Below are 72,089 nucleotides of genomic sequence, written 5' to 3' on the forward strand. Positions count from 1 at the left end.
ATTAATTTAAGATTGCATGATTGTGGTTCTCCTTTGTCTGTAGCAAACATTAAGTGTGCAGAAATATAAAGCATGCAAATGGGGCTGACAGACCAACCCTGGAGCTGGCTAACTCTGGCATCTCGCTCTCTCACTCTCTTTCTCACTCACTTACCTTTCCCTTTCATTTCTTTCTTTCTGCTGCCTTTTCTCTCTCTCCACTTGTTACTCATTTCAAAGAAATGACATGCAAGATTTCTGCATTGCTTCATACTTCTATACATACCACGGACTTTATACTCACATTCAATGAAAGAATTTCTCTGGAGCTACATTTCACAAAAGCACTGAAACGCACAAGTATGACATGCAGACGCAAAGCCACTGTATTCAATTCCACATTATACAGAATATCTAATACATATCACATTTTTTTTTGTTTGTTTAATATTACAATAAGAGGCAAATTAAAGGGGATTAAGAGATCAGGAGGTAAATTATCCTCAAGCAGACTGAAGTCTTATCCTGTAGGACAGAGGAAAGAATAATCCTGGCACAGAGAGAACCTCTGTTCTCTTACTAGCATGCATAAATATATACACATACACACCCAAAACCACACTAAACAGCATTGATCCTTTCAACTGAGTTTAGTTGAGGGCTAATGATTCATGGATCATGTAATATTTAAAAGAATCAATAGAAAAGTGGTTTGAATTTACCAACCAGTCATCTTACAAAACTCCCCTAAAACTAATTGTTACTAAATGCTACTTAAAGAGCTTTAAGTCACACAATAGATAATATATTCAAGCAGCCAATATATGCAAATGTTATGTTATTGATATAAAGGCTATGGGTTTAAGCACAACATTTAGGTACTAAGCTAGCTAGTATGTTTGCAAATGTTAACTAAATTAACTAAATAAATGATATATGTTAACATTATTGTTAATAAATCTCTGAGAATATGATAATGTAAAATGAGACTTAGATACTTAGTTTATTATCACTTCTAACTGACTAGCTATTAAGCATAATGGCACTAACGTGTTTTTCTAATTTGCATTTTCATGTATATTTATATAACATTTAGCAGTTTCTTTAAACACATACACACAAACACAGACACCATGAGGTCCAAAAGTCTGAGAACACGAGTGAGAATGCTTTATTTTGCAATGTATTTTATCAGCAGTACCATGAGTTACAAATGAAACCTGATGATTAATGTTATATCCACTGGAGTGTCATCTAAACATGTGCTTTTAATGAAATGAAATACATAAGACTCAATGAAAACTTGATGTTTGGTGAAAAAGTTATTACCAATTTGCTTGCATTTAAATATAGATGTATATACGTCACCTTGCATCACAGCAGTGCTATACTGGCTTCAGAGCTAGTGACTGGGGAGGCCACTGAAATCTACTGTCACCTTCATGGTACCAGTTTGAGATGATGTGCTGTATGACATGGTACATTAACATGCTGGAAGTAATCTTTATAAGGTGGATATATGCTGGCAGCAATACTAAATTAGTCTGTAATATTCAAAATGGGTTCTGTGTGTGCCAAGAAAGCATTCTCCACATTAGCAAACCACCAAGAATACTGATGAACTGGTGATCAGGGCAGGTTAGGTCCATAGATTCATGCTGTGGATTCCAAATTCTTACCCTACTACCTTCACGTCATGGCAGAAAAGAAAATTCATCAGATCAGACCAAGTGATGTTTTCTAATTTTCAGCTGCCATGTTTAGGTGAAACTGTGTGCCCACTATAGTCTCAGACACTTAGGGGTCTTCTGTTGGTTTATCCAGGTCGTGATGTGTTGTGTATTCTGAGATGCTTTTCTGCTCACCACATAAAAAATGAATGAAATGCCAAAGTAAGGCACCGCTTAACATTTATACAGTTTATAACATAGTTATATATAAAAAAGAGTAAGAGATAGTAGTGAAAAACTGAGAGCACTACGGACTCAAATACTACCTATAAACCTCTCTCTCTCTCTCTCTCTCTCTCTTACACACACACACACACACACACACACTTTAAATTACCTTAGAGATGCCCAAATCACAGAGCCCTAATGCCCTCAGGTATTCATCTAGACCACAACACATTGTACCAATTATCATCTCTAATTACTAACGAGCTCCAAGACAGACACAACATCCACCAGGGTCTGATAATGAAAAGCAATTACAGAAATAACATTTCTGTAGAGGGTGGAGTGTGCTAGGGGTCTTTCTAGTACTGGTAATGAAGAGCACATACGTATAGACAGTGATCACAGTTTATTGAGTATGTTGATTGATGCTCACAGTGCAATGTGTGTGTCTTGCAGTAGCAACATGGGATGCAGGAAGGTAGTGTTATTTTGGCTATTAAGATTCTGTGCTAGTGACTTGTCGGTCTACCAGCGAGCCAACACAGAGTTTATCTCTGACCTCATTTTGTCCTTACAAGTTTGCAAACTTTTGTGCTCAACTGTATGTTGCTGAATGCAAATCAAATTACTTGGTATTTGTCATTACTCTTGCCGGATAGCTATAGAAAAACAAGCACTGCCTTTAAACAGGAAGCAGTTTAGGAAAAAAAGGATGTTCTTGTAGGACAGTGGGTCTACTTTTTAAATGGCAAGACACCAAGTTTTCTCCTTTCTTCCTTCTTTTCTTTCTGCTCTCTCTCTCTCTCTCTTATACATACACACTTGCTGTACATCTGGATGTTCCCTTTCTGCCTCAGCAGTGCCAGAATTGTGTCATTTTCCTCTCTGTCAGTTTCTCCCTAAGCACATTGGACATTTGCATTGACGTTGGTCATTCACCAGGAGATTTAAATAACTGCTATTCAGATGGGCTGTCTGGTGTCCCACTGGCCTGCCAGTATCACAGGACACAAATAGCCTAGCATTACTTAGAGACACATTCATAAAGACACAGGCCTCTTGACCCCTTTGAACTCACTAGCTTTAAAAAGTCTGAAAGAACTTTTAAAGCCCCACTTCCTTTTTACACTATGAGAGGAATTCCCTACAATGTCAAAGTCTCAGAGATATGCACATTCGGCAAGTGCAGTAGGAATCTCTGTTGACAGCCAAGTGTAGAGTGGGTGTCTTCAGCATAAAAAGCACACACTGTGAGGACAGAGGATTTTGTCAGCAGTGAGTTCGAGGCTTCATCAAATAATTATATAACTTTATTATATAAACTATAAAGAGTCTATATAGATATATTGAATTCTAAACCAACTATCAGGTGTCACCCAAGAGAGGATGGCTTCACTTTAGAGTGCACTTCCTCTCAATAATTCTTCTTCATGCCATCTTCATGACAGTTTTGGCTCTGGCTTCTTCACTAGCGGTCTAAATCTATATCTGGATTTCTCGACTGTCGGATGTTAAAAGCCTATAGAAGTAAACATGAATCCACCTGGATTGAATACTTTCAGTGTTTATTATTGCGTTTATTATTATTATTTATAACACACAATGTAATCATCTTAAAATCATTTGAAGATTTAAGAGCTATTGATTGCCATTCGCTGGGGTCACACTGCACTAAGGTTCAGTTCCTGTCTGGAAATTTGCCAAATCAGTCTGTGGTCAAAGGTCAGGTCCTGCATGCTGTGAACTACTGACAAGAGTTCAATAAGGAAACAAGATGCTATTCTGAAAGGTTTACATTTTGGATGATAAATTAATTCTTTGGTTAATGTCTACAAAAATGTGAAATGAAAATGAGGAACATTTTGAGAAAACAATGGTCCCATAAGGATGGTTTAAAATGATAACTTTCTAAAATGCCTTGGAAAAGGGAAAGGGAAGGCACAAATAGAATAATACATCTTACCACTAAAAGAAACTAGATCCTACCAAGCAAACAACTAAGAACATAACAACTCTAATAATAAGTCTAACCTGTCTCAGTAGACCTATAATGTGTTATATCCGAACAGATAACATTATAATATGTTATGGTAAAGTAGCAGTAAAAAAAAAAAAAAAGGCAACTGTCCTTTAAAGGACAGTTGACATGTTTTTTCTTCTTTTTTTGTAAATTTTAATGAATTCACTTTAATTTAAGGCAACTCGTTGGGTCCATGGGCTTATATGAAATACTGTAATATGATAAATTAATGTATATATTCTATGCCCACTTTTCACTAATCACCCTACACTAATAAATGTAGTGAATGGGGAGTGAGGGAGCTGATCCTAACATCATTACAGCTGGGGTAAAAGCTCTGATATTCTTACACTCACATTAGGTCCAAAAAAGACAAAAAAGAGAGTTAATGTTCTGTGAAAGTCTGGCTAGACAGGACCTCTTAGCAGGCTGTTCTCAGACCTGCTCATACTATTGATTCAGAGAGTCTAGGCAAAGTTATATGCATGCCAAAGGTGAAAGGTCAGGTCATGAGGGTGCAGTCATTTGTAGGAGAACAAACACTAGGCAACTGGTGGCTCCTACCATGGTGGTCATGCATGGCAGCTAACCTCTCTGACCTACAAATCTAACATTAGTTCAGAAATATCCTCAGATTGCAGAAGGTCTATGTGAAATGAGGACCTGAAATGCCCCAGAGGGGTGTAGACTGGTTTCAGAATAACTCAGTTAATGTATACCACGCCTTGAAATGAAAAGCAAGAGCGGGCAATTATGTACCATTATATTTATTAGAGTGGTCCCATGTCAACTTTCATGCTCTAGTAAAAATATTCAAATCTTTTTTTTTTTTCCCCCAGTATGATGCATCATTACCGTAAACACTTTTACAAAACTATTTATATTAGAGTAAATAATACAGTTTTAAATAAAAAAAAAGTCGATAACACCTGATAACACACACACACACACACACACTTCCGAATGATCTTTAAGCAGCTGAAGAAACTGTGTCTATTTACATAAACTTTAGTTCCTGCTCAGTTACTGCTAAATGAGATAACAGATAGAATTGGTTTGTTTTTAGGACAGCTACATCTCCAAAATGCACATGACCTGATTCATGTAGCTGTCTTCACCACCATTACTTAGACACAGCAATATCAGATCGATCAATAATATAAACTTTTGATTAAACTTCGGCTGTATTGCCCTGAAGTCAAAATGTCCTGCGTCAGTGCAATGTCCATTAGTGTACAGCACATGAAAGTTAAAACTGTTTGTACCAGTGATGTCATTGTACTTTGAAGCGCAGTGGCAGTAGGGGGGCATTATTAAAGCTTACTGTTAAACCATGCAGGAGATTTGAGCTGTGTTGAAACACAATCCTACTCACCCCCCACAGGAGAACACAATTACTGTTTAACAGGTGCAAAAACAGATTGTGTATCACGACAACTAGCACAAAAATGTCACCTAACTATTTTCAAGGACAAGGATTCTCAAGTAACTGAAAGTTTTAATAACAAACGCGCAAATGTTTACGGACACCTGAACATCACACCCAAATGTGGTTCTTTCCCAACTGTTGCCACAAAGCTTGTACAGGAGGTATTTGTATTGCTGTAGCAGTACAATTTCATTTTAGTGGAAAGGGGACATGTTCCAGTGGTCCAATCTTATCTGTAAAGGGTCATATAGGTACAGCTTTTCATTCCAACCAACCAAATGCCACACCTGATTGTCAATCTAAAGCCACGATCAGCTGATTAAACTTATATTATCAGGTGATGTGTGCGTGATTGAAATGAAAACCTGCTTCTATATCGGTCCTGTGTAGATAAGATTAGACTCCTCTGTTCCAGCATGACAATGCTCCTGTGCACGAAGCAAAATCATGGCTATGAAGTCATAGTTTGTCAAAGTCAGGGTGGAAGAAGAAGAGTGGCCTACACAGAGCCCTGACCTCAACCCCACTGATCTGAATCTTGACTGTGCCCCAGGCCTCCTCTAGCAACATCAGTGTCCAACCTCACCAATGAGAAGTATATAAGAAAACAGTAAACTGTGGGGTGACAGATACTGGGAGTAAAGGGGTATGTTGTTAAAAACCCCAACACCGGTGGAGCAAATCTCAAAAAAAAAAAAGTGTTACTTCATGTTTTATTTACATTTCTGATACAATTCACTGTAATCACTAATCTGTGGTGATTTCACATTTTAGCACAAAGTTATTTGCCATATGTGACGACTGTCCCTGGTACAAACTGAGAGACTTTGCAATTTTCATTGTCTGTACCACTTATCCGATCTATCCTCGGGTCACGGGGAGCCTGTGCCTATCTCAGGCATCATCGGGTATCAAGGCAGGATACACCCTGGACGGAGTGCCAGTCCATCGCAGGGCACACACACTCATTCACTCACGCAATTTAGAGACTCCAATCAGCCTAGAAGCATGTCTTTGGACTGTGGGAGAAAACCAGAGCACCCAGAGGAAACCCACCAAGCACGGGGAGAACATGCAAACTCCACACACACACACACACACACACACACACACACACACACACACAGTGAGTGGGAGCGAGACTCGAACGCTGGAGCTGGAGGTGTGAGGCGAACATGCTTACCACTAAGCCACCATACCGCCACTTTCCAATTAATTGGGAAAAAAAAGTAATGATATTGTGGAACAGTTACTGGGTTTCTGATGATAGTATTAAATAATAGTTTAAACCATACAATTATAGCTCATAAATTTATCTGTATTTGCTAAGTGTAGGTGTGCATGCATGCTTCTTCTAACATTCAAGACTGATGTGACTCATGCACACAGCCAACCCTTAGAGAGCTGGCTCCATTTGTTCTTTGATTAAGTTGTATTTAGTTTTGAATTTGAAGTAAATAGGGCAACCTTTCACAAATGCACACCCTCTAATTAATGGTCTAGAACTGAAAAAAATGCCCCAAAGGCTTAGTTCTTTCATTAGGTATGGCATTTATTTTACTGTAATGCATCATTGCTTAAAGATAGTTAAGAAAGAGTGAATATGCCCCTGACCCCCAACCAGCGTCTTCTGTGGCTTTTACTGCTGTGGGTAAATATTAACATTTTGCACTGTTGTAACACATTCAGCACAACCCAAGTTCATCGTGTCGTAAATTGGATCTGTGTTTAAAGTAGATTATCTGATTAATTCTGGTAAATATTATCAGTTATTAATTAAATCCTTTTACCTTATTTGGGTTTGGTACATCCTTCACTTCATGTATTTTTAATTTTAATATTACTATTTTTTAAAAATATTATTTAGTTAGGAGGACATTTTCCTCTGTTTGGGAGGTTGTGCTTTCTTGCATCCATTGTACGCTTTCTTTATTATTCAAAGCCTGCCTTGCAGAAGCTATTTTTATCCGCTTTTTGAATCATCATGCTTCACTGACTGTCTGCCTCAGGAAACTCAACCACTTCAAGCCCATGATTGTGACTCCTCACAATGTTTCAGGCCACTAAGCAGTTCCTCTGGAGATAGAATGGTAAATTAATCTTGAATTGTATCTTAAAGTATAGGGTAAAAAGGGTAAAAAACAAACAAAAAAACAACCACCTATTCCTATTGCCAGTAGCCTGGACGCCTTCATTCCAGGAATCTATCATTTTCCCAATCTATGGCCTGAGTTCTTGTTAGTTTTGAATGACAACACAGTCCCTGGAGAATCACGAGAATCTCATTTCCTGTGGATGGGAATCGGAAAACGGCATGCTTATTCATGTGAAAGCCTACTATAATACAAGGAAAAGGGGTCCTGGAGCATGTCATTTCAGCTGGAATACACTAACCATCTGTGCATGCCGGCTAGTGCTGGGTGCAGCTGTTTAATAACCAGATCAAATATAGACAAGATGTCAAGAACACTTTAAAATCATACTGACAGAATGATTACTTCTATTTGCTAGCACAGGGTATTCATTAACGTCAGAGAGGAAAGAGACTTTTCATTTCAACCAGTTTTGTGAAAAGTAACTCAAAACAAAGGCACGTTCACAATGTGTACTGTAGACAACTCACTGTTTTGGACAGACACATCCTAGAGCTATTTTGTGAAGACCAGTTCTGTGGCTTTGTAAACACCTTATGATAAAATTAGAGCTTAAAATATCATGAACAGTAAGATGTATGATTATAAGGAATGTTTTAATTGAAGAAGAGCTCACGGACATGAACTTATATTTGTTAAAAATGTAAAACGTGCTCCATCTAGTGGACTGAGCAGGTCATTACAGAAAGACAAGCAAAAACACCCTCCTTAATAGTGGTACGGACCAAAGTTTTATTGGATGAATGGGAACTCCATGAAAAGAAACACCACTACTTCCAAGATCTAATGTACATAAGTAGCTGCAAAACAAATTTACATGAAGACTGTAAGACCATTCTTTATTTCTGTAAAAATAAACTTTACTTTCATTGGCTTTAAGGGCTTAGTTGGGGCACCAATGTTGGTCACATATAGCTGAGGTTCCAGTGTTAAAATAAAAGCGGGGACACTGGTTTTACTGAGTGATGCCTATCACACCACAAGCCAGACGACCTCCTGCATTGCCGGTTTTGAGACTTTCATCATTTCCGCCTGTGCCCAAGTCATCCTCCTTCTCGTGAATCTGAAAGGTGACAAGCATTTAAAGAAAACAATAGCCAACACAATTCTGACAGGATAATATTAAAATGCAACATATGAACTTTACTGTCAAAGGTTCATAGACACTGACCGTCACACCCATATGTGCTTCTTTAATATCCTATTCCAGATTTATTCCCACTTTGTTCTTATCCACTCTTTTGAGAAGCTTTTCCACTAGATTTGCACCCATTCAGCCATAAGAGAATTAATGAGGTCAGACACTGATGATGAGTGATGAGGCCTGGGAAAAAGTTTGCCTTACAGTTTATCCCAAACATGTTCAGTGGGGTTGAGGTCACAATTGTTCCACACCTTGGTAAACCTGGTCTTTATGGAACTCAGTATTTGCACGTGGGCAAGTCATGCTGGAACAGGTTTGGGCCTCTTAGTTCCAGTGAAAAGAAATCTTAATACTAAAACACAAAAGATGTTCAAAACAATTGTGTGCTTCCAACTTCGTGGCAAGAGTTTGATGAAGAACCACATATGGGTGTGCTAGTCTGGTTTCCACAAACCTTTGGACCTTGTGCATGAACACTGATCTAGAAACCAATAACTTGAGTAAATATTCAAAAAGCATCACTTCTCTTATAGGTTCACTTAGATCTAAATGTTGTCTATATTTTGTTCTCAATTTTAGGAGTGGGGGGGGGCAACCTTCATTTATTCTGAAGAAAAGCATTCAGATTCCTTCTTGCACAACTGTTATAATCAAAACAGGAGGCATTGACCTTTTTGGCCATCACCTACACACAAACACAATGGAACATTGTTTCTGTTTCAGAACATTTATTCTTTATGTATAAAAATAAAAAAAACTAAAATCTCTTTTACAGACCCAATATTGAGTACTTTGAAGAAATTACATCTTTTAGCATTCTTGTTTGAGTCTCTACAGGCTTTGCACACCTGGATTATCTCCATTTCTCCCATTCTCTCTGCCAGATCCTCTCAGTCTCAATAAGAATTGGATGGGGAGCATTTGTGAACTGCCATCAAGCCTCCCCACTATTATTCTACAGGGTTTAAATCTGTTATTCGACTTATCCCAAAGTCACCCTGACGTTGTCTTGGCTGTGGGCTTTGAGCTGATGTCATGCTGCAAAGTGAACCTTTGAGGTTTGAGGTTGTGTGCATGCTGGGGCAGGTTTTCTACAAGAACCGGATGCTGCCACCAACATGCTTTACCATAGAGCTGGTATACTAGCCAGTCAATGAGCAGTACCTGGCCATTTTGAAGCTCTCTTGGTACAGCCATTAGTCTCATGGTCACCTCTCTGACCAAGCCACTGTATACACAACAAAATCTTTGCAGGAATTTACATACACAGTTGTGCAACTACAAAATTCAATTAGGACTGAAATCCCACATGCACTCTGGTAATAACTTAAATTACTCCACCTCCTTATGTAAAACTAATCCAATACAAACAGGGCTTGACTCCTATTTGACAAAACTCAATGATACTGCGTTCCCCCATGCAATATCAAATTTTGTTGGTTTTCCCTGATAAAGTCACTGACTCTGCTCATGAGGTTTTATAGAAGTCAAATCAGATTGTAAGAGCAGTGAATGCACAATTAGCTCATGCAATGAACTTAAAAAGGAAAGATTGGTTTGCTCACCACCATGGTCCTCCCAATGATCGAGTATGGCCCTGTCAGTGACAAGTGCTTGTCCTCAATGTTAACTTCAGCAATTCCATCGGAATTGGCGGTCACGTTACCCAGATCTCCAACATGCCTGTGAGGAATGGCATTAAAATTAGACTGGTAATAGAAGTTGACATCATCATCATCATAATATCAAAATTAACGGTATCAGTCAGAAACTGTGCTCATCTGATGTAATGTGATACTGTGTGATGTAAGCCAATAATGAACAAACCACAGGAAATGGAAGCGATCTGGTCATATTTCACAATTAATGAGGTAATCAGAGCAAAGCAGACCTCAGACTGTGCTGTGTAAGAAAAGCAAAAAGAACAGCAGCATCTGCCAAGAATACAAAAACAGATAAAACCCCTGAAAAATGTATGAAGGGCTGACTTCTGGAAAACTGGAATTGATGCAATATTTGTTATATACATACATAAATTATTGCAATTTTTTCTTAGGTCTCAGCTACCTACACAGCAATTTGCATGTCCTCAAATGTTCCAGCTTCCCCAATAGGGCTACTACTTTCCTTTGATTTTTTGGGGGGCACACTAAGCAAAATGTCTACCATGATTGTAATTTGCACCAAACTGTATCCACTTTTTAATTTTTCTACAAATTTTCTACAAAATTTGGATGCAACCATCATGAAATTTTTTATTTATGGGCTGGTTTATCTAAAATGCACAAACAAATTAGACTATAAAATCAGCAAACAGGAAGTCATGAAATATGTCAGCAACTGTTTGAGCTATTGCCGTCCAATTTAGCATATCAGCTTGGGAACAAGTGCTGATGGTGCCAGTGTTATATGCATAACTGCTTTACTAATGGGCATGACCACAAAATGGCTGGCCTCTTACAAATTACACTGCCAAAAATTTGTGAAAACCAGACCATCACATCCATACAAAGGCAGAAAAGTGCAAAATAAAAAAAAGCAAATCAGAAAACAAAACTGAAAACAAAATAAGAAATCCAAAAAACAAAACTGAACACCACAATTCAGACACACGGGAAAAGGTAGATATATTTTGTGAATGGAATTCTTACCACTGATTAGATGAGAACTCTGTCACTTAAGATACACGAGCAGTAGAAAATTGTGTATAACATTATTTCTTGTAAATGTGTGGAGTTTACTTTAAACCATTTTTCTGAGCAATTTTAAATCTAAGAAAATAATAAACATACATATTTATAGGAAAATGGAATTCACTCAGCGTTACTTTGAGGAAGGATGCCGTGATTTCCTGATAGTGTATCATGGCATAAAGATTAGCTAGCAACGTCTAAAAACACACCTAAAGAACGCAGGTATGTTTCAAAGACAAAAAAATTCCAAATTAAAGGATATAAGGAGCGTTATAAGAGCAGGGCTGCGTTCATACGCACACAAATCTACTTTCTACTGCTGCAGCCTACCTTTTCCGGTTTGTCTGGTTGCCTGTGTTTTTGTAATTGTTATTGTTTTCAGATTTATTGTTTCGCTTTGCCTTTCTCGGCCACTGTGCATCCATATCCCCCAAATTGTTGAAATTTTAAAAGCACACAACTGTATAGAATCTTTGTAAGCTGTAGCTTTGAGATTTCCCTTTACTGAAACTCCCCAGGGCCCCAGACACGTTTAAGTATGACAATGCCCAAAAAGAGGCCCGTGAAAACATGCTTTGTTTTGGACGGAAACTCACTTGGCCTGTATGGATTCCTGACCTCAACCCAATTTCTTCCCAGAAGTGTGGAGGCTGTAAGAATGTCAAAAGGTGGACTAAATCTACCATGGCATGATAGCAACTAGCCCATATGGGAGTGACTGGCCAGAGGTCAACATACCTTTGGCTAATTAGTGTATTCATCATCATCACAGACAGCAAGCTTTCAAAATGCATCTTCATCAAAAACGTATGAAGATGATTTGTGCAACAGGTGGCAGGCTATAACTCAATAACTCTGTATAAAAATCTAAGACAGAATGAGATAAGTGTAGCTTTTTACACATTTATCTGTGTCTAATAAAACCTTACCTGTTCTCATCATTTGGCCCACCATGGGTCTTGTTGTGGGGGTTGAAGTGAGGTCCTGCACTGATGCACCCTAAATATTAAATCAAGTATAAAAGCACATAGTGGTGAAACATCTGCAGCACATCTTGGTTAAGAAGAAAAAAAACAAAACCATACCATTTGTATTGTCTCCAAAGGCATGAACATGAAAGCCATGCAGGCCAGGGCTCAGGCCAGTGAGCTGTCCGGTAACCTTCACTGACGCACCATCACCCTGTAAAGCAATGGAATAATTCATAATTCTTGCATTGCAGAGAGATAGACAAATCAGTAGGCTGGGTACCTTGGACAAACCTTGGATGATTGTTTGTCTGGGCTATTCGTTGACACTCAGGGAACAACTGCGTTAATCTAGTACTAGTATAGATTAGAAAATAAACCAGATCATTTAATTAAATTACTCCATTTTATTTTCCGCCCTATCTGACTCCAAGTACTCGAGCCCGCACACACTTTAGAGCTCAAGAGTGTAATGCACAGTGCACGATTTGAGACAGAGCCGGACGCTCGTGCACCGCCTCAACAGCTGCAAGATGCCCAGTCCAGATGTGCTGTTTGAAAAGCGGCCTATGTTTGCATCTGTACCTGAGCTACACTACCCCAGTAAACAAAAAAAAGAAACCACTTCCAACACCAGAATCAGCTCCATTTGTCCACTTGAAATAATAGCTGAATTTTGCAAATGTTTTGTTATGGAGAATTAAGGTCAGAGAGGAGGAGCATGACTCAGCAATATAAAGACCTCACAGCCTCATGCGTTATAACCAAAGGTTAACTCCCTTCATTCAGGCTGCATGACATTGCATAACGTCATTCGTCTGGCCGGCTAACACAGCGTTATAGCGTTTAAGCCAAGTTAAAATATATCGTGTGCACTTGACGTGTACATGGGTCAGACAGTACTCAGCTGCAACTTGTCCGTCTCTGCTCAAACTAAGTCAGGAGCAGAGGTCGTTTCTGTCGCGTGCACTTCCCAGCCTACTAATGATAGCTAACAGCTAGTTATGCAACTAGCTACAAACTAATTAACAGCCCGTTAGTATAGGCCAAAAATTGCTAACTAGTGAATGGCGCTTAACTAGAATCAATATTTTCCTAATGAATAACAATTAAAAGCACCATAAATGTGAGCGTTAACACCCACTTGGCTGTGATACGTTCGAGGAACTTTGCACCAAGCTACCGCGCGCATGCTAGCGGCAAGTTTAGTAACAGGAGTTAGCATTGCTGCTAAAATGCTAAAGAGAAGAGTGGAAATTGATACCTGCTGTTCAAAGTAAACTGTGCCAGTCACTTCTCCTGTGCCTTTGAGGACGCAGACAGCTTTCATGGCCATGTTAGTTAAAAGCGAGGACTGAGTATGACGAAGAACTTACTCTCACAGCAATATACAACACTGAAGACTGTGGCCCCTACTGTACATAAGAAACGACAGAACGTGTTGATTGGCCAAGGGAGTAGGCGGAGACATGTCGCTGATTGGCATAAAGGGTAGGAGGAAACGCGTCGCTGATTGGCTTAGTGGGCAGACAGTGAGAACAATTAGAGAAGTGGAGCGCAGATCAGACAGTCCATTGTAATAATACTGTAAGCTGTAGTACAGCGATGACTTAAAAATATAAAAATTTTTACATGTTGTCTCCATAAAATGTCAGACCTTGATGGTAAGGTCTTTATTAAGGTAGCTTTATTGATGTGCTTTAGCATTTATCTCTGATTGGACCAAAACAAGAAGGCCTAGAACTGATGTCAATTTGGAACTTCCGTTGTTGCAGTTTATTTACAAGGTTTTGTTTAATTACTAATCATTATTAGTTTTTTTTTTAAAAATATTTTTTTAAGCAGTACAACTATTACTATTGCAGGCTGTAGTTTCTTTGATGAATTTTATCCCAAACATTTTATTTTCCTGAACCTATATTTAACCCCTATAAAGCTACATTTTTAAACACATAAATGAACACATCTCCATTTCTATATTTTAGTATTTTTTCCATACTTTAATTTCTAATATATATTTTTTTTATTGTTCAGAATCTGCTTCCAATCTTAACCCTATACAGTTTCGCCCTTTTGCAGTTCAACTCCAGTTTAAATACAGTACAAGCAAACTAGGGCTGATCCAAAACAGCTTCCTCTACTTGACACTATAAAGCAAACACGATCATTTAAAAAGGTTAATGTTGTTGACATCAACACAAGTCATAGTGTGAACTCAGTTTTTTCCATTTTGGTATGAAAATAGTTTATTAAAACTGAATCCCCATTGCTGAAATATTAAATGAGTTCACATCTGCACAAACTTAAAAATTATACAAACATCTCATCTCTGGTACAATGTAAACACTGTAGGTTAAAAACATTACAGCAAAAGGGCTTTGTCTCTTATTTTAGTCAAGGTTTCAATTGGTGACATTGAAGAATATTTCAAAAACAAAACAAAACAAAACCCCTCCAACTCTACAAATATTATTAGAGTAATGTAAGCATATATACAGCTGAGTTATTTTCCGTTTTCATTTTCCATATCTTCATGTCTTTTTGTTTAAAACCATTTTTATCTTCAATCTTTCTCAAGGGATAGTCCTGTACTGTCCAATTTTAGCTTGGCCCCTAATCCCAACATGCCTGACTCAATTCTTTAACTACTAAGAAGCCCTTCATGGTTTTTACATGGGCATGTTAGAGCAGGAAAACCACCAAAATGTGCAGTACAGGGACATGAAACACCGGCTTAGTACAACATTTAACCTCAATAATGGGACACTGATACACAGGATGGTGTGCCGTGTTAGCAAGACATTTGACCTCAATTGCATTATAAATCTGTGAAATCATTGAAGGAAGACCAGGCATTAAAATTAGAATTAAACCACAGACCTTAAGAATGAAGCATGTTTCCGAACCACTTCTGCTCATTAGCATGTACTGCCCAAGATTTGCATGGATATGGGCATGGAGAATGCTTTTTTTTTATTTTTTAAAGCAGCGCACTAGCCTGGCCTAGGCAATAAGAATGATATGTCTGTCTGATTTCTCTTAACATACAGATCGTTTCCTTCACATCTAAACCCATGCAAGGTGATCATATCAGTCCCGATCTACAGAGTATTTTTGTACATTTTTAGCAAAAGATCACAAATACACGCTTCCTATTAGGATAAAAAAGGACACATGATTTAGAGTTCCAGTCTACTGCCTAGTGTGACCTAGGATTGATCTGCCTTCGCTTGTTCTGCAGGCTGGCTCTGATTTTCTGCCTCTGCACTCCCTTCTTTGGAAGGAGCTGAAGCTTCTGCCTTGGCATTAGGCATTTCGTTTGTAGAATCATTATGCCGTTCATGGCTGCTAGAGTCTCTGAGCATTTCGTGTCCGTTAGGCTCAAGTTTGTCGAGTCTGTCATCCCTGTCCCAGCGGGTGCTTCTCTCTCTGTCTCTGCGTTTTCCCCGTTCTTCCTCCCTCCCTTGCTCCCTCTCCCTTTCTCTCTCTCCATCTGGACTTCTCCAGTCTCTACGTGACCCTGCTCTCTCCCAGCCTCCCCTTGATTCCATCTCTTCATGCCATCCCCCAAAGCGTTCACGACCTTCTGCCCGTTCACCCCCAAACTGCCTGCGTCCTCCGAAGCGTTCCTGCTCTCTGTTCCTCTCTCCCCTGAAAGAGGGGCCTGGAGGGGGAAAAGGACCTCGGATGGCATGTGATGGAGGAGGAGGCATGCCAAAACTCCCTGGTGGAGGCTCACGGTGCATCATCTGTGGTGGGCCCCTGGGGGGCATCATCTGGGGGGGCATGGGGGGCATACCAGGCCGTGGAGGGGGCATCGGGAAGCGCTGCAAGTGAGGTGGTGGCGGCATTCCTGGTGGGCGCTGAAGTGGCATCGCCCCTGGTCTTGTACCTAAAAGTCCTGGTGGATTTTGCATGTTCATGCCAGGTGGAGGTCCTGGTGGAACCGGGTTACCTGCTGGGATCAAGAAAGGAATGCAAAATGAAATTCGCCTTTATTTAACTATAAAACATATAAAACTTGTGTTTTAGATCAAAGGACAAACAAGAAACTGTTTTACAGAACAACAAAATCAACTGTGAAATGATAACCTTTTTACTGATTTATTATTGATTTACTGAAAAGCACATCTCTTTTGCAAGAGCATCCTGGAAGTGCTAATAAGTGCTCAAATACAGCATGTGTACATTAAGAATGTTTTATTCGACTATGAACATTTGAGAATCTGTACTGGATTTGTACTGTTATATACACACAGTATTTGAAATTTTGGAATAATTTGTAACTAAATGGCAATATTTATGAGAAATGATCACCAGATGAAGTGCTTCTTTCTAAAAAAAACTCCAGTAGTTACATTCATGAATATGATATGAAGTAGCCTAACTCTAGTTCTTATTAACACTCACCTGGGCCAGTACTAAAACCATCTACACCTTCCCTATTGATCCTTGAACCCATTCCTACTGTATCACCAGCCAAATCCTCAACAGAGCTGCCAACTGCAAAAACACAACCACGGAATTACTCAAATTATATTAATCATTATTGAAAAACATACACATCATTTTCCAAAGTGCCATACGATCAGAAAGGACACAGGTTTTATGTAATTCTGCAGAGGAAATGAGATAAGGTATGCAGTGTGTGCTGGTCTTACCTGGTGGCATGCCAATGCCTGCTGCGGGAAGAGGGGGTCCTGCAGTGCCAATAGGAGGCATGCCACCCGGAGGGAGAAATCCTGAAATTGTAGGTGAAGATAAGCATCATAACAGATAAAACGACATGCACTCATGACATATGCACAATTCTTCTCTATACCTAAATGGCAGCCTAAAGGCTTCACTCCGAATTTTAACTGCAGAGGCAACATTTATGTTCTAACGATAATGCAGTTAGGTTACCAGGAGGAATCTGCATGGGGTTAAAGCCAGGCCTCATAAAAGGTCCAGGTGGAGGAGGAACACCCGGTGGAAATGATGGTGGTGGGATATTTATGGCAGCAGGAAAACCTGGGGGTGGAACTCCAACTGGCCCAGAAGGCCCTCCTGGCTGGACAGGAGTAGCCTGGATAGAAAAAAAAATCATAGTTATCTATTGCATCTAATAAGATACAGACAAATTTCTATAAATGCAGAAAAGTGACTGACTGAAAAGGTGTAGCTTTACTTATATATTTTAATGCAAAGAATATAATAATATGATTCTTTGATTTTGTCATTTGCTAGATTATTTACGTAGTGAAAAAGCATGCCAATAAAACACGAGTCATAAACACATGTAAACACATTCAGGTTATTATTGAAATTATATTTTTGCACATTATTTATATTACCTGCACAGGGAGCAGTGCTGGGCTCTCAACCATCTGGCCCATGTCGCCTCTGCCATTTTGAGGCGCATCATCTGCAGTCTCCAGTTCACCCTGCACACCTTTCCATTCTAGAAGAAATAAAACTATCCAGTAAGCCCCACTTCCACAAGCCAAAGCAATGCTGTCTGCGTACATTTTGGTCCATGTGTACATTTTGAAATAAAAAACAATTTCACAGAAATCCAGACTGAAATGTACATATCCTTACTGTTTTTAAACAGCAACTACAGGATGTTATCATCTCTGTCACAAGATATCAGGTCTTCTAGAGTGGTGTTCCTCCATAGTAAAGCTTTTGGTGGCTGCTGCAGTATAATTTCACACTTGCCTTTTTAGTGTAATACATGTAGTGTTTCAGTCACTATTTAAATTCTCCTTCATTGCTGATCACCATGATTATTAGCAGTACCACTAAACATAAACAACATAAACCAAGCAGACACGATACATTTTCCTGCCTGTGGATTCCACCGATTACTGTGGAGGAGCTCCCTCAGTACATGAAAAACAATTCTGGTTAGGTGATGATGAAGCAGCTAGCCACCTCAAAGAGAATTTAGCTTGTTAATAGAAGTTACTAGGTTGTCGTATGGAGACAATTTCTGGTAGGCTTTGTTTATTTCTCAGTGCAAGTTAGGGTGGAAGCAAGCGATCGAGTTTTGATGGGGAAAGGAACAGAGAAGCACCAGTAGGAACTGGAAAATATTTGGGTTAGTTTCAAACCAGGTATCCACCCCCTAGCTACACCACTGATGATGACAGTGTGCATTGTAATAACGTTAGGTGGTTTTCTGAATATAGTTAACTTATAGTTGGCAAGCCAGCTGACAGTTGGTTATGTAGACCATCAACAAAAGTTTTAATTTCCATCAACATTAAACTGTAGCTAGCTACAATATGAAAAGTGTCATACCACTGTTTGACGGGCACTTTCCTTAATAGTAATAATGTGAGGGTGTCAAGTGAGTGGTGACAGAGACGGCACTTGGATACACAGAAGCACAACAATAAAAAAAAAATTTTTTGTTGGAGACTGTACTTAATTTCATGATTAGCCTTTTTTGTCTGATTAAACATATGTAAGGCCTTTATTTAATTTCCATTATAACTCTGAACCATGGAAAATCAAAGGAACACAAGTTCATAGAAACTGTTTACCAGGAATCTACGCATCTTCACCATAACTCAGAGCTATTGTGAAAACACTCACAAACTTCACTCTCATTTGGTATGTGCAACAGGTTCACTCTTAAAGGCAATAAATATCTATGAGCTTGGGCATTTTATGTTACCTGGGGAAAGCGTATCAGCATCCAGCATGCCCCCCTCTCTAAAAACTTCCAGATCTTCCAATTTGACTTTGGACCAGGGGACATAGGTGACACCAAGCTCTACGTCCCAATACTGCTTGAACTCTGACTTGATACCTTTGTTCAGAGCCCAAGCAATCTGTGGATACAAGTAAACATAGTGTGAATTAAATAAATAAATAAATAAACCCTTTATATGTGAATTAGAACAGTTACATGTCAAGTACCTTTATGGCTTTTTGGTTGACTTTGTAAGTGCCTCTGCTAAGCTTCTGGAGAGCCCGAAAAGCATCCTGTCGATGAACCATGACAATGTAGGCACAACCTCGAGGAGGAATCATCTGCCAAACAGAAAAACACATTACCCAAAGCAAAATTCACCAATAATTATGTTGTATATTATAAATGATGTACGGCAATATACATACTCTTATTATAATTAGAACGTCCCAGTTTTGTACATACATTTATGGACTCTATCTGGCCAAACTCCTCTAGTAGACATGCCACATCCTGCTGTTGAGTCCTTTTGTCCAGCTGGCCAACCCAAAGTGTAGTGCTGCACACTTCATGGGGGGGGGGCAAAAATTACATCAAGAGCAAGAGAGTGAAGATCACTTTTAGAAAGAACTGCAACATTTATCAGTAAAATAAGGTATTTTCAATCATAAACTTTAAAACGATTAAATTAAATAATCACATTTTTAAAACTTTTACAGAATATTTTTGGAGTGTTTGTAGAACTTTTAGCCCCAAGATCTACATAGAAAAATGATCATGGCTCACCACTTAAGGTGTCAGGTTTGATAAGTGGTAGGCCTTTCTGTCTACGTTCTCGTTCCCTCTCCCTTTCCCTCCTCTCCTGAGAGCGAGAGCGCGGTGAGTGGCGCCGCCTTTCTCTGGAGCGAGAACGCGACCGTCGATGTCGGAAACGTCTGGAACGAGAACCCGACCGTGAACGCCTCCTTTTGGGAGATCTGGGAAATAGAACACACACAGGTGAACGAATGCAGATTGAATTTGCATAATTTGAAAAAGTATAAACAATAATGCTTGTATTAACTATATTGTGAACTCCAGATATTATCTGTTTTTGAAAGACTGTCACAACTCACCTTGAACCAGACCTAGACCGTGTCCTCCTGCCATCTTGGTGCTGTCTTGTGTCTAACTCCCCAGGGGCCTCCTGTGGCAATATGCAAAAATATATATAAGTGCATTACAGAGCTTTATTGGCAAAATAAACTAAAAAGACAAATTGTTTTCTGAAATACATTGTGTCCCAAACAATGCAAATGTTTCCGCATATTATTTCTGTGATCACAGATTTAGATTTCCTTTGGTCTACAAATATCAGGGAAATTCTGAGAGCCTTGCCTGATGCTGCTGTCCAGCAAGGAGGTGAGGAAATGCATTGTTTTGAGGGGGAAAGGGTCCAGTGAAACCAGTGGGACCTACACCTGGTGGAATCATCCCTGGGTAGGGTTGAGGAGGCATTCGGTTAAAAGCCTGAGGCTGTCCATTTGGAGATGGAACCTGGAACAAGAAGTTATCAAATTATCAAATGAAGGATAAAGCAATGCAACAACTTAACCTCACACTGTTAGTAGGGACAATGCTGGCCTGAAACATTTTCCGATTCACTGACTTATTTTATGGTGTATGCTGTTGAGAGAAACTTAGTCACACATGAACACAGAGTATTCTGTGTTTTATACAATTTGTCTTGAAGCACATCATTTTTTTTTGTGGAAAGATTTACAAACAGAAGTTCATAAAGGTTTGGCTGATGCTTAAGGGACTAAAACAAATCAGTATAATATAGAAAAGGGTACTGAGAGAACCATTATGGTGGCATACTTCATTTTTAATTTTTATTTAAAACAGAATTGATTTGACTTGTTTGAAATAAAGTCTGTAGCAAATATAGCCAGTCGCAAGCATTTTTTGTAAATTACTTACCCAAAGGCAGTAGATTACAAAAGGAAAGGAGCATCTTTTACAGAAGTTCATAGTGAAAAATTGTGTGGCTAAATTAAACACAGTACATCTAAGAACGACTGAACTGAAATATGTGCTTACGTGCTGCTTCTAGCTCAGAAGTGTTAGCTTAGCTTAATTCTAGCCATGAGAATATACCTTAACATATTTCTAGCCATGAGATAATTGCTAATAGTAAAAGATTCTCTGCCACTGGACCTTCTCAGATTTTATTGAAATATACCCATCATAGTTCTTCACACTGTCTGCAACAATCTGTAGCCAAGGCTACTAACTGGGGCAGAGTGGTCACAAAGCCTCAGAAGAAACATAACACTGATTAGTTATAATAAAGCTTTAAACCTACCTGGTGTTCTTGACTCAAGCCCATCAAGTGCTGCTGAAAGTGTTGCATCTGACTGGGAGCTTGAGGGAAGACTGCTGATGACTGCTGAATCTGAGGTGGCTGGACACCTTCTCCAAAGCCACTGCAGACGCAGACACACACACGGCAACACCATCATCCATTTATCAACAAAAAAAAAAAAGGAAATTCTTTAAAACAAAAAATACAAGGCCTTTTTCAGCTGCATATACAATAATGCTGACAGAAAAAGGGTTTTTAAGTCATAGCATACAAGGCAGACTGGACAGAGGGTGCCTCATCCCTCTTGGTCTCTTCTCCTCCTTCAGGCTCATCATCATAATCAAAACGATCAAGAAGTTTCTGAAAACAAAACAATAAAAATGCAGGCTATATTTTACCCCAAATTCCATAAACACAAAGCAGATGGAGTCCTTTAACCTGGCAATCTTAGATGTGTACTCACTTTATCAAATGTGGCTTTCTTCTCTGTAGGCTGCGTGATGTGTGGCTGGCCCTGTGCCAAGACTGTTGGTGGCTGAATAGTTGAGGGTTGTATCTGGAGATGGGTCATCATGTTATTCTCCAGCGCTGGAGACTGGGGCTTCATGGGCTGCTGGAATGTCTGGAGCATCTGCTGGAGCTACATTTGGAATGTTCGAGTTAGAACAAGTTGCCAAAGAGACAGCACATTTAAGACGCATATGTTGGAATGATAGTCTGTGAAACCTGTTGGCCTTGGGAGGACTGGAAGAGTTGAGCTACAGCAGCAAAGGCATCAGAGTTCTGAAGCTGTGGCACAGACACCTGCACAGAGTTAACTGACACTGTTGTGTGGCTCTCAGCTTCCCTTGCTGGGGAGGAAGGAGATGCAGCTGAGGAAGAGCAAATTTAACAATTTTAGTTTATTTAATTGTCAGTAGATGTACTTTATACAAATAAGACCATCTTCTAATGGAGTGGATTAAGCAACATGCACTGTTTAATTTTCACTTTTGATAAAAGTTCTGGCTCAATTAAAAAAGTATTTAGCATATTATTCACCCGCACCAGGGCCATTGTCCATGCCTGGAACTGGGCCTGAGCTGCTGGATCCGGCAGCCATGTCCAGAAGAGGCTGTATCACCTCAATCTTAAACACGCCATTCTTTTGCCACAGGTTCAAGACACGAACAATCTTACTCTGTAAACATAACAGGCAGAAAGAATAACAGATTAAATAGATGGGTGTTTTTTCACCTTCATCTTCTATCCATGTATAAAAGATGGGTGGAAAAAAGTGGTTTAATATAGCCATCTTTCCATACTACATACAGTATATACTGAATATCCAAAAAATTGTGAACCACATTATGTTCGCATTCTGAACATTCCACTGCAAATTTTGTCCCCACTTTTGCCAATATTGTAACCTCTATTCGTTTAGAAAGGACTGAGTGTGAGTGGAGATTTGAGCTCATTCAGACACAAGAGCATTAGTGAGATCAGGCCTGGGGTGCAGTCAACATTTCAGCTGAGGTCAGTGCTCTGTGTAGGCTACTTCAGTCCCTACACGCCACCTTGTCTTCAAGGACCTCGCGTTATGCACAGGGGCACTGTCATGCTGGAACATGGTTTGGGCCCCTTAGTTCCAGTGAAGGGAAACTGTAATAATACAGGAACAATACTTCAAAATGTGAAAACAGACTGAGAAAGACCGACATATGGGTGTGATGGTCAGGTGTACCACACCTTCAGATACTAGACACTGTCGGACAATAAGCCCACGTTGCCTCAAGACCAGCAGCTGCAACAAATTGTATTCATTTTAGTGCTTTCAGAAAATAAACTTTGTTCCATCAGTTGTGAGTCGCACTTGTGCCTGAAGTTAAAGAGTTAAATGAGGCACACAGACGAGGAATTCTAGGAACTTTCATCATAGAGTTTTAAGGCTACAGGCAGATTTCAGAGAGAAACTGGGTACAGAGTAGTTACTTCCATTTACAATTGGACAGCACCAATAGTGCTGGATGTCACACCTGTGAAACGGGAGTTCCACACAATTGCTGGTTTTCCTAATATAAATACCTTGTGCATTTTCAGGTAGCACAGTGATATACAATGAAGCAATGGCTACATGCCATATAGATGGTTAATTTTGTCTGTGTCTTAAAATGCGCAGGACAAAAGAGGCTGAAGTTTGTAAGCAAGAAATAATTTAAAACCTTTAACATGATGCTGATAAGTAAGGCCCAAAGTGCCAGTCATTTACTGGCCAAACTGCCACAATTTCAAAACTCTAGTAGGTTTATAATTTGCGGTGCATCAGAAACTTGCAAAGTCATGTGTAGGTAGCTGATGCAAAAGCGTCAACCCTGAGAACTGAGATGCATGAAAGAGTTATAAGCCAAAAAGAAAACAACTTACCCTGTCCTCTGTGGGACATAAGCAGAGGTTCTCAAAAGTCCCAGTGATGTTCTTAGTGAACCGGGGACCAAACACATCCTTGTCCGCACCAAATTGATGACGAGACTGTCGCACAATGGAGTCCACAACATAGAGTCCTGGTACTTTATACTCAGGCTTGCACTGAACATTAAAACAACGTTTTAAGAAAATGACAATAAGATAATAAGCAGACCATTGTAAAAAAGAAATAGAAAAAATTAAGTAATCACAATTACCTTCTTGATAAATTTCTCAACAATCTGGACAACATGCTTGTATAACTGGACCAGAGAAATATGGACAGTGTTAATGCCTTGAAGCAATACGGCAATCTTGGTTTTAATTGCTGTATTAAAGGATTTTTATTTATACAGTTATACTTACTTTAATGGCTTTTATTGCAGATTTTGTAATGGAAATCATCTTCGCCCTGGAGATTGGAGGTTTTGAGTCCATCAGGGAGAATAGCTGTAATGCAAACATATAATGAGTGTCAATGCTCATGTCCACTTATGCACTGTAAGCATGGAGCAGAACATTCATTCAGAGATATGTGACATGACACAAATTACATATCACAAGTTACAAAAAAAAGAAATTAACAGCCAAACAGTAGTGCATAAAACAGTGATTATATTTTTACATAATTTTTTAATAACGTTTTACACCGAAATGTAACAGAATTGCTTATGATCAGACTGTCATTGTTTAAAATACGAGAAACAACACCCCAATATTTCAGAAATATTTAGTGCAATATATCTAAATCGCCATCATTTTGCTACATGCAAGTATGCTTGCCGCCTCTAATGCAAATGTAGATGCTTTTGAGCTAGGGTTCAAGCACTGTTTGGATTTTGCCCCAAACCAACTACATCACAATATTATTCCCTACTCCAAGGATCAGTGTTTCTATGGAGCACAGCAACACACACTGAACCATAACTTCAACAACACCCGATCAAAGGCGTTCATGAATCTAAAGTATCCCAGCTAAACAGTTAAAACAGGCAACACCGTGGCAAATCAATGAATCCTATGGCTTACATGAAATCTTTAGAAACACTTCAGATTTAATAAAGGCTCAGCAGGAAACTGGGATGCACGTCATGATGTATAAAACGCTTACATCTGGGTCCTATCCATAATCTCTGCTCACAATGCAGTTTGTAAAGGGCAAAGTTCATGCAAATGGGTGTGTGATGTTTGCTTTTTACGTTTCTTCCGCCATTTGTTTCAAAAAAAGAAAATCTGTATACATGTGGACTGCACTTTTGGGCAAACTGTGCAACTGAACAAAGAGAGCAATTCTCACAAATGAACGTACACACACCTGACACAAACACGACTGCCTCTCCTTTTAATAACTTTTTAATATACACGTCATGGGAAAATCTCTCGGTGAAACAATAATGAAACAAGTATAACTACAAGCCCATTTACTGTCTTTCTACACGATTTCTTGATATGTAGCTACGTTCTAGTTGAGATGGGGTTATTATTGAATCGTTTAGATGAATAACTATGCCACATTTACACAAGTTGCTGAAACACTGAAATTTCATACCTAATCAGAATAAACACAGAAACCGAACCTTTCCAAACATGTCTGACTGAAATGTTTTTCTTTCATTTCACTTTCAGAGAAAATCAATTTACATTACTTTTTCAAACCATATGTTCAGAGCAAGAGATATTCAATATAGCCAAACTAAAGGCATACTTCATACTTGCAAATAAAGGTGAACTGATTCATCGACTGAAATCAGGTGACTTCAGCCACATATGGGCTTTGATAAGAGGACCTCTTTTTTAGCGTGTGAATATTTATTGTATAAAACAGCTGTTCAACCATAAAATATTTTTGTAATAAACACATGCAGCAGTTGGTAGAAGCAGCAATGGAAATTTATGCACTTCATTATCCCTTTAAAATAAGGGAGGGGCATTTGTTCTACACTTACTATTAAGAAACTAATTATTAAAATATGGGAATTTCTTTCCGACTTAGGTGAAAGCAGGTCGTCAAAAGTTGTGTACAATGCTCCTCTACTGTTCCTTACATGCTACATAAGGCTGAGACAGAACACATTTTTACAGTACAGCAGATTCCTTTGCGATTAATGGTTTTGTCATGTGCCAATATGGCTGGTGCAAACATGTTGCCTGAACACAGGAACATCACAAGAGCAAACGAAAAGCAAAACACCTTACGTGGGAGAAATTCATCGGCTGAATGAAGACCTAAAAGCTAGTGTTAGAGAACTTTTGCTTGGAAAAATGCTGAAGCTTAAAAGGGGATTTTAGACATGCACAGATGGCAACGTTCACGTTGTGTATCAGGTCTATGATACACACATGTCAACTAAATGAGGAGGCTGAGCTAAACATAACAGCATGTCGGTTAAATAAAGCACGCGGCTGCACCAGCTGAATGCAAGTTTGTGTGTAAATTCTGCACTACACTACATGCCGAGTAGCAATCCACAGCCACACGAGGAACACTGCAAAGAGATATAGATCAAAAGTCAGTCCGTCTGATTTCATGATTTCAGAAATTAAGGCAAAATCAAGCAAACACTGAGATATTCTGAAAATCATTATTGTTAGAATAATCACATGCTTTGCAACACCACCAAATTCAAGTAGTTTTCCACACAAACTCAGCAAGTTGAATCTAACAAGCATTCTTGACCACAACAATCACAAAAACCTCATCCTAGAGAGACTGAATAGCAGATACAAATACAGCAAGTTGCGACTCAAATTTTCTATCTTTTGTATTCAGTATGAGCTGGTTCTGTTTCACCGATCGGGATTTCACGCAGGTTATCCGCAATTTTCTAGTGAATCACAACCAACTCCTGCAAACTTCGGACATTTGCTGGACTACTGCACAACACGGATTAACATAATCTTTTCACATTTTTTTTTTGTGCTAGAGCTTGCCACTCTATCCATCTCAATTCAAATGTGAAAATTAACATGAAAACACTGGGGGTGTGTAATCAGAGATGATGGATCCGATCTAATCTTATTATTCATTACTATATATTAGTAAAACAATGAATACATAGTGCACAAGTGATTTGTAAACAATAACACCACCACTACTACTACCAATAATAATAATGGATAATGCAAATTAAACCGCATTCTGAAACCGACAAAACAAAGTGTGAAATCAGATTAGTAAAATGCAGTAAAACTGAAAGGGGGGAAAAATGCAATCCGATTTCCTTTCGTTTGGCTCCATCACAGTTTATCTGGTTTCTCTTTACAGATGTGTGAGATCAGAAATGCCACATGCTTTAGTTACAATCTGAAGCCTGTGAAGCAGCATGTCACTTGATGTCTGTGTCACTGATGTCCAAAACAAACCCCCTTCACGCGGGCTAACCGGTGGGCTAACTCCAAAAACACAGCGAGGTGTTCACCTGAATGTTTCCAATACACCACGATGCTGTAACATTTTGATTCGAAACAGTGATGATGAATATTAACAACAATGGGGTCACCATCGTGCTGGAAAGTAGAGGAGGGGGCACTGTTGCTATACTTACTCTCACAACACTAGCTAACTATGCTAACAACACAGGGCTACTATAAACACACTGCCTACAAACGGATGTCTAATGAGCACTTCTGTTTATCAAAATAGCAGCCTGTTTAACTGACTATACCACTAACGGTTTAAAATAGGCAGATTTAAACAATGCAAAGCGAGCACTGGCTTAACTACCCGAACAGCACGCGAGCACAACTAACTACAACTAGCTATACAGCTAGCTAACAAGCCACCCAGGAGCCTAGAGAAGAAATGAGGATGGTGTATTATACCCTTTATCTTTCAGCGGACATTCACACTTATGCATTTTGTGGCCACGTGCCAGTGAACAGTCCACACCGCTCAGGAACATGTGCACATTTTAAACAACAAGGCCTTCGTTTTCAATGTGGCCCGAGCAATAAGGCTAACCGAGGCCCACTTTATATTCATGGACAATCCGGCAGGCTAAGCAGCTAAGCTAATGCTATCTAGCTATTCAGGTAACCGGTAGCTACCTGGGCAATACAGCTAGTACTACAGCTGTGGAGTAAAACCGACCTCGTGGTTAAAAGCGTTGACTGCATCCATTGTGTTCCACCTTTGTTGAATTTCTTTCTATTCGTTAAATTCCCAAATAAATGAAGGACTGCGCCTTAACGGGCCATCCCAACATGTCCGCCGCTTCTCGCCCTCAGTAGAAGACAGGAGTAGAGTGGTTGCGGCGCGCAAGGCATGCTGGGATTACTGCACGTGTTTCCGAATTCAATGCACAAGATGGCGCTGCGGAGATTACTTTTTGACCGATAGTTTGCATCAGCTAGGTCAGTGTGGTGGGCAAACTACGGACCGAGGTGCACATACACCCCGTTGGGCTTGTTAATCCGGCCCGTCGAGTATTTACTACATTGTCCTATAGGCCGCATTTATTTCTCCGTTTTCTTGCAATGCTATGCGTTTCAGTTGATTCCACTAGATGGCGCACTCCAAACACTACCGGGCTTTGCTGAAGCCGAGTCTATCGTCCCTACACACAGATATTCATTCTTTACCGTTGCTATTGCATTGAGCCCTACTTTAACAATGAACAAACCAAATGAAAGAAAAGTAGACAAATTGAATAAAAGTTTTCTTTATTTTTTAGGTAACGGGTTTCAATTTATATTAGTTCATCCTTCCATCTGCTACAGGCCTGGCCCGTCTGGCAAATTTTGGAACCCGGTGTGGCCCTTGAGCCAAATATTTTGCCCAACCCTGTACTAGCTCAACTAAAATGTTAATTAGTTTACTACACAAGTAATTTACTCATGATCACCAGAGTTGTAGCCAAGGTCATACTGGGACTAGTTTTAGAGCAAAGTGAAAAACACAGCCAGTTCACCTGAATGTTTCCAAAACACCAAAATGCTGAAACATCTTGAGTTGCGACTATGATGATGAATATTAACAACAATGGGGTCACCATCGTGCTGGAAAGTAGAGGAGGGGGCACTGTTGCTATACTTACTCTCACAACACTAGCTAACTATGCTAACAACACAGGGTTAAATACACTGCCTGCAAACAGATGTCTAATGAGCACTTCTGGTTATCAGAATAGCAGCCTGTGTAACTAACTATACCACTAACAAAAGTTTAATATAGGAAAATTTAAACACTGCAAGGCGAGCACTGGCTGTATTATACACTTTGTCTTTCAGCAGACATTCACACTTATGCATTTCATGGCCACGTGCCAGTGAACAGTCCACACCGCTCAGGAACATGTACACATTTTAAACAACAAGAAACAAAACAAAAATCCCTCTATTTTCCATTATTTTTTAATGTAATCTTACAATTTTCATTTCAAATTAAATTACTGATACAACTTGAGTGAAAATTAGTATTTTTATTTGGTATGTCCCTTTTTGTTTTGATGACAGTGTGCACTCAAACTGGCATGGACGCCACACGTTTATGGACTCCCAAAATCTAACCATTTTAAAAATCCATTTTCCTAAGATCTAAAGCTCAACTGTGTAATGAGTATTGTCTAAAGACATGCTTCAATAGAAGTGATTAGGCATGGAGCATTAGGCATTCTGTTTTAAATATTTAGAAATTCTAAAAACCTGTTTAATTACTATTTTAAATGCACTTAAAAAAATCCCAGATATTCAGTGTGGTCTCAGAGATCTGAACCCCTTCTGCGAGGTCTATTTACTCTTCTCAGTTGCATGAAAGCATTAGAAATTGGGGTGCAGAATAATGCAGAATATTTATGCACCTGCCCTGGTATTCCTGGCAAATCAGGTTAGTTAAACTCAACAGTGTTTATTTTCTGGCCTGAAATGCGAAAAACAAAACGTATACGTTATGAAACTTATAAAACTATATGCTATAAATAACATGATTTTTACATGATTTGAACATAGGGGTGTATTCTGCATGAAAAAGGTTAACATGTTAACCCAAGAAATACCCCCCCACACACACACATACACCCTTTTTAAAATGGTTTCTTATGATTTTTTAACCGCATGCCATCATCGCCACGGACCAAGCAGGACACAGAGAGTCTAAACCTATCTCACTGAAAGGTGTAATGAACAGATATGGCAGTTGCGCCACAATCAGCGATGAAACAACAGAAGCAGCAACAGATGACTTTAATGTCATCATGGATGAAAAGAAAGAAAGGAGATGCAAGTTGGTTGATTCAGTAAATTAGATCAGGTCAGGATAAACATATTTTCTGCCTACACCTGTTGATGCTAGCCTAACGTTGTCTGAGCTAACGTTAACATACACTGTTGTTACTAGGCAACTTCAGACTGTTAGCTAAATATTCAAGTGGTGATAAAGTGTCAGTGTAAAGTCTAGCAGTGATTCAGAACAATATCAATTTTGTGAATGACACCTGACTGCTGAATACAAAAAAGTTGGTGTAAAATATGAACTGAATGCTTGTTATCAGTGAATTTCAAGTCAAGACAAGTCAAGAAGCTTTTATCATCATTTGCTGACGCAGTCCATAATGAAATGTAGCACAGTTTCTCCAGGATTTATTCAAGTAATTTGAATGCAGATGACTTCTGTAGTAGAGTGCAAAGCCACATCTTAGCACGCTTGCAGGGAGGTTCATCATTCTAAGAAACACTCCATGGAGCTTTTCTGTACCTCCCAAATCTTGCCTTTACTGCTGATGGACTTTTCATCATGTCCTTAGAAGCAGGAGACCCTGTAAAAGATGGCACAAATGCAGTGTGAAACAGATCAGTGATGGAAAATGACCTGAAGATAACTAAGTGCTTTTCACACTTGGCCCAGAACTTGACTCTACACCCAGAAACCAATTCTAGGCTTGTCTTGGTGACAGAGTGCAGGCTCGATTTCATACAGAAGAATTCATTTTAAAATGTGGATCAGCTTCATGAAATGTGAAGAGTTTCTAAATACAATGATGGACTTGTCAGGGTTTGGTGAAGTGAGTCCCAGATCACCAGTTTTAAAAGGACCAGAGTTGATTCTCTGGAAACAGCTCTCATAGTCCACCAAATAATGGCTCAGAACAGACAGTCACATATCACATTGTGCATTGTACTTAGATGTGATATCTGCAGGCTTTGTGAAGGTGTGATTTCATTATTTATTTATTTTTTGTCAACTTACCAGCTGTTTCTTGGTGGGTCTTTACACTGTCCTCCAGCTTCAGCTCCTCCAGGGCTTTTACAATGAACTCAATCTTGTCATCTGTGCAAGAGATATATTGGATCTTACAAACATTTCAGTGTATTCAACTATCTCCTGAAACTTGCATATGCAGATAAGACAGGGCATTTAGTACACTGAGAAACATCTAGTAATTTTCATAAAAATATTTACCATCGGCTGGGAGAACAGCGCAGGACTGTGGCTTCTGTTCTTTCTGTAAATGGAATACTGGATATCTCAAGATCTATCTATGCAGGTTCATTTGTTCCCATGTATATGCTCTCTTAATGTGAATATAACAGAAATCAGAAAAACAGGAGCATCTTCTCTCTAGGATTAATGATGTAGTGGATGTTTCACCTTAAAACGTTTGGACTGAAATGAGATATTTCATGTGGTTTTGATGAGATATATAACTGGGTATCGTCAGCATAACAATGGAAACTAATCCCATGCCATCTGATGATGTTACCCAGGGGAAGCATGTAAAGTCAGAAAAGCAGAGGTCCTAAAACTGACCCTTGTGGGACCCCGTATTTCACTGACACTACATTGGACAGTTCTCCATTTAAATCTACAATTTACAAGCTCATCTCCATTTGTTGCAAGTCTAATCGTTTTACTGTACTGTATTCATTTTCCAAACACTATAATGGCTTATCTGTAGTTATGACTTGAAGTTTTGAAGTGGTTGTGTTGTGAGGAATTTAGACAGAAGTTGAGGCAGGTTCTGGGTGGTCAGGTAGTGCTGCCAGATGACTGGGAAACTACAGCAGAAGTGATCAGGGAGACAGGAAGAAAGGTGCTGGGTGTGTCATCTGGAAGGAGGAAAGAAGATAAGGAGACTTGGTGGTGGAATGAGGAAGTTTTGAAGCGTGCCTTCAATTTGACGAAAGCTTATGTAGAAACACCATACCACTAAGCCATCAGCTGTCTTAGATTGCACTACCTCGTGGTGTACAGGCAGGGCACTGACTTAGAGCAATGTCAGAGGTGTATTCTGTACCTGCTAGTCCTTGATGAACTCCTCTGTCTCCTCACCAAGGTAGAAAATGAGGCCTCTGACCACAGCTTCTCTTCGGTCAGTGCTGCTGTCCTAAGAAAAACAAAAAACAAAAACAATAATTACATACATAAATAAATACAGACTTCAGAATGCTAGTACATAAAGCTAAGTGCTAGAGTGTTATACGTACAAGCCTCATTTAAAAGGTTTAGGGTGTCATCAAGTTTCCTCCCGACAACACCTCCTTTCTTCATGCAAATAGCAGGAAGAGGAGGAGGAAATTGTTGTACAGAGAGACCTAACACACTCTCAATACTGAGAGAAGTGAAATAAAGCAACTCAGAGCATATCAGTTCATAGCAACCTTGTCCATGTGTGTGTGTGTGTGTGTGCATCATGTAATGGGTATGAATGTGTGTAATGTAGTGAGTGGGATATCACAGAGAGCTCGGACTTCCGGATCTTCATTTTACTATCAACTTTCTTGTGTAATCTCTTGATCTGAATAAATGACTATTTACATTAATCCACATGTCGATTATTATTGTTATTTATTATTATTATTATTATTATTATTATTATTATTATTATTATTAATCTAGCCATAGGGGTCACAGTCCAGTGACTTCTGTGCCGGTCCCAAGCCCGGATAAATAGAGAGGGTTGCGTCAGGAAGGGCATCCGGCGTAAAACATTGCCAAATTTAACCATGCGAATCGTCAGTACTCTAAATTTCATACCGGATCGGTCGAGGCCCAGGTTAACAACAACCCCCATCTGCGCCATTGACCTACAGGGCGCTGGTGGAAATTGGGCTACTGTTGGTCGAAGAAGTAGAGGAGGAAGGAGAATGCGTAGACAGAGAGAGAAGAGGAAAGGTAAGAGTGTAGGACTGAGAATAGGAACACTGAATGTTGGTACTATGACAGGGAAAGGTAGAGAGCTGGCTGATATGATGGAGAGAAGGATGGTGGATATACTGTGTGTACAGGAGACCAGGTGGAAAGGTAGCAAGGCTCATAGTATAGGAGCAGGATTCAAGCTGTTTTATTATGGTGTGGATAGTAAGAGAAATGGGGTAGGTGTGGTCCTGAAGGAGGAGTTTGTGAGGAATGTTCTGGAGGTGAAGAGAGTGTCAGACAGGGTGATGAGTCTGAAGTTGGAGATTGAAGGGGTGATGTTGAATGTTGTTAGTGGTTATGCCCCACAGGTAGGTTGTGAGTTAGAGGAGAAAGAGAGATTCTGGAGTGAATTAGATGAGGTGATGGAGAGTATTCCGACGAGGGAGAGAGTGGTGATAGGAGCAGATTTTAATGGACTTGTTGGTGAGGGGAACACAGGTGATGAGGAGGTGATGGGCAAGTTTGGAGTTAAGGAAAGGAACCTTGAAGGACAGATGGTAGTGGACTTTGCTAGGAGAATGGACATGGCTGTGGTTAACACTTATTTTCAGAAGAGGGAGGAGCATAGAGTGACTTACAAGAGTGGAGGTAGGAGCACTCATGTAGACTACATCCTATGTAGAAGAGGCAATCTGAAAGAGATTAGTGACTGTAAAGTGGTAGTGGGAGAGAGTGTATCCAGACAGCATAGGATGGTGGTGTGTAGGATGAATTTGATGGTCAAAGATAGAGATAGAGAAGAAAACCAAGTGGTGGAAGCTGAAAAAGGAGGAATGTTGTGAGGAATTTAGACAGAAGTTGAGGCAGGCTCTGGGTGGGCAGGTAGTGCTGCCAGATGACTGGGAAACTACAGCAGAAGTGATCAGGGAGACAGGAAGAAAGGTGCTGGGTGTGTCATCTGGAAGGAGGAAAGAAGATAAGGAGACTTGGTGGTGGAATGAGGAAGTTCAGGATAGTATTCAGAGGAAGAGGTTAGCAAAGAAGAAGTGGGACATGGACAGGACTGAAGAGAATAGACAGGAATACAAGGAGTTACAGCACAGAGTGAAGAGGAAGGTGTCTAAGGCCAAGCAGAAGGCGTATGATGAGTTGTACACTAGGTTAGACACTAGAGAAGGAGAGAAGGACTTGTACAGGTTAGCTAGGCAGAGGGATCGAGATGGGAAGGATGTGCGGCAAGTTAGAGTTATTAAGGATAGTGATGGAAAGGTGCTCACAAGAGAAGAGAGTGTACAGAGGAGATGGAAGGAATACTTTGAAGAGCTGATGAATGAGGAAAATGAGAGGGAACAAAGAGTAGAAAGGGTGAACTCTGTGGAACAGAAAGTAGATAAGATTAGAAAGGATGAAGTCAGGAAGGCTTAAAAGAGGATGAAAAGTGGAAAGGCAGTTAGTTCTGACGACATCCCGGTGGAGGTCTGGAAGAGTCTAGGAGAGGCGGCAGTGGAATTTTTAACTAGTCTGTTTAACAGGGTTTTAGAGAGTGAGAAGATGCCTGAGGAATGGAGAAGAAGTGTTTTAGTGCCGATCTTTAAGAATAAGGGTGACGTGCAGAGTTGCAGCAACTATAGGGGGATAAAGTTGATGAGCCATACAATGAAGCTATGGGAAAGCGTAGTGGAAGCTAAGTTCAGGAAGGTAGTGGAAATTTGTGAGCAGCAGTATGGCTTCATGCCCAGAAAGAGCACAACAGATGGAATTTTTGCTCTGAGAATGTTGATGGAGAAGTACAGGGATGGTCAGAGGGAGTTGCACTGTGTGTTTGTAGACTTGGAGAAAGCGTATGACAGGGTGCCAAGAGAAGAGCTGTGGTACTGTATGAGGAAGTCAGGAGTAGCAGAGAAGTATGTCAGAGTGGTGCAGGACATGTATGAGAGGAGCAGGACAAGTGGTAATGTGTGCTGTAGGTCAGACAGAGGAGTTCAGAGTGGAGGTGGGACTGCATCAGGGATCGGCTCTGAGCCCCTTCCTGTTTGCTATGGTGATGGACCAGTTGTCAGAGCAGGTCAGACAGGAGTCTCCTTGGACAATGATGTTTGCAGATGACATTGTGATCTGTAGTGAGAGCAGGGAGCAGGTGGAGGAAAACCTGGAGAGGTGGAGGTTTGTGCTGGAGAGAAGAGGAATGAAAGTCAGTCAAAGTAAGACTGAGTATATGTGTGTGAATGACAGGGAGGGAAGTGGAACAGTAAGATTACAGGGTGAAGAGGTGAAGAAGGTACAGGAGTTTGTTGAGGGGTCAACAGTCCAGAGTAATGGAGAGTGTGGGAAAGAGGTAATAAGCGAGTACAGGCAGGTTGGAATGGGTGGAGAAAGGTGTCGGGAGTTCTGTGTGATAGAAAAATTTCAGCGAGAATCAAGGGGAAGGTGTACAGGACAGTGGTGAGACCAGCCATGCTGTATGGTTTAGAGACAGTATCACCGAGACAGAGACAGGAGTCAGAGCTGGAGGTAGCAGAGCTGAAGATGTTGAGGTTCTCTTTGGGAGTGACAAGGTTGGACAGGATTAGGAACGAGTACATCAGAGGGACAGCTCATGTTGGACGTTTGGGGGACAAAGTTAGAGAGGCCAGGTTAAGATGGTTTGGACATGTCCAGAGGAGGGAGAGTGAGTATACTGGTAGGAGAATGTTGGACATGGGGCTGCCAGGCAGGAGGCAAAGAGGAAGGCCAAAGAGGAGGTATATGGATGTAATAAATGAGGATATGAAGCTAGTGGGTGTAAGTGTTGAGGATGCAGAAGATAGGGATAGTTGGAGAGAGATGATTCACTGTGGCGACCCCTGAAGGGAAAAGCCAAAAGAAGAAGAAGATTATTATTATTATTATTTTAGCAGTCTGTATCTTTTCTAAACCATGTTGTCCTAAGAAGCACAACTTCAGTTCATGAAATAAACATGTCTCTTGTATCCATGATGGTAGTTGTGGTTCATTTATTTTGATGTAACCTTTACATGCATCTTAATATTACAGATGAATGAATTTTATTTATGATTAAGAAAACAAAGTATGTAGGTGTGTATGTACAAAGTGTGATCTGAAGCGGGAACATGCACTGGGAGTATAATAAAAAAGAATAAGAAAAGTATTTGAATCCATATTTTCTAAAGATGGCTATATTATTATTATTATTATTATTAACCAGTCTGCACTGATAAAAAATATTCAGCCAGATCTACCTAAAAAAACGAAAAAAGGTAACTTTTTGCATCAGATTTTATGTAGTTCAAGCAAGACTAGTCTTTGTATTTATTGCTTAATTTTCTATATGTAAGAAATACTTTTTGCTAGTGAAGTCTTCTTCATTTTAGCATTTCCTTAATCATTCTTTTGGGTTTGCTCTACTTAACTTTAAGAGTTTCAAAAGTGTGTTTTTAATTGAAACTTACCAGTTTTTTTTTAGCTTCCATATTACTTAACTTTGAGTGGACCCTACTTTGTTTTTCTAAAGGTACTAGTCTCATCTTAGTTACATTTCCTCCCATTTTCTGGTTAGGAACGAGCCATTTCTAATGCACATATACACAAATATGAATTGTATAATTATGCATTTTGAAATGCAACTTCACCCAGCACAAGAATTGAAGTAAGGACATTTTAATTATGTGCACACACTCCTCCGGTCATGCAGCATGGTCGTCCTCAAAAACCTTTGACAATACTGAAAAGAATTATTTAACATCCACTTTTCAGTATCTTTAACTAGAACATTACTATGAATTTCTACATTTTTTTTAATACCGTAATTGTGTCCTATTAACCAGAATAGGCTTTTAACCAGGAAATTTGATTTATATCAAAACCATTTCTATCTCAACGTCACTTATTTGTGCCAATCCAAGGCTTAGTAATGGCACAGACCAAGCTAGCGATTAGCATGAGCTACCAGCGCTAACGCGATTAGCACATGAAGCATGCCATTTATTCATTTGCAATGATACAAAAAGACACCAAAGCATATAAACATTAGACATCATTGTCACAAACTCCCGACTGGTTTTTATGAAAAGTATCTAGACAACAATATCAAGTACGCTGTCATTTCATCTTACCATATTAGCCACAGCTACAAGCCACGAGCTAAAAGTCAACATGCTATACACTCGCCGGGCTTTCGGCAAGAAAATTAGCCCAATATTTCATACGGCTTACAAAAAGTTGTAGTTCCTTCATTTTAATTCAAAAACAATTCTTTTTCAATCTCAACATCACTTGTTTGTGCCAATCCAAGGCTTAGGAATGGCACAGACCAAGCTAGCGATTAGCATTAGCTGCCAGCGCTAACCTGATTAGCGCATAAAATATGCCGTTTACTCATGGAGATTTTAGCTTTTAGCACACCTTTCACCCGCGTTTACTCTACTTTACACAAAATAAGTCAATAAATCCAGAAATAATCTTAGCTTTACTGACGAGCCACAGGAATTCCACAATGGCCATGCATGCAAAATTGCTTTAATCGAACACGGCTCCTTTCAAAGCAAAAGCCCCATAATGGAATACGTTCAAAAATGCCATTTCAAATTGGTTCATTTAGAAAATAATGAAATACTAGTCCTCGCCATGTCTAGTAGTCTGTGTATAAGTGTTTAAAGGATGGAAAAAATTTTTTTTTTAACCTACCGTGATCGTGTTGTCGATCTCTTCTTTGTACCATAAATAGCGTTCATGATTAATTGTACTGTTGTGTTTGGTCAGGTTGCCAGACTTGACCAAGCACCCATGCCTGGCCGTTTGCTTAGCATATAGCTTGGCATGGGGGGGTAAAAAAAAAGATAAACCCCTATTTTCTTACACTTTATCTTAATCTTCTTTTCCACATCTTTTATGCAAGGTTTTATTATTATCTATTTTAATAATCAGCATTAACAAGAAGAATCAGTTAAAACAATCGTCACCCTCAGCACAGTTTTTCTACACTCACTACAGCTGTGTTCCTATTGTGTGTTTCAGATTGTGTAATTGTACATTTCTAATGTACACCTTGTATATTACAGTATTTCTTTTTTTATGGCCTTAACTTATGTGTTAGGCTGCTTGACGATTCACAGAGTAAGAACTTCCTTGTATGGTGGAACACACTGTTTGCTGTCCATATGACAATAAACTGTTAAATCTTGAATATAACAATCTAATTATTAAGTCATTTTTATCTAGTACTTTAGTAAACCCCTGTTACAGCATGTCTTCCACGGCCTCACAGTACCTCATAAACCTTAGAAACTATAATCCTACACATGACATACAACTTTACACGTCATGTGTGAATTTGAGAAGAAAAGAACAGTTAAAGAGGGACCCAAACATTCTGGCCTCATAAATGACTGTGTAACAGTTTCTTCCTTCAAGCCATCAGACTCGTCACCACCCAGAACTGAACTGTACCGAAGTCACACACACACACACTCACACTCACATTCACACACACAATCACACACACACACACACCTGTGTGAACTGAACTGTTCTAAACTGGAACTTAAACACTTAGTTCAATTCAATATTCGTCCTTGTCTATAGCACCAGCCACTTTATAAGTGTTTACATGCCGTTTCTGAACATTTACTCAATTGCTGCTGTTTCTGTTTTTGTACACATTTCAAACTGCCACCAACTGCTGCTATTACAGAAGCTATTAGAGCGGGTAAACTAAGTATTGAACACGTCACTATTTGTCTCTGTAAATATATTTCTAAAGGTGCAATTGACATGAAATGTCCACCAGATGTTGGTAACAACCCATGCAGTCCAGGAAGGAAATGAAACCACAGACATCCATAAATGTAGTTCTGTGTAATAATGTGAAATGACACAGGGAAAAGGTATTGAACACGCTTAGTGAAATTTATTCAATACTTGAATAAATTACAAGAGCCTTTGTCGGTAAAGACAGCTTCCAGACGCCTCTTGTATGGAGAAAGTAGTTGCATGCATTGCTCAGGTGTGCTTTTGGCCCATTCTTTCACACAAACAGTCTTGAAAGCTTGAAGGGTCCGTGGGCGTCTTCTATGAACTCTGACCATTAGTTCTTTCCATAGATTTTCAGTTGGATTCAAGTCAGGTGATTGGCTGGGCCATTCTAGCAGCTTTAATTTGTTTCTCTGAAACCAGTTTTCTTGGCTTTGTGTTTGGGATCACCGTCTTGCTGAAATGTCCACCCTGGTTTCATGTTCATCGCCCTGGTAGATGGCAGCAGATTTTTGTTCATGAAGAATGTCTCGGTACATTTTTCAGTGGAGACGTATTCTCTGGAGTGATGAATTAGAGCAGAGACTGCGAGCCAGGCCTTTTCATGTAACATCAGTGCCTGACCTCACAAATGCGCTTCTAGAGCAATGTTGAAAGAGTCCATAAATACACTCCTAAAACTTGTGGAAAACCTTCCTAGAAGAGTTGAAGCTGTTATAGTTGCAAGGAGAACTCCATATTAGACCGTACGGCTTAAGAATGGGATGTCATTCAAGTTGATGTGCACGTAAAGGCAGGCGTCCCAAAACTTTTGGCCATGAAGTGTATATACAAATAGTGCTTACCTTGCTCATCTCCACTTGTTGCAAGTCTATTGGTTTTACTGTACTCTATTAATTTTCCAAAAAACAAAGTTTTGAAGCGCGCCTAGGGTTAGACACGTTAAGGGAAAACATCCCCACCTAGTGGGGAACACACGCAAGTCGACACGAATAAAACGACAAATCCATTACACACACTACAACAACATTTTCTATAGCATACCTGCCCAGTGTAGATAGAACACGTGGAAATAAGGATTTCATTGCATGGAGGAAAAATGAGTTCTACATAAAACTCAAGATAACACACCAATTAATTAGGATTGTGACCAAGTCATAATAACTCAAGATGAAAGCACACATTCAGCGCCCAACACACATTAACAGTTCCCCAACAGGTTCAGCACAGAATAAATCCAGAATAAAACAGTTGTTAGTGTGTTTCAGAGTGTGTATTTATGAATTTTTCATTCACACCTTGTATATTCCAGTGTTTCTTATTTTATGTCCTTAACTTACGTGTTAGGCTGCTTGACAATTCACAGAGTAAGAACTTCATTGTATGGTGAAACACACTGTTTGTTTACAGGTCAGGATTCTCAAGTTCCTGCACACCAAACTCGCTCATCCATGTCTATATGGTGTGCACTGGTGTGCAGTAGAGTTGGAACCGGAAGGGGCCATCCCCAAACTGTTCCCACAAAGTTGGGAGCATGAGATTGTCCAAAATAGCCCCTATGTGCTGAAGCACGAAGCGTTCTTTTCACTGTAACTAGCGCCTTGTGCAAACCCTCTGCGGAATGAACAGTTGAACCGTCAGTCAACACAACAAACAAAGGTAAGAAAAAAAAAATCGGCCGATCAGTCGATGAGCCGGATCCGCGAGTCCGCTGAGAATCAGCTGAATCAGTCGATGAGCCGGATCCGCGAGTCCGCTGAGAATCAGCTGAATCAGTCGATGAGCCGGATCCGCGAGTCCGCTGAGAATCAGCTGAATCAGTCGATGTGCACAGTAGCAGCCATAGGACAAATAAGAATGGGGTTAATTTAGACTTCGGACTCATGAATCATGAGTTAATATGCAGAATCAGATAATTTAACTCAGGTGAGTCAGTCAGGGCCAGTACTAAACGCCTCTGACCAAGTCCTGACACGTTGTCAACACTATATATGAGTTTGCTGCCAGCATTAATGACCGGATTAAAAATAGTTGTGACTAAATAAGTCAATAAATTCATGAATAAATCCTTCGAATTCTTGCCCTTACTTGGCAGTTGCAGGCGCTAGGTCAAAGCTGGTCCCTACAGTAAGTCGTCATGAAACTTGGAACAGCGCAACATGTGAGAAACTTACTCCTAGCTCCAACTCATGCCCACACGAGAGAGATACCCAAGCTAACGGATATCTTGGTGGAAGCCACTGAGATGAACGTGATGTTTTTCCTATAAATAGAAGCTTTATTTATCAGTTTTATGTACTGTATGACCTCACATTTATGCTATTCTTATGTTTGCAGATTTTATTCAATGAAATTTAAAGTGTTAATAATCATGTCTTGAGAATATCTATATCAGTGACCTCTGTTCCATGTGATATAACTAAATCTAGCGTATGATTAAGATGATGTGTTGGTCTAGTGATGTTTTGTTTAACCCCAAAGGAATTTAGTAAATCCAGAAAACTTTTAGGACCAGAAGTCCTAAAGCATCATTAGCATCGTCAACATGAATGTTAAAGTCTCCTACAATCAACACTTTGTCGAAATGAATCAATAGGTCTGAGAGTAAATGTGCAAACTCTTTAAGAAAATCACCGTAGGGCCCCGTGGGTCTATAGATGGTGGCCAGAGCATGTCTGTGAGTGCTACATTAAGGACAAGCACTTGGAATGAGTTAAAAACTGGGTCCTGTTTTCTGAGCAACAGTAAGAGAATTGTTATAGATTGTTGCAACCCCACCTCCACCACCAGTCTGACGGGGCTCATGCTTATAGGAATATCCTGATGGAGTAGACTCATTCAGACCAATGTGGTCATTTGGTCTAAGCCAGGTTTCAGTAAGGCAGAGTGCATCAAGACTCTTATTCCATTCAAGTTTATTTGTATAGTGCTTTCAACAAAGAGCATTGTCTCAAAGCAGCTTTACATAAGGAACAAGAAACATACAGACAGACAAACAGTCCTAGATGTCATCCCAAGTGGGCAAGCCTGAGGCGACTGTGGCAAGGAAAAACTCCCTTAGATGGTATGAGGAAGAAACCTTGAGAGGAACCAGACTCAAAACGCAACCAATCCTCATTTGGGTGACACAGGAGAGTGTGATATGAACAATGTCCTTTCTGCATTCATGTATAGTCAATTGTGTGATGCAGATAAATCATGTGTACAGTATTGTGTAAATTAATAAAGAGATTGTTGTCGTCCACATAGGGTTGGCAGCGTTGCTTTGAACACCCCAGTCCTCACAAAGCCGAACCCGGCTGGAGCTGGTCCATCTCTGGATGCCACTGGAGCTGGCCCAATCTCTGCATGCCTCTGGATGGCTAGAAGAAGGGAAACAAGTGGAAAGTAATTAGCGTAGCTGCTGTTCATAATATGAGCTGAATTGTGAGAGCTTGTGTGTGCTGGTTTTTGGAGCAATAAGTAATATGTCTGTCTTATCAGAATTTAATAATAGAAAATGATCAGTAGTCATCCAATCTTTTATATCTTTAACACACTCAGTTAATCTGGACTGAAATGAGATATTTCATGTGGTTTTGATGAGATATATAACTGGGTATCGTCAGCATAACAATGGAAACTAATCCAATGCCATCTGATGATGTTACCCAGGGGAAGCATGTAAAGTGAGAAAAGCAGAGGTCCTAAAACTGACCCTTGTGGGACCCCGTCTTTCACTGACACTACACTGGGCAGTTCTCCATTTAAATCTACAGTTTACAAGCTCATCTCCATTTGTTGCAAGTCTATTGGTTTTACTGTACTGTATTCATTTTCCAAACACTATAATGGCTTATCTGTAGTTATGACTTGAAGTTTTGAAGCGTGCCTTCAATTTGAAGAAAGCTTATGTAGAAACATACCACTAAGCCACCAGCTGTCTTAGATTGCACTACCTCGTGGTGTACAGGCAGGGCACTGACTTAGAGCAATGTCAGAGGTGTATTCTGTACCTGCTAGTCCTTGATGAACTCCTCTGTCTCCTCACCAAGGTAGAAAATGAGGCCTCTGATCACAGCTTCTCTTCAGGCAAAGTGCAGGATGACGAGGAGGAAATTCCTCCTCCATCTGAAAGAGAGAAAGAGCGAAAGAGATAGATAGATTTAAAACTTTGCCACAAACACCTTATATTGGAGAACACGACTTCAAATGTTAAACATACCTGGGAAAGCTCAAATGAAGTCAATCACAGGTGGTTTCTTGAGGATTACGTCATTTCGACGCAGAGAGCAGGTCTTTGCCGACTTCTTGATGAGATAAAACAAAGTACAATGGGCTTTTTAACATAGAAACATGAAACAGCTAACATGAACTCTTACCATAACCACATTCAAGTTGCTGAAAAGAATTATTTAACATCCACTTTTAACCTTTTTAATACAGTAATTGTGTCCTATTAACCAGAATAGGCTTTTAACCAGGAAATAACAGGATTTATATCAAAACCATTTCTATCTCAACGTCACTTATTTGTGCCAATCCAAGGCTTAGTAATGGCACAGACCAAGCTAGCGATTAGCATGAGCTACCAGCGCTAACGCGATTAGCACATGAAGCATGCCATTTATTCATTTGCAATGATACAAAAAGACACCAAAGCATATAAACATTAGACATCATTGTCACAAACTCCCGACTGGTTTTTATGAAAAGTATCTAGACAACAATATCAAGTACGCTGTCATTTCATCTTACCATATTAGCCACAGCTACAAGCCACGAGCTAAAAGTCAACATGCTATACACTCGCCGGGCTTTCGGCAAGAAAATTAGCCCAATATTTCATACGGCTTACAAAAAGTTGTAGTTCCTTCATTTTAATTCAAAAACAATTCTTTTTCAATCTCAACATCACTTGTTTGTGCCAATCCAAGGCTTAGTAATGGCACAGACCAAGCTAGCGATTAGCATTAGCTGCCAGCGCTAACGTGATTAGCGCATAAAATATGCCGTTTACTCATGGAGATTTTAGCTTTTAGCACACCTTTCACCCGCGTTTACTCTACTTTGCACAAAATAAGTCAATAAATCCAGAAATAATCTTAGCTTTACTGCCGAGCCACAGGAATTCCACAATGGCCATGCATGCAAAATTGCTTTAATCGAACACGGCTCCTTTCAAAGCAAAAGCCCCACAATGGAATACGTTCAAAAATGCCATTTCAAATTGGTTCATTTAGAAAATAATGAAATACTAGTCCTCGCCATGTCTAGTAGTCTGTGTATAAGTGTTTAAAGGAAAGAAATTTTTTTTTTTTTAACCTACCGTGATCGTGTTGTCGATCTCTTCTTTGTACCATAAATAGCGTTCATGATTAATTGTACTGTTGTGTTTGGTCAGGTTGCCACACTTGACCAAGCACCCATGCCTGGCCGTTTGCTTAGCATATAGCTTGGCATGGGGGGGTAAAAAAAAGAAAAAAAAAAGATAAACCCCTATTTTCTTACACTTTATCTTAATCTTCTTTTCCACATCTTTTATGCAAGGTTTTATTATTATCTATTTTAATAATCAGCATTAACAAGAAGAATCAGGAAAAACAATCGTCACCCTCAGCACAGTTTTTCTACACTCACTACAGCTGTGTTCCTATTGTGTGTTTCAGATTGTGTAATTGTACATTTCTAATGTACACCTTGTATATTACAGTATTTCTGGCCTTAACTTATGTGTTAGGCTGCTTGACGATTCACAGAGTAAGAACTTCCTTGTATGGTGGAACACACTGTTTGCTGTCCATATGACAATAAACTGTTAAATCTTGAATATAACAATCTAATTATTAAGTCATTTTTATCTAGTACTTTAGTAAACCCCTATTACAGCATGTCTTCCACGGCCTCACAGTACCTCATAAACCTTAGAAACTATAATCCTACACATGACATACAACTTTACACGTCATGTGTGAATTTGAGAAGAAAAGAACAGTTAAAGAGGGACCCAAACATTCTGGCCTCATAAATGACTGTGTAACAGTTTCTTCCTTCAAGCCATCAGACTCGTCACCACCCAGAACTGAACTGTACCGAAGTCACACACACACACACACACACACACACTCACACACACACTCACACACACACACCTGTGTGAACTGAACTGTTCTAAACTGGAACTTAAACACTTAGTTCAATTCAGTATTCGTCCTTGTCTATAGCACCAGCCACTTTATAAGTGTTTACATGCCGTTTCTGAACATTTACTCAATTGCTGCTGTTTCTGTTTTTGTACACATTTCAAACTGCCACCAACTGCTGCTATTACAGAAGCTATTAGAGCGGGTAAACTAAGTATTGAACACGTCACTATTTGTCTCTGTAAGTATATTTCTAAAGGTGCAATTGACATGAAATGTCCACCAGATGTTGGTAACAACCCATGCAGTCCACACATGTGAGGAACACACTTCTTGCTTTTGGTTGGAGATTTTCTGTTATCTTGTCCAGTATTTCTGTAGTCATGGTCTTCCCAATAGATTGCAGAATGGGTTGCCAGCACTTTATTATGTAGGCTGGTTGTTGCACCATCTCATTTTCTGGAGATTGTTTTCATTTGGATGCACAGAGCAGTTGTGACTGCTAAGTACACTTAGGACCTCATCCATGTCAGCACTTTGAAATTCCTGAAACGCTTCACTTAAAACGGGATTAGTAAACAATATTCAAAGAGCAACTTGCCTTATCTATCTCCATTTTTGTGAGATTCTCCTCTGGGACACCCCTCTCTCTTAATGCTTAGTCCATCTTTACAGCGGATATTACAATACATTTCTGATGGTGGTGGCGAAGATGCCAATGTGTATGTGCAACAGTCAGTTGAAACTGCGCCTAATTTTCCAGAATTATGTCGTGATCACGGGAAAACAACTTTTGTTATCTCGAGATCACGAGAAAATTAAGTTGTGATCGTGAGAAAACAAAAGCAAAAATAATAATATCACATGGCCTCTCTCGGCTTCTGTAATCAACTGACTAACCAAAACTCTTTTCAAACCATATCTTAAAAAAGGGGGGATTTATGTTTATATAAAATGTCTTTGTTATTCCAAATATAATATCTTCTAGGGGAAAAGTTATGTTTATAGGCCCAAGTCCATGCCATGAGAGCTTGTTGATGAAATCTTGCAAGTTTTACTGGAATTTTATCAATACAATAGTTTAACAAAAATTCATGACCCCTGAATTCATGAACACTGACTTAAACAAAAGGTTTGGGAATGTGTTCCACATATTATCTTTCTTTTTTAAGTACTGTGTAATCCTCCACCAGCGATTTCCAGCACAACAATAGCACGCTGATGACGTCACGGTCCACCAGCGATATTACCCTCCAATGCCTCTCCATATTGGCTAAAAATTAACAAGGAGAGTAGTCTTTTTTCTGAGGAACTTTTCTGTACAGCAGTGTGTTCTGCATTTCTTTTCAGCGATATGGCTGAATCTACACAAAACAATAAAAGAAATTAAGACTGAGGAGAGAGCCGAATCTTTGCTTCTCCATGCAGGCAGGGGCGGGACTTTATTTTGATAGTCACACCATGCAGCCAATCACATGCGATGGCACACTAGGATCATACAAGTATGTGAAAGAGCGAGTGTAGTGGTACAGGCCAGGTACACAGAGTGACAGAGGGGCGGGGAGCTGGATTGAAATACAAGTGCGTCGGGAAAAAGTAAAGAAATGAGAGAAAACCGATCAAGAAGCAACATCTGGCTGAATTTTAATGATATTTAGAGACTGTAAAGCTGAGTGCAGAATTTGTAAAATGAAAATATCCGTCAGAACAGGGTCAACAACAATCATGTAACTGTACGTTATATTTGTAACGAAAGAAATGCATAAAAATAAAGCTTTTATGAAAACACTGAATAAAAAATTGCTTACCAACACACAAAACATTCATTCATTCAAGTGCTAAATTAGGCTAAAATAGAAGGCTCCGAGTGATCCTAAATGAAGAGCCATTTGGGAGCTGTTAGAGCAGACTCTTCTAAGGGAGCCGAGCCAAAAGAGCCGAATCTTTGAAAAGAGCCAGACCTCCATCACTAGAACAAGTGACTCATGAACCGGTTCTCTAATGAATCGCTCATAAATACTCAGGAATCAAGAGTTAGAGAAGTGTTTGAACGAGTCTAACGTTCTGTACGACCCTCTTTAGGATAAGCAGTACAGAATAATGAATAGAATTTTAATAGTTTTACATATTTTATCAACAACATTTACAAAGTATTTTTGTAATGATTTTTTCTTACCCTCAGGATGGCAAGTCCAAGCAGCTCTATTAACCCTGCACCTCTTAGGTGCAAGTGCGTGGAAACTTTAGGTTACTTACGTAACCCTGGTTCTCTGAAAACAAGATTGAGGTCTCTCACTATGGGAATCCCCTTGGGCGTGACCGATCCTGGAAGCACCAATTACACCACGTCTGTCGGCTGGTGTCCCGCCTCCCTCATATATACATATATATATATATATATATATAATATCGCTGCCCCATCTCTACCTCGCTTCTCCGTGCTGCTGCAAGGAGGGAAGTGTGGTGAGACACCTCACTCCTGTTATCAGAGAACCGGGGTTACGTAAGTAAGTTCGGTATCTCACTATGGGATATAGACAACTCCCGTATTGCAGATATGCTGTCCGAAGCAGGCCTGTCAACCAACTCATGATGCATGATAACATAAACGGGTGATTCTCACGGAATCTTGGTTTTAAAAATTTCAAACATGAAAATTTTAAAAATGCTTAAATTACCCCCCCCCAGACATTAGCAACAAAGTCTGGAGTATTTGTCAACATTAATTTAAAAACTTTTACTTACCATTTACCAACTTTTTGAACATAATTTCCAAAATAAGTCCTAAAATATCTCATTATCGCAACAGTGCCAGATCAACACTGGCAGAAAAGCAAATACATTTTCACAGTTTTAAAAATGGATTATTAATAGTCATGCACAGTTACCTGAGGTTCTGAAGTAATATTTATTTTTAATTCAACAGTTTTTAAAATTTTGACTGATTTCTCTCATTACCGCAACACCTTCCACAATTTACAACCTTTTTTTTAAAAAAAAATATTTCGAAGAAACCTGACATTTTTTTCAAAATGACGTAACAAACCTGAAAGAACATAATTTTACGTTTCTGCACATGCATTTAAAATCAAAGTACTATATTTCTATTAATTAAATTAACATCTAATAAACATCTGTTTCGGTAATGATATATAGGTTTCGGGAATGAGGTTAATTATTTCAGTAATGATAATACATATACTAGTCTGAGATTTATACTGAGACTTGTATACTAGTCTGAGATAATGCAGAAAGAAACAGATAATATTTGCACAATCATGCATTCAAGTTCAAAACAGTTTTATTGTGTAGTGCTTCAAAAATACAAAAGCCAAAAATAAAAATAAAAATAAGAAAAACATGAAAACAGGAATAAACAGGGCAACATTTCAACGTGTGCCTAAAAAAACATGAGCCATTTTACTATGGCACTAAAAAATAACTGACCACTGTTTTTTTTTTTTTTTTCCTGTTCTTAGTCAGCTCATCAATTTTCTTTATTTTGCCAGTTTGTTTTCGTTTTTGATTCCTGGAAGCAGAAAGAAAGCATTACATTAAATTACTCTCATAACATGGGGGAAAAAACATTTTATGTATACATTATGTATAGTATAGACTTGATGCTTACTCTGTGTGTGTGTGTGTTTTATACTGTGCCTGAAGTTGTGGGGTGGGGTAGAGCTTAATTTTAGAAAAGTAAAGTAAACAAGAAAATAAAAAAACAAACAAATTACAAACAGAAGAACAAATAACAGTTTATGTAATTAAATTACTGAATTATAACAAAATTATTAACAATTTAAACTACTGAAGTTTGTTTTTGATTAAAATTAATGACAGAGTGCAGCAAATTTATTAGGCTGCTGTCACTTTAAGAATCACACGACCTCCATGCCTTATTGTGGCAGGAATTTCCCAAAGTATGACCAGTACACTCAATCCAACACCAAAGTCCTGTTATAGTAGTGGCTAAAAGGTTGTGTGTGTGTATACTCTCATGTACACTTCCTAACACTGTAGGGTGTTTTTTGCTAATTACACCTGCTAACCTCGCGCTCCTTCCTTCTGTACTCCTTCAGCAGTTCTGGGTTTCTGTATAATTTTTCCCTGAACTTTGTCACCCTGGCCTTTGCTAAAGCTTTTTTTTTTTTTCTCACTTGCTGACTGTCTGCAATGAAACAAACCATAAAGCAAAATATCAACATTTAGGAAATTTGAAATTAATATGAAATTCATAAGAGATATTTAAAAGTTATACACAATATGCTTAAATTCTCATTCCCAATAAATAAGTTCTCTTTACCACAACTGGCCTTAAATGGTTGCGGTATATGAGAATGGTGTTGCGGAGGATGAGGTGCCTCAGGATGCTTTGCTAACAATAGAGAAGCCATGATAGCTTTACAATTTTTTTTTTCTCAATGCATATAATTAGACCTCAATAAAGTACATTTTCATGAAAAATGTAACTCTATTTAAAGTAACTCTAAAATTTTTCGAAATGTAGAAAACTTGCTGTTCCGGTAATAATAAAAAAGTCGTGTTACCATTCTGACAATAGAATATTTAACATTTAACTGGAAAGATATAAAAAGATGATATTACCTGGTCACCATCTTGAAGTAACTGTCCCATGTGCTCCATCACTCATAATCAAACTTTATTTGCATTCTGTATGTGTGTTTAAACAGTCCTTAAAAAATGTTGCGGAGGATGAGAACATCAGGCATGGACACATCATTTTCCTACTTTTATTTTCATTATTATTATACATGAATATTCAGTAAATATTTTTTTCTGTCATCTAGAATAATCTAGTAGAACATCCATTTATTGTTTTATGTTAATTTGTTTAAATTAAACCATAACACACATTCAAACACAGCCGGACGCATTGCGGCAATGAGAATTTCAGCAGAAAATGCAGTAAAATAGAAAAATAATTCATTCTCATGTTGAAATTACTCATTGTGCAAGGTAGAGAACAGTATTGTCTTTATTCTGATGCTTTTTTATATTACTAAATTACACATTTTATATTTAAAATCATTAGTGCCGTGCATGGTGTTTCAATGGTTACGTGAGAATCACCCAAACACAAAGCCACCCTCATTCCCAGAATGGAGCGAAGACATATGTGAAAAACAAAAAAATCACTCCTCTGCGAGTTTGCTTTTTTTTTTACACACTTAGGACGGAACGAGCCAACGACGGCTCTGTAACATCTAGCCTATAAACTCGGACAAAAGTGTGTGGCGAAGCCCAGCGGCTTTGAAACCCTGCTCAGACGCCGCGCACCCCTCATAAACCTGCATACAAGCGGGTGTTTACCTATAGAAATTCTGTCAATCCCCACATGGCATGCAGAAATTGCGGCAAGATAAGCCTTAATGGTCGAAAAGGCTCTGCCCTTATCCAACAGTTCTTGCAGAAAGCATAATACTTCTGCCACCGAACACTGAAGAGGAACAATTTGCTTTTGCGCGCACCATAGCTCAAACACATTCCATTTCCTGTCATATATGCGGAGCGCGTCGAAGCCGCTCTCGCATTTTGCATCATCTCAATCACCCTCGGAGGCAAACCCGTAACACTTAAATTCAACCTCTCACGGGCCAGGCCCAAAGAGCCACTTTGTCCGGGGCCGGGTGAAAAATTTCCCCACGCGCCTGTGAGAGGAGGTCTCTGTGCTACGGGAGAGGCCAGGGTCATGGAGCTGAGGAGAACGTGTGCCGCCCTGGCGATTTATATATGCCACCACCGTTGTGTTGTCTGATCTGACCAAAATGTGGTGATTCTGCACAAAATGTTTCAATGCTAGAAACACTGTTAACATTTCCAGGAAGTTTATGTGTGCATTCTGTAGCGAGACGGGCCATTTCCCTTTCGCTGTTCTGCCCTCGCACACTGCACCCTAACCTGTGAGCGACGCATCCGTCATTATTACTTTTCTCAGAGAAATCGCCCCCAGCGAAGTCCCTGACTCGAGAAAAGCGTGACCTCTCCAGTGACGCAGAGCGCGCATGCAGAGTGATGACACTATCACTTTGCAGTTGAGGTGGCGCTTCGGACATAAGCGCTACAGTCTCAGTGGGATGACAGACACTGCCGAGGCCATCAGCTCTAGAAGACGTAAACACAGTCTGAACTGGACTTTTCTCCCTTTCTGGAAAAAGGAAAGACATCCACGAATTGACCTGATCCGCTCCTCTGATAGAAACGCTTGATACAGGTCTGAGTTCAGTCTGAGACCCAGGTAAATTATTTCCTGAGTGGGCACTAAGCAGCTTTTTGTCTCGTTTATTTTGAAGCCTAAGCCCTTCAAATGAGACACAAGCAGATTCGTATCTATCTCCACATGCCGCCGTGACAGAGCACAGATGAGGAGATCGTCCAAATCAGCTGACACTCTCAGACCCGCCATTCTCACAGGTGACAGAGCCGCTTCCACACATTTGGTGAACATTCTCGGGAGTCGGGGCTAATGACAGCCCGAACGGAACTGTCAAAAAAATCCGTAGGCTGTGCCCTGATAGGCAAACCTGAGGAATTTTCTGTGGATACTTATGAGAAAATAAGCGTCTTTCAGATCCACTGATGTAAACCAGTCTCTGGGACGAATCACATTGTATAATGTTTTCACCGTGAGCATTGTGAACTTGTACTTTCTGAGGTGTGTGTTGAGGTTCCGCAAATCCAGAATGGGACGGAGACCCCCCCCTTTGGGAATGACAAAGTACCGGGATTGAAACCCGTGCTGGCTGTCCTCCCACGGCACAACCCGAATTACTCTTTTGCTCAATAAAAAGGTTATTTCTTCCTCTAAAATCTGAGCTGAGGTTTTACAGCAAACTGCAGACGATAACCCCGTTTTATTGTGGATAAAACCCAAGGGTGTACTAAGCATGCGCGCCAACTCTCCGCGTGAGCAGCGATCAGACCACTGCAGCTCTTGCTCACTGACAGCGCAACCGCGCCATCTAGCGGTAGAGCTGGGGTTTGCAGCTCTGATTTGGATGTTTTTGTGTGTATTTTTGTTTTTATTTTCTGTGCCCTTGGCCCACTGCCTGGATGCACAGGGAACATTTTTATTTGTTTCACACGAAAACATTTGTGTAAACCCTCGTCCTCTCTCTTGCATAACCCCGTGGGTGGAGAGGGGAGAAACAAGTTGTGGGGCACTGGATGAACTGGTGCCATCCCTCCAACAATATAACTTTCCTCTGTTAAACCTTTGTCCTGAGTCACACCCCGACGCTTCTTTGGTAGTGGGGGGGGAGCAAGACTCCTGTGATGTGTAGAGGGGTGCTACAGAGACTCTGTGAGTGTTGTAGCCCCTCTTTTGATTCATAATTAGAGCACAGGTTAGGTTACCCGCCTCTTTTTCCCCCTTGAGGGTTAACTGGGCGGTGCTTAGCCGCTGCTGCCGCAAACGAGGCCTTACCTCTAGGCTGGGGCTGTTTTGGGCAAACCTCCATCTACATTGACTGCTGAGGTGGAGGGGGGGGCTAGGGTTTCTGCACCCTGGATTTCCCCACTTTGAAGTAGAGGAAAACCCTGGACGCATGGGCTGGGAAGGTCGAGCAGCAGGCTTCCTGGGAAGGCAAGTTTCAAAAGCTTCCCCATCCTTCTTGCGCAGGTCACACTGCTGACGCATATTTGTCACTGCAACCTCAAAAAGGGCTTTCGGGTCCACAGGGGCATCAATGAACTCTGCCTTCTCCCTCTCTGACAAACCTATATATATATATGTATATATTTGAGGACAGTCCCAAAACATAGTTACTGTAATAAAACCATGGTTACCAGAAAATAGTCATGGGTTGATTCATGGTTTTGCCAAACAATACAGAAAAAACATGGTTACTACACTTTAAATATAAAACATATTAATGTTTTTAACATGTTAATGTTCATAAGGGGGTCTCTGTCAGAGTTTTTTACATTGACATAACTCAGCTGTATATATTTGCAGAGGGTTTTTTGAATGAACTTTAAGTGTTTTTCAGAAAACTCATTATTTTAAGGTAATGAGGAAAACTTTGGGATAAAATGAATGAACGTATTAAAAGATGTTCTGCTAACTTTTTCATGGACATTTGCTCAACCAACACAATAAAAGCAGTTGTTTAAACTTTTTTAAGTTTTTTAAGGTTTTTTTATACAGTGTACAACTATTCCCTGAAAGGACCAATAAATGATGTGAATTTAATTCTTGAACTATATCCAAGTCCTGATGCACATTTGAACAAGCATTATCACAGAACCTACCTTACTGGTGAATAAGGAATGTTTACAGCTATGCTAATAATACTAATGCTACTTCTTTTCAGTGAACAGAAGTCATAACCCACAGCAGTAACTTAGTCATTTACACATTGCCTAAATAACCTTTGACTACAGTTTTCAGATGACCTGGGCATGACATAATGTTCAGTCAGACACTTCTGCACCTCACCTAACTCTATTCTTCATAGTATTTTAATTACTGTATCCTATAATGACTGCAGCACCTGTTGCTAAAATATGTCTCACATACTCTTGATATCACACAGTGGTCTTATCTGTGTCTTACCTCATGATACATTTCTCTGTAAACTGGCAGACAGAATGTTTCTGTAGATTTCCGAATTTATTCTGTTAGAGAACTAAGTCGAGAAGCATCTATGCAAACCCAAGCCATGATGCTACTACCTCCACCATGCTTGCCTTTTGAGCTTGTATGTTTTGGAGCACGAGCAGATCCTTTCCCCACACATCGGCCTTTCCATCCCTCTGGTTGAGGTTAAACTTGATTCCAAAACTTTTGTGGCTCATCTATTTCTTATTGAATTCCACTCTGGCCTTGTTTCTTACTGCTAAAGAGTGGCCTCTATATTTCTGCTCTCAAATTCTTCATTGAACAGTGTGGCCTACTAAACCTTTACCAATGTGCTGTGGAGATTATTCATGTCACTCATCTTGTTTTGGGGATTTTCTTCTGAACTGTCAAATGTTTCCATCATCAATTGCTGATTGGATCAGTCTTGATTGGATGTCTTTTCATCACATTCTCAATTGTTATATTGGTTATGCCCAATGCTTTTCCACCAATAGACAGCTCTCTTGTCTCTGTGCTGGTCTATTCCTTCTAACAATCAATGCAGTCCTCACAGGTGGAAGCCAGGGTTCAAGCTAAAAGCAATTCAGTGCTATTAATTGTTTCAACAAATTAATCTAACAGGGCACACCCAGGCAAATAAAGCAGCTGTCAGTCACTTGTTGCAATGTTTTTGTTTAACATATCTAGTTGCAAGATCTGGAAATGAAAGACTTAGCCTTGCTGTTGCAATGACTTTGGACAGGATTCCATGACATTCACAACAAATTTGACCAGTCTTAAAATCTCATTAAATACTCAGATGATATTGCTATTTATGACATAGTAAATGTATAATCGCTAAAGATATTTACAGCCCCAGTAAAGCTTCAGGTAACTAACAAACAAACTATTAATAATTGAAAAAATGTATGGGTGAAAGGGATTGTGAGCTGCACCAGTGTCTGAAAGTTCAGCATTGTTCTGTCAAGATTTGCTACTCAGTCAATAGCATTTGTAAATATAAAGTGTGTTAGGATTACAACTGACCCTTATGGAAGCAGCTATGTTTACCTTCCATGCGCCTTGATGGGCAAGCCATACCACTAAGTAGTGCATATAATAGGAACTGGTTCTAGCTGTTGCTACAAACACAAAGTAACTACAAACATTAGGATGTCTGTAGTTATCTGTAAATCAAGCTTCAAGTAAGTCACAAATAATTTGCCAGTCGATTTATTTCAAATGCTTTTAATCTGAAAAAAAAAAAAAAAACCCACATGAAAACCTAAACATGAAATCCTCCACGTGTTCTTGAATCCTACTTGGTGTTCTTGAGGGCTGATCGGCGTCCACACTTTTTGTGGATTTTGGTGACCACTGGGTATTGAAAAGAAACAACAGATGTTCAGATGAACCATCCACAAAATAATTCATGTCACAGTAGTGGAAAATTGGGAAACCTGATGAGCCTGAATTCTATACTCGATGTGTTTTATATATAGACTCTGTATATTAGAGTACCTAGGTATTATATTTGCATTAAAATTAAAAAGTTTTAATTGTGGTTATCTACTCCACCATTATTGCTTTATAGCAGTGCAGTGGTAAAAATCAGATGCAAAAACAGGCTCGGGGCAGGATGTCCTGATTTGTTACTAAAAGAGTGTCATTTTATGATCTCTATATTTTCGTGAATATATTTGCCAAAATATTTGCCACTCATATACATAATGAAATAAAAGCTGAATATTTGAAGATTGGAAAAACCAATACATACATTTGGATCTTTATATTATTCTGACCTGCTGCCACTGCTGATAATGTCTTCTTTCTTAGGCAACACAAAACCTGCTAGGTTCAGCACATCATGGATCAACTGGCCCTTGACACTCACGTCCAGTGGACTGTCGGTGCGTAAACTGTACAGGAGAACAGGTGCATATATTCTCCTGAACAACTTTTCATTGCATATCTATATTCTATGTCTATAACAAACCATGAAGCATTTAGTTAAAACAAAATCTTGTATCTAAAACACAAGGCATACACATACATGAGGAATTAGACTGAAAGCTACGTATGGGAAATGAACGTATCAGAGTGTTTAGCTGCTCAGTACCTGGGAGAGGTGTTGGCTTCTTGAAGGCTTTAGGACCTCATCCAGAATGATGTCAAATCCAAACAGCTCATGACAGCTGTACGGAGAACGCACACACTTCTTCAATGAGGTGGATCTGACCTGAATGAATGTGAATATGAAGCAGAAATATGCAATTTTCTTAACAACTGTATAGTTTCATTAAAATCCCTATATTTTCAAGAAAATGACTTCTCTCAAATATCCCTGCATTCTGACCCCAACGTCCTAACAAGCTGGGATATGTAAAGGATTTCACTGTGCTCTAATGTATATGTGACAAATAAAGACTGCTTTTTCTTCAAAAAAAAAAATCTTATGCTTTGCATGAAGACCCTTGTGAGCACTCTAAAGAAAGAATTACAGGATCTAAAAAAAAAAGATCCTGGAGATTTGCACATACTACTGAGCCTCTCTTTGAAAGGTTTAATAATGTAATATGTGAAATTAAACACTAAACTACCTAAACTACTAAACCTGCTACTATGAGTCTTAACATAAGGATTAGAAAAATACTAGCTGACAAAAGTAGGAAACGTATGCACCATCACGACAGGTGTCATGGTCACTTGGTCCTCTGGCAGACAAAACAGCTGAGGCTAGAAATTCAGTATGACACTGGATCATAAGTTGAATCAAAGATATTCAAGAATTTGTGTGATAATAAACAAACTTACGCAGTGATGGTTTTAATGACAATGTCCTTGATCTTCTCCCAGATAAGAGTGGTGTTAGTCTCTTCTGAGTCCAGATATTGCCATAGTGCCTTCAGTGCCCTGCAGGCAAAGTTAAACAGAACTTTTTAGTTGTGACCACCACTGTTAATAGCTAATGTGGATAGAGTGATGTTTGCACACAAAGCCTGAAATCTAATAATAAAAACATTCTGACTTGCGTTCTGACAAAATTCTCTTTACCATTTATGGCCCTGGCAGGCCTTATCATCACTGTTATTCTGATACTCAGTATTCTTCTTATTCACACTGTAGTCGGTCAAGTGCATGAATTCGTTGTCAAGACTTTGCAGAGGAATATCTGTATTGAAAACATTAAAAAGCAATAATAATCAGGAAAAAAACATTAAGTTTGCTACAAAAGAGACTATTTATTATTTGAAAAACACATTTCAATGCATAATCTTCTTTAATTGGCTCACTTGTGGGTTGCGAAGCGGACAAGTCCATTGCTGAAGATGTAAATGTGGAGTGGGTCGTAAGAGGTCACGTGCACATAGATACGCAAATCAAATTTAAATCCATTAATGAAGTAGGGATTTTGAAGGTATCTGTGAAAATCAGAGAGGTGATAGACTTAGTGAAGCACAAATCTAAAGAATCTGATTTATATCATGAACCTAATTTACCTCCAAGCATGGTCTAGAAATTAAAGGACAAGAACAAAACTGGATGCCTTTTCATTTTAGATTAAATCTAAACAAAAAAACAACATGCTGTCAGATAGCTGCATGAGGATTAAAAGCTCACTTCTGTACAACGCGGGGTCTCGTGAGTGGCAATCGACTCCCCTTGTGAATAATCTGAATACCAATTCCTTGGGCTAAAGCAGGCTGTGAAAACATTAAACATAAGGAAACGATGCAGCACTGAATTATTCATTTATTTAACAGCTTAATAATGGCCAGAACCCCAAGCAGTACCGGTTTCATGATCCATAATTGCTGATTCCCCATTTCCTTCCAGGCCTTCTTCAGTAGTTTTATCTCCAGTGGGAGCACAAAGGAACATGGGAAAAAGTCAGTCAGTCAATTGTCAGTACTCTGAATTTCATACCGGATTGGTCGGGGCCCGGGCTAACAACGACCGCCATCCGCGCCGTTGACGTACAGGGCGCTGGTGGAAATTGGGCTACTGTTGGTCGAAGAAGTAGAGGATGGAGGAGAGTGCGTAGACAGAGACAGACGAGAAAAGGTAAGAGTGCAGGACTGAGAAAAGGAACTCTGAATGTTGGTACTATGACAGGTAAAGGTAGAGAGCTGGCTGATATGATGGAGAGAAGGATGGTGGATATACTGTGTGTACAGGAGACCAGGTGGAAAGGTAGCAAGGCTCATAGTATAGGAGCAGGATTCAAGTTGTTTTATTATGGTGTGGATAGTAAGAGAAATGGGGTAGGTGTGGTCCTGAAGGAGGAGTTTGTGAGGAATGTTCTGGAGGTGAAGAGAGTGTCAGACAGGGTGATGAGTCTGAAGTTAGAGATTGAAGGGGTGATGTTGATTGTTGATAGTGGTTATGCCCCACAGTTAGGTTGTGAGTTAGAGGAGAAAGAGAGATTCTGGAGTGAATTAGATGAGGTGATGGAGAGTATTCCGACGAGGGAGAGAGTGGTGATAGGAGCAGATTTTAATGGACATGTTTTTGAGGGGAACACAGGTGATGAAGAGGTAATGGGCAAGTTTGGAGTTAATGAAAGAAACCTTGAAGGACAGATGGTAGTGGACTTTGCTAAGAGGATGGACATGGCTGTGGTTAACACTTATTTTCAGAAGAGGGAGGAGCATAGAGTGACTTACAAGAGTGGAGGTAGGAGCACACAAGTAGACTACATCCTATGTAGAAGAGGCAATCTGAAAGAGACTGTAGTGACTGTAAAGTGGTAGTGGGAGAGAGTGTAGCCAGACAGCATAGGATGGTGGTGTGTAGGATGACTTTGATGGTCTGTAAGAAGAAGAGGTCAATGATAGAGAAGAAAATCAAGTGGTGGAAGCTGAAAAAGGAGCAATGTTGTGAGGAAATTAGATAGAAGTTGAGGCAGGTTCTGGGTGGTCAGGTAGTGCTGCCAGATGACCGGGAAACTACAGCAGAAGTGATCAGGGAGACAGGAAGAAAGGTGCTGGGTGTGTCACCTGGAAGGAGGAAAGAAGATAAGAAGACTTGGTGGTGGAATGAGGAAGTTCAGGATAGTATTCAGAGGAAGAGGTTAGCCAAGAAAAAGTGTGACAAGGAGAAGAAGAAAACCAGGTAAATAAATGAAAATAAAAGTGCATTGACTCACTCTTGGTGACTTTAAAATGGGATCTACTGATCATTTGCTTGACAATGTTAGGGCTGACGGTGCTTACTTTCCATCTTAGAAGACTCCTCTGCTCCAGAGGAAGCAGCTCCACTGTAAAGCAAACATTAACACACACAGAGAAAGTACAGATGAATTGAGAAAAAAGAAATTGAAAAAGCATTTTTTATTTGAATTAATATCCAGTTTAATGTCTTTTATCATCGTCGTCTTTTATTCTGGCATCGTCAATATACTGGTCTACAGATGTGTTAATCCTAAAATATAGTCACTACAGTTAATTAAATATAAAAAAAGTATTCAAAGTCATACTGGTGACAATACCATAATTTAACACAGGAAATTAAAACCACTGTGCAACTAATGTGTTTACTGACCTTTTTCGTTGGCTGTACTGAAGTATAATGTAGGAGGCCTGAAGGGGAACAGACTGGGCACCAGTGCTGGCTTCACCTCCAACTCACAACTCTTGGGCTCACCAAGACTTCAATACAGAAATTTAATAAATGTAAAGAAACAGAGTAGAACATCAAACCCAGACAAAGTACAAGGAAAAATAGTTAAGGCACAACATTAGATAATATCAGGTTTGAAAATCAACATGCATTTCAGCATGGTTTAAAAAACAAATTATAAACCCAAATTCAGACATAAAATGTGAATAATTAAGAAGCAACTTTCAAACAATAATCCACTAACTAGCACTAAAACAGTGGATTTATTGTCTTTTTGGATACATCAGACAATCAACAGGCTTAAAAAAAACTATTGTCATAAGCTTGAAAAGACCACCTAGCCATTTATTTACAAGGAAAAATATAATTCACATGGCAGTCATCTAAGGGGATTTACCCTGCTTTGGTTTAGGTTCTACAGTGATACTTAGCACTAACAGAATAACTTTATGTTTCAGGTCTTCCACAACATGGGCATTTCTGTTCAGTTAAATAAAAACAAGAGGCTACCTATAAAAAAATAAGAGCATCAGCTGGGATGTAACCTAATGAGAGCCCCTACAAGGTCTGACAAAACACTGACACACTCATTCACTTTTACTGAGGGAGAGCTCCAAAATTAGCACCGATTCACAACTGGGAGATTTTTCTACTAACCCATGTGCTTTTCAGCTTATTATACACAGCACCCACTACCAACAAAAAAAAAATGATGGAAAGGTCAGGTGAAAGAACCATGTAGAGATGGAATGTGAGCTAGTATGCATTTGAAACTTTTTTTTTTTGCCTTTGGTTAAATGATCTGGTTAATAATCTGCATTAATTTGGGAAAACTCTGCATTTTGGAAAATGGGTGTGTGGCTTTGTGGTCATTCAGCCACAAGAGCATTACTAAGCTCAGGCACTGATTCCAAGAAGGTCTGGGGTGCAAGCTCATTCCAAAGGTGTTCAGTGGGGTTAAGGCCAGGGCTCTGTGCAAGTTATTTAAGTTCTTCCACTCCAGCTTTTACTTTGAGCACAGGGTCAACATCATGCTGGCACAGGTTTGGTTCTTGTTTCCTGTTAAGGAAAATATAAATGCTACAGCATACACAGATGATTCCACCCTCAAAGAAACAGTATAGAAAAGTCACCAAGTGCATGAAGTAGACAAGATACAAGCAGCAAGACAGATGAGAGAACAATAAGAGAAGGGAAGCTTTAAAAAATAAACAATAATGGCATAATAAGTGCACGTATAATATAGATTATTATAAAATAATAGTAATAATAAAGGATCTGCACGGCACTGCTTCACACACAAGCTGTAAAAGAGATAATATCGCATGTGAGAGAGAAAAAGTAATGACTTTAATGAACTCCTTTTTTAGTAGCAAGACTCTGAAATGATGGGAGGAGTCAGAAAAAAAGATTGCATGCAATTTTCTAAAGTTGCAGACTGTTTGTGTTAATTTGTGTTTATTATTAAACAATATTACATAAAAATGCTCTTACAAAACATGTTATTCTTGCTTACCCCCTCTCCCTATTTAGCCCCTGATGTTTCGGGCTGAGCCCCTGATGTTTTCAAATCCTCTGGCCGAAGCCCAGTCCAGTGCTTTACCCGTCAACAGAGATGGCGCATCTGAAGAAGTTGTCACATTGGCGCAGAAAACCCCGGCACCGATCGGCGGCACCATCAAACTTCTCCGACAGCGCGAGGCATGGTAACTCACTGCACGGTGGTGGTTGCTATAGCAGCGTGTTGGCGGCTTCTAACTCCGCTACCTTGGTCTTGATAGAATCGGATCGTGTGTCCTTCTCGGACGATAGTCGCGCGAAGATCCGCTGGATTCTCAGTTGGCGCAGTATCCTGTAAGGATGCACTGGAGGCAGGCGTAGCAGAATTATTAAACACTTTTTGCTCTTATAGTGTATATACAACTGAAACAGCAGTAGCGAAAGGCGTTGGACTAAACACAAGTTTAATTTATTATAATAGTAGGGTGTGCTGGTGTCTGGGTGATAAATCTTGTTACGGCTATATGTGGTGATTAAAGTTTTTAAAAGTGATTGTAAATGGGATTATTGTAAGATTACATTATCATAGTGAAAGAATAAAGTGTGACACTTGCTCTTCATCATACTACAGCTTTTGTGTTCAGATGTGCCTGTGTTTTTCCCTATTCTTCTAACATTTTTGTGTGCTCATTTCATAGAGATGAGCTTTTTTTTTTTTAACATATTTATATTAGGACTGATCTCATATGTTATTGACGTATGTTATATTATACTTTCTCCTACAGAGGGTGCCATTGTTTTAGAACTCGAGCCAGTTTGGCGTTTTGGGATGGTGGGGTTGTATTGTACACATTATCCATCACGCACACACTCAAATACTGTTATTTGTAAAACCAAGGGAAAGTTCACAGAAGGCGAATCAAATTGATGGACATACAATATTTTACTACCTTGAGGTGTAAATGGACTGTGGTACAGGATTAAAGGCACAATCCTGGGCATGAATAATGAGATGAAGCTGATGGATCTCTGTGATTGAGGATAATCCCAGACGCCACACAATTGTGCAGCTGCCTAGCTTGTTTTCTATAAAAGCTGTGGGTGTGTATCCAGTTTTACAATTGAACAGTGTTGTAAAAACCTAAAATTGTGCAATACTTAATATAAACTGGACAAGCAACACAGATGCCATGTGTTCTTCTTTACCCTCCATGACTCTCTACTAGCAGGCAACTGTTTATTAGGATGCATGTCAAATGCATGCATTACAACTGAACAGAATCTCATACAAAGGAAGATGAAACATTAACCTCTTTCCAGATACAGCCTATATGACTCCATGTATGCATTTAAATGTGCAGTTTGGGTTTTTTAACTATGATTCAAGAGCTACAATAATCATATCTATAATAATTCCAAAGCAAACATAAGAAATCTATGGCACACTGTTCCATGCAATGGAGGGTTCTTGTTTTGTTCACTTCTGTTTTTAGTTACATTTTTGTGGCCCTGAAACTCTGACAGAACCACTGAGACCACTATACCGCTTACAGAAGAGTTATTAAGTTTCAATATTTGCCGTCTTTTTCCCTAAATAGGAAAAAAGCCATTTTCATACTGCCTGTGTTCATTTTTTGTAAAACATAAATATGCCTGCCAGAGGACATCAGTGGCACAGAGAACATAACACTGAAACAAATGCATTATTTCACCTTGGTGACATAAATGCACTTTTTTGTGATATTTACATACTACTGAATATATGTGAGAAGGTCTTTACAAATAATGCTTTAGAAAAATTGGTTGATTTTATTGAATTTTAAAAAGATTTAGCTTCATTTCTTTATATCATAAAATTGTCACATATAATTGTATAATGCATTAGTCTCAGTTTATCTAAAGAGATGTGTGGTGCAGCTAGAAGCAATGTAGTAATATACACCTATCAGGCATAACATTATGACCACCTGCCTAATATTGAGTTTGGTATTTGGCACTTAGCAACTTACAGGACTTAAAGGATATTTACAGGACTTAAAGGATACTTTTGATAGGTACTGATCACTGCAGACTGGGAACACCCCACAAGAGCTGCAGTTTTGGAGATGCTCTCATCTAGCCATCACAGTTTGGCCCTTCATCAAACTCACTCAAATCCTTACACTTGCCCATTTTTCCTGCTTTTAACTTTGAGGACAAAATGTTCACTTACTGCCTAATACATCCAACCCACTAACAGGCGCTATGATGAGGAGATCATCAGTCTTATTCACTTCAACTCTCACTGCTCATAATGTTATACCTGTTTGGTGTATGTTCTGCATTTCCAAGCATGTGTGAATAATTTTTTTTATTTTTATCAAATTTTATTACAATTTTAAAGAGGGGTTTGATGACAAGGACTTGCCAGTAGTAGTGTAAGCAACCTATTGCTCTACAAAATCTGTAGTTGTTGTAGGTATTGCCAACATTCTTAATCCTCTTACATTTTTTAAATTTGTTAATTTTTTAAATCAAAATCTAAACCCAATGGATGATCTTTTACTGAATATGTTATAGGTCTGATGGCACTGTTTATGTATGTTTGTTCAATCTGAATTGAATTTTATTAAATATAATCAGATATTTTCCTTACTTTTGACATTGCTGGACAAAAGCTGTATTATACTGTATGACAGAGAGAAGAGCAGAGCAGTGCAGAATGGGCCCTAGATAGGATTTTGGATTGCATTGTATGCTTGTGAATCATCCCAGAAATACACTTTGCCTGGGGTAACTTAAATGCATGAGTAATTAGACTTCTATATATTTTCCTTTCAGAAGACTGGCGTGAATATGAACTGAATGAAAGCGCCACAGCCCATACTTACCTTTCAGTTTGTCAACTTGTTATTCCCCCTTTTCATCTTCTCATTCTTCAGCATCATAATTATGACATTTTTCCAAGAGCACTGCCAAGATCTGCTTCCAACCTTTTCATCTATGCTAACAGAATGACCATTTTGCCTTAAAATATGAGTGTTAACTGAACAATGGAGAATTTATTTTTTAGCATACTGGTGACTGCATGCTTCCCTCACCCTTCTGCATTATAAAATACCATTGCTGAGTAGGTTTGGCTTCGTTAGTTTGTTTGTTTGTTCCTTCCTTCCTTCCTTCCTTCCTTCCTTCCTTCCTTCCTTCCTTCCTTCCTTCCTTCCTTCCTTCCTTCCTTTCTCTCTCTTTCTCTCTCTTTCTCTCTCTCCCTCTCTCTCTCTCTGTTTTGCCATAGCTTAATACATTAAGTTTCACCTGTCTATATTTACTATTGTATATGTATGAGTTAGTTCATCCTTAATTAACTGAGTTAATTCAAAACATTGATCCTTGAAGTGGATGGGCTACAGAGCAAAAGATCACATCACACTCCTTTTAGCCAATATAGTTCTGATTTGCAGAGTATAGCAGCTGTGTTTATTTATTTGGCTGTATGGTATGTGCTAAACAAAATCTGTAAAATGAATCGGCAAATTTATCAGTCAGTCAAATTACTTAGAGCTTTTTATTTATTTGAAAACACTTGGATATTTTGAATGAATGCCTGGATATTATCTTATGAAGCATGCTTCAAAAAATTATTTTTCACTTTAATTTTTATTTTAATTTAAAAACACCAATCAGGCATAACATTATGACCACCTGCCTAATATTGTGTTGGTCCCCCTTGACAAAATAGTTCTGACCCGTCATGCACTGTGTATTCTGACACCTTTCTATCAGAACTAGCATTAACTTCTTCAGCAATTTGAGCAACAGTAGCTCGTCTGTTGGATCGGATCACACGGTCCAGCCTTCACTCCCCATGAGCCTTGGCCATCCATGACCCTGTTGCCCGTTAACCACTGTTCCTTCGTTGGACAACTACTGAGAGATACTGACCACTGCAGACCGGGAACACCCCACAAGAGCTGCAGTTTTGGAGATGCTCTGATCCAGTCGTCTAGCCATCACAATTTGGCCCTTGTGATACTCGCTCAAATCCTTACGCTTGTCCATTTTTCCTGCTTCCAACACATCAACTCTGAGGACAAAATGTTCACTTGCTGCCTAATATATCCCACCCACTAACAGGTGCCATGATGAGGAGATCATCACTTCACCTCTCAGTGCTCATAATGTTATGCCTGAATGGTGTACATGTACTTCAGATTATATAAATGCACTTCAGTGTAGATAAAAATCTATATGTATATTCTAAAAATATAAATTTTTATTAAATAAAAATTAGGTTTATTTATACATAGCTATTGACCATGTTAGTAATCTTTTAAACAAACTACTTTTGCTTAGCTTCTTAAATTTCTTAACTTTAACCTTTATATTATTTGTTGAATAGCTAAAAGACCTGAAAGACTCAAGCAATCACAATTTGAGTGAGTGTCTAAGATCAATGACAAATCATCAGGAAGTCATGTCTGAACCCACTGACCTTTATATAGGGCTGTCAGCCAAATCTGAAATAACTAGACTAAAGATCAGTTAAAACATGCCCTCATATCCCTGTTGCTACATGAATGCTGCTGTTTGGTGGAAAATAAAAAAAAAAGGAAAATCTTCCTACAGTTTTGTTGCTGTTGTAAAAGAATTGGCTATGTTTCGAGCTTTAGTAGATCTCTTTAGAATTATTGCCCAACCAGTGCCTTGCCCTAAAAGCTACAAAATACCAAACACACTACATCATTCATTATAAGACGTAAAAGTAAAAGTTCACTCTGTATGAGACGCACAATAGTCCAGGAAATTCGGATGACTTTTAAAAAAGAGGTTTATTTTTCAGCCTTAATCTTCTTTGGTCATCATATTCTTTGGTCAAACTTCATCATATTCTGAATGAAACGTTGGTTGATGAAGGACATTCTGTCTGCACTGGTTTTGTCTTACTGAGTACATTCGGAATTGAATTACTAACCAAAAATCTAATAGTTAAAAACAGTTAGAATCAAACTTGGAAATTTTATTACCACTGACATTTTCACTACTGAAATATGATGCACTTTTATTTTCATAGTTTCTCACTGATTTCTCTTTTCTGTTAATGTTAAATGTGATGACATTTTGAGGTTGGAGGAAATAAAAGACCATCAAAAAGACCCAAAATGAGCTCACTTAGAAACAATTGCAACATATTTTCATTTGCCCAGGAAAAGAGAGAATGTTTAGAGAAATTGCATTTACATGTGAACTTCCCAGGAAATTTTCATGAACCGTTTTCACAGTTTTATTGTTTCGTATGAATGTTTCTTCAGCGGAAAAGCTGGGAGTTAACATTACAGATGTTAGAATTGTGAAATGATGTTTATAGGTCAGCCCTAACCTCAAGGTGCTGTGAGATTTACTTGGATAGCTCTTTGTGTGCATACACATGCATGCCAAGTCTTTTCCAAAGGACACATAAAGATGTACCATATAATGTATAAGTTATTTAGTCATTTTTTCCTTTCTATTTCTGATCTTGTACCTTTGTACCTTGTACCTAAGCTATTTGCTCAGCAGCTTGGTACCACAGTTAGAGCTACAGGTGACCTGTCCTGGTCTCATTAATTACTGGGTGGCTTCTGTTATACAAAAGACAGCCAGGCTCTTCTACTGAAAAGGTTTTGTGTAGAAGCAAAATGGGAGATATAGTAATTTATACAATGTTAAATTAAAAGGTGGTGTTTCGATATCTGCACTGAAGGCCTATTCATCTATATTAGTATAGGCCTATTCACCTATATATTTGAAGTGATACATTTAAGGGATATTTATTGTTAAACTGACAACATTGTTAATAGAGCACAGTGAGACGGAATGTAAAGGTAAAGAATTTGTCATGTTTGTTCATGGCAGCAGGGTAACAAAAGGTGATCATAATTTTTATATAAATAATTACAAAAAAATTACCTTTTGAAATATATTTACCTTTTGAACTATGAAAATATTCTTACTAACTAGAATTTCTGTACTGCAGGATGTCATGAGCTCCAAGTGAGACTGCTAATGAGACATGCAGATTGCTACATAGTGTAGATAATGAAGGAAAAAATGAACAGGGATTTCTTGTATGGGCTTTAATATCTGAATAATGGGTCACTTGATCCTTTGATATAAATACTGTGTTTTCTGGATTTTTACAGGTTTCCATTTATAGTCTGAAGTAAGCAGAAATGTTCATTTAATGTACTAATTTGCAGTAAATTATCTTACATTTTCTTGCCCTCCCAGCTGATTATAATTTAATTAAATTAAAACTATTTGTATTACAGTTGAAATATATTAGGTTGATCCCAGAAGCAATGTGACCCCACTTAGGGTGACTTTATAATTTTTTCACGTGGAGAGTATTAGCAGAGAGAAGCAGTTGGCCCTGGAGTATTACACACATGTTTTCATTTAAGGGCATGAAGTAATATCATCTGTAGTGCACTTTGGAGGGCAACATCATAAACAATATCATGTAAATACAGTGAAAACAGTTTATGGCAGTGGTTATGAGATAACCTCTTGACTATTACAACACAGCAACTGAAATGAAGCGCATTCGTAGTATATAAAAAGTTCATCCTTAATTTTGTAGTAAAACTTCACCAATAAATGGAAAAATATATATTTTGATATAATGTACTGTATATTTTCATCATCTCAGTTCTTATTTATAATGTTACTTATTGTTAGAACCAAAATGGTATAAATCATATATCATAAACTCACAGATTATACATGCTTACTCTTGTACCTGATGCCAGGTGTATGTGAGAGCAAAATAACTCAAATGTTAGTAAAAAAAAAACAAGCATGTTCTCCCCAGTCCACATGAGTTTCTTTCAACTTTTCTGGTTTCCTCCCAGAAAGATGCCAGCATGTGAACTTATGACTAGATTCCCTTATATGTGATTGATGGTGTCAGTGTGAATGCACGGTGCCCTTGTCCCTTCCAGGAAGTTTTCCATCCTCTTGCCCAGTGTTCCTGGAATAAGCTCTGCATCCACTGCAATCAGGCAGTTACTGTATATCAATGAATGGATGAACTTTCAGTAGAATTATAACTTTGATTTAAGCAGAACATGGGGTTTGTCAATGTCAGCACTGAATGTAGACAAATTTAAAATGATGCACTTTTGATTTTATAAAAAGTTTAAGCAGGGGTGACAATGAAAGATCTCCATTAACAGTTGAGCAATCTGGTGAAACTGATGAGATCACTGAAAAGGCTGGCAAGTAGCATTTCTGCTTCTGATGAGCCAATGTGTATCCAGCTGTGAAACTAAGTCCTTCAAGAGGCCCATGCCACCTTCCCAGAGCTTGGCTAGACCATTCCTGATTCCTGAAATCATATGTAACAGTGGTGTGGAGGCTAGCATATTTGACCTCTTCCTACTATCTAATTACATGAATCACTACAATCCTATATATCAAAGATCCAGAGGATAAATATCATAGATAAAATAGCTGATGTGATAATTCTGCTTAGAAATACATGTGCTGTCATGCCTTATGCTGTCACCATAGATCAGGCACATAAGCAGACTTTCCATGCAGTTATTTCAAATGAAGGCAAATGTTCTTGAACAAACATGTAAACAAAGAATAAATAGAACAAGCACTGTGAATTGTTGATGATACTTGGAGACATTAGTCTCCATTAGATAGTTAGATAGAGGGAGAATTATACCAGATGCCACAGTCACAGACACAGTAGGCCACTTTGAGCACAGTATGCTACAAGTTATAATAGACTCTTCTTCAAACCCCAAGGTGTTCTTCCAACAATATTACATAATTAATGGTTATAAAGGCAATTGACATAGTCAAAAATGCTATAGACATTCTGTCTCTCTTGCAACTCAGTGGATTCCTTGTTTTGTCCAACTTCTCATACCAAATTTGCCATTTCTTAAACAGAACAGAACTTTTATTTGGCCATGGCAATACAACGTAGGATATTTTTCTTCATAATCCCAGTTGTATTATCAATATCTCGCTGCATATTAGAGCCTCCAGAATAGTTTTTTCTCTTCACTTCATAATATATTTGTATATGTAATTTGTCAGGTCCATAAGTATTGAAAGTATAGACTTTCAGTTTTAATACAAGTGGTTTAACATAAACTGTTGATAACAGCATTTTTTTTTCAATCCCTCCATTTACAAAATCACTGCCTTACAGTCTGACCAAAGATTAAACTGTACTAGATTGATGGAAAGACAAGTGTGTGGAGAAAGAAAGGAAGGGCTCATGATCCAAAGCAAATCACATCATCTGTCAGACATGGTGGAGGCAGTGTTATGGCATGGGCATGTATGGCTGCCAGTGCAACTGAGTCATTGGTGTTTGTTGATGATGTGAGTGCTGATAGAAGGAGCAGGATGAATTCAAAAGTTTATAGTATAGCTATACTTTCTGCTCAGATTCAGTAAAATATTGCAAAGCAGATAGGACTGTGCTTCAGAGTACAGATGGATAATGACTCAAAACGAAACAAAAAAAAAACACATGCTATTGAGGAAAAGATGAGTAGAATATACAAAGGGGTAGAATATACAAATAACAATTTGATTGGGGTTGTTGGTGATTGAGATTTTTGGTGAACAGGATTCTATACTTTGATCTTTGATGAACCTGACACAAAGCACCCCTTAGGGCCTATATAAAAAGTACAAAAAAAACACTTTTGGAGACTGTCGTGGATGGCGTGTGCAGGCGAGTGTGGTCTACACCCATGTAACCTGAAACAACCTTGAAAAATGAAGGATGGAAAATTCTGTTCATTCTGTTCTCTGTTCATATGTACCAAACATCAGTTCTAAGTATTCAATATTCTTGCAGAAGGTGGCACAAGTTCTGGAGAGAGCACCACCTGCTGACTACACTGTGTAACTGGGGGACATCAGTGAGCCTGTTGGAAGATTCTTAGGGGGGCTGATTGAGAGGAACAACCTCTCGGATCTGAACCTGAGTGCTGAAATGCCATTAGACTTCTGTGGAAGCCACAGATTACCAGTAAGAAGCACAATGTTGCTCATAAGTCTACTTGATAACAGGGTGGTAATGTTAGGTTGATGGTTTACGATAGTGGTGACTCAGCTGTAAAGCTGAATATGTAGGATTTCTCAGTAAAAACTATAGGGGACTCTCCTGATTTAATTGAGTGGTCAAAGAAAGCCAGAAGGGATAAATTAGAAAGCTTGGACATTGTGGGATTTCGAAGAAGCCATGGAGAAATACTTTAGGGTAGCTTCATAGATGTTCTAGTAAACCAATTCATATCTTAGGAGGGTTAGGGAAGCTTGTGAGCAAACAATGTGGGGGAGTATTGAACTATTATTATATATTTGGGCACTTTGTCCTCCCTTCAGGAAGCTCTACCAGAAATCTCTGGTGGTTTGTAGTCCATCCCTGTTGGTGAGGTTATTATGGTGGTTAGACACTTTCATAGCAGCAAGGCTGCTGGGGTGGATGAGATATAGTCAGGAATCTAAAAGACATGACAATGTTCAATGGTATATGGATTTCTGGGGAAGTGCCTTTGGCCTGGCAAACTGTGATGGAGGTCCATATTTGTTTACAAAAGGGGACAAGAAGGTGTGTTTCAATAATCAATGAATTCCTCTCAAGTCTGTCTTTGATAGTTGACCTTCGATTCAGTAACAATGTGGGTTCTGCAAGGCCATGGAACAGAAAATTAGCAGACCAGCTTGTTCACACTTTTTGAGTCATCATAGAATAATGATAATCCAGTTAAATGTGTTTTGTAGAAGTAAAAAAAAGGCATATAAGGTCCTTGACACAAGCTGTGGGAGATTCTAAAGGAGTACTGAGCACAGGGTAGCAACCCAGTCTCTGTTTGGGAGCAGTGTAGAGTTTTGTCTGCATTCCTGGAGTTAAGATGAAACAGTTTAAGGTGGGTGTATGGTGCCTCTGTCAGGTGTGGGTCTGCACTCCTGTTTGAGGTTATCATAGACAAGATATCAAGAAACAAATAAGGACAAGCAGTGTCCAGTAAAGGGAGTTAGAGGTAACATCCATGTTTTTTGCAGATGTTGTTCCTTTAGTCCACTTTGAAGTTCTCTAATGGAAAAAAATGGTGTGAGGGTCACTTGAGTGAGGAGTTTTAAATGGGGTTTGTGTGATAGAAAAAAGAGGATGAAATTAACAAAAAGATTGGGCCAGTGGGAGCAATGCAGCAGTTGCTATTGCTGTAAGAATAAATGGTGGTGGTGATGTAGTAATTTTTACCCTCCTCTGTGTGTTTCTATCCTCATCTATGGTCATGTACAGTGTATAGTAACTGAAAGAATAATGCCAACTCTTATTAGTGCTGGAGAATAACTGATGCTCCTGTGACTCAAGAGGGTCCATTTGGGATTACAAGGAAACCACTGGCTGGCTAGTAGGAGGAGGTGTGGCTGTGGATATCCTGTTGCCACAATGACCTCCACCAGGAAAAGTGGAAGCAAAATGAATGAATTAATGAATGAAAGATCACTTACTTTTTTATCTCCCAAAGTTTATTAAGCAACTCTTAGATTAAAGGAATTTGGCTATATCTAAGTAAGAAAGGAAGGATGAAGGAAAGAAAGAAAGAAAGAAAGAAAGAAAGAAAGAAAGAAAGAAAGAAAGAAAGAAAAAGGCTCCAGCACTACTGCACAGTATTTATAACGACTTATAAATAAGAACAGCGTTATGGATCAGATGATAATATGTCAGAAATTGACTTTGCATTCAAAAATCTGAAAATATCTTCTTTGTAAATCAATCTAAATGAAGTAAACATTTCAATCAGCACACAGTAATAGAATAACATAGCATGCCCAATCCTAATCCTAAAATTGTATTTCCTATAGCAACCCATGAGGTTAATGCCTAAAATTTTCAATAACCAGGCATTCTAACTAAAGAAGTTTAGCGTTTTTTGTTCCCTGCTACCATGTCATGTATTCATGATATAATAATCATATGAGCCAGTCATGACTTTTCAATATATTACAGTACTGATATACAGCTTCACTTTAAATCACATATAACACTGCTACAAACAAAACAGAAATAAAAGTTATTGAATTGAATTTTGCTTGGTATTTTTGATGTGTCAAATCTTGTATCTTTTTTAAACCCTGGAATGACAATAAGTAGAACTACTGTATGACCAGAATAATTTTCAATAATCAGCAGTCATTGTAGATGTTTGTAAAAAGCAGCGCTATAATATTCAAGCCTCTGGTTAATGAGCCTGAAGTTACCGCTGTGTTGTCAGTGGGAAGAATGTTTAGCTCATTTTAAACTGGTAACTGCACTGCTTATGCAATTTTGTGGTGCTACTTGAAATATGATCTATCTAACATTAAGCAGTGGATTAAGGAAGCAGCAATCACACAAACCGCACAACCACATCTTAACCAATTTTTGTTGCTTATACAAAATATACCATATTATGTTGTGATTCGTGACTTGATTCATATTGCAGAAATATACTATTTTGCCAGTGGAGGCTTCCAACGTCTGTCATTAAACCATTCAAAATGCTCATGCTGTTTGTGTGTTCTTATATTGTTCAGTAAATATACAATGCAATATCTTAATACTCATACAAGTTATAAATGTGTTGTTCTTTAACAGAGTGACCTCAAGTGAAATTTTCTTCACCATCTGCCATTCTTGGGTGATCT

At 39.0% G+C, this 72,089-nt stretch overlaps 2 protein-coding genes and 3 long non-coding RNA genes across 7 annotated transcripts; all 5 read right to left on the reverse strand.

The window, feature by feature from the left end:
• Positions 1–8,187: 8,187 nt before the first annotated feature.
• Positions 8,188–13,719, reverse strand: sod1 (superoxide dismutase 1, soluble). Its single transcript, XM_058411514.1, has 5 exons — positions 13,549–13,719; positions 12,402–12,498; positions 12,246–12,315; positions 10,189–10,306; positions 8,188–8,542 (listed from the first exon to the last, which is right to left on the reverse strand). The coding sequence occupies exons 1-5, from the start codon at positions 13,618–13,620 to the stop codon at positions 8,435–8,437; spliced, it is 465 nt and encodes a 154-aa protein (XP_058267497.1). The 5' UTR covers positions 13,621–13,719; the 3' UTR covers positions 8,188–8,434.
• Positions 13,720–14,871: 1,152 nt separating this feature from the next.
• On the reverse strand, positions 14,872–28,008 carry scaf4a (SR-related CTD-associated factor 4a). Of its 3 annotated transcripts, none has more exons than XM_058411513.1 (20): positions 27,849–28,008; positions 24,125–24,208; positions 23,977–24,021; positions 23,720–23,881; positions 22,364–22,496; positions 22,043–22,188; positions 21,780–21,956; positions 21,588–21,676; positions 21,317–21,437; positions 20,347–20,505; positions 20,085–20,155; positions 19,756–19,946; positions 19,435–19,535; positions 19,197–19,310; positions 18,952–19,108; positions 17,621–17,727; positions 17,190–17,352; positions 16,946–17,026; positions 16,695–16,787; positions 14,872–16,242 (listed from the first exon to the last, which is right to left on the reverse strand). In XM_058411513.1, exons 1-20 carry the CDS (start codon positions 27,876–27,878, stop codon positions 15,494–15,496), a joined length of 2,973 nt encoding a protein of 990 aa, XP_058267496.1. In that variant the 5' UTR covers positions 27,879–28,008; the 3' UTR covers positions 14,872–15,493. The 3 variants fall into 3 exon arrangements, with proteins under 3 accessions (XP_058267496.1, XP_058267495.1, XP_058267494.1); XM_058411512.1 differs by having other exon boundaries at positions 14,872–16,239; positions 22,358–22,496; XM_058411511.1 differs by having other exon boundaries at positions 22,358–22,496.
• A 13,521-nt stretch (positions 28,009–41,529) lies between these two features.
• LOC131367141 (uncharacterized) lies at positions 41,530–47,134 on the reverse strand. The gene is made up of 4 exons (XR_009206894.1): positions 46,878–47,134; positions 42,784–42,868; positions 42,575–42,689; positions 41,530–41,941 (listed from the first exon to the last, which is right to left on the reverse strand). It is a non-coding gene; the product is annotated as an uncharacterized LOC131367141 (long non-coding RNA).
• A 7,369-nt stretch (positions 47,135–54,503) lies between these two features.
• LOC131366620 (uncharacterized) lies at positions 54,504–56,386 on the reverse strand. Its single transcript, XR_009206842.1, has 5 exons — positions 56,337–56,386; positions 56,097–56,195; positions 55,402–55,521; positions 55,085–55,201; positions 54,504–54,659 (listed from the first exon to the last, which is right to left on the reverse strand). It is a non-coding gene; the product is annotated as an uncharacterized LOC131366620 (long non-coding RNA).
• Positions 56,387–56,903: 517 nt separating this feature from the next.
• LOC131366621 (uncharacterized) lies at positions 56,904–60,830 on the reverse strand. The gene is made up of 4 exons (XR_009206843.1): positions 60,421–60,830; positions 58,827–58,933; positions 57,077–58,542; positions 56,904–56,986 (listed from the first exon to the last, which is right to left on the reverse strand). It is a non-coding gene; the product is annotated as an uncharacterized LOC131366621 (long non-coding RNA).
• Between the last annotated feature and the right edge of the window lie 11,259 nt (positions 60,831–72,089).

The sequence above is a fragment of the Hemibagrus wyckioides genome, linkage group LG16 (assembly GCF_019097595.1).
Source record: "Hemibagrus wyckioides isolate EC202008001 linkage group LG16, SWU_Hwy_1.0, whole genome shotgun sequence".
Taxonomy (NCBI): Eukaryota; Metazoa; Chordata; class Actinopteri; order Siluriformes; family Bagridae; genus Hemibagrus; species Hemibagrus wyckioides.

Coding starts and splice junctions, on each gene's coding strand:
- sod1 (XM_058411514.1), bottom strand. CDS start 13,620: ATGGCCATGAAAGCTGTCTGCGTCCTCAAAGGCACAGGAGAAGTGACT. Junction 12,499..13,548: donor CAGTTTACTTTGAACAGCAG/GTATCAATTTCC, acceptor ATTGCTTTACAG/GGTGATGGTGCGTCAGTGAA. Junction 8,543..10,188: donor TCATTGGGAGGACCATGGTG/GTGAGCAAACCA, acceptor GTCACCTTTCAG/ATTCACGAGAAGGAGGATGA.
- scaf4a (XM_058411511.1), bottom strand. CDS start 27,878: ATGGATGCAGTCAACGCTTTTAACCACGAG. Junction 19,311..19,434: donor GCCAGATAGAGTCCATAAAT/GTATGTACAAAA, acceptor TCTGTTTGGCAG/ATGATTCCTCCTCGAGGTTG. Junction 16,788..16,945: donor AGGCATTGGCATGCCACCAG/GTAAGACCAGCA, acceptor GTGTTTTTGCAG/TTGGCAGCTCTGTTGAGGAT.